At 37.0% G+C, this 72089-nt stretch overlaps 1 protein-coding gene across 6 annotated transcripts; it reads left to right on the top strand.

Moving 5' to 3' along the window:
- Positions 1-23326: 23326 nt before the first annotated feature.
- On the top strand, positions 23327-64931 carry LOC122024511 (probable UDP-N-acetylglucosamine--peptide N-acetylglucosaminyltransferase SPINDLY). Of its 6 annotated transcripts, none has more exons than XM_042583159.1 (14): positions 23327-23702; positions 27343-27416; positions 27490-27554; positions 41516-41632; positions 48147-48239; positions 48314-48415; positions 48545-48709; positions 48821-48909; positions 51133-51254; positions 51986-52167; positions 52384-52668; positions 54232-54379; positions 55350-55489; positions 63713-63847. In XM_042583159.1, exons 1-13 carry the CDS (start codon positions 23521-23523, stop codon positions 55358-55360), a joined length of 1635 nt encoding a protein of 544 aa, XP_042439093.1. In that variant the 5' UTR covers positions 23327-23520; the 3' UTR covers positions 55361-55489; positions 63713-63847. The 6 variants fall into 6 exon arrangements, with proteins under 6 accessions (XP_042439093.1, XP_042439088.1, XP_042439090.1 ...); XM_042583154.1 differs by lacking the exon at positions 55350-55489 and adding an exon at positions 64247-64931 and having other exon boundaries at positions 23330-23702; positions 63713-64132; XM_042583156.1 differs by lacking the exons at positions 41516-41632; positions 55350-55489 and adding an exon at positions 64247-64931 and having other exon boundaries at positions 23332-23702; positions 63713-64132.
- Positions 64932-72089: the final 7158 nt, after the last annotated feature.

Below are 72089 nucleotides of genomic sequence, written 5' to 3'. Positions count from 1 at the left end.
AATTTCTTGACTATCTGCTCGGTGATCTTGGCTAGCGGCTCGGCCTCCACCCACTTGGAAAAATAATCCACCGCCACTAATAGAAATTTCCGTTGCCCGGTCGCCATAGGAAATGGACCAACGATATCCATTCCCCACTGATCGAACGGACATGAGACTGTGGATGCCTTCATTTCCTCTGCCGGTCGGTGGTAGAAGTTATGGTACTTCTGGCACGAAAGGCACGTCGACACGGTCCGAGCGGCGTCCGCTTGTAAAGTTGGCCAAAAGTATCCAGCTAGCAGGATCTTCTTAGCTAGTGATCGCCCGCCCGGATGCCCTCCGCACGATCCTTGATGTACTTCTTGGAGGATGTAAGCCGAGTCCTCCGAGCTCACGCATTTCAACAGCGGGCGCGAGAAAGCCTTTTTGTAAAGCTGATCGCCGATGAGTGTGAATCGACCGGCTCTCCTCCTTAGCAGCTGGGCTTCATTCTCATTGGATGGCGTGGCGCCCGAGCGGAGGAACTCTATGATGGGTGCCCGCCAGTCGCTTGGAAACATGAGGCCTTCCATCCGGTCGACGTGCGCCACCAACAGTACTTAACTCATCGGCCGCTTGATTTTCTGCTCTGGGTATCTTCTGGATAATAACTTCTCTAAAATTGGCTTTAAGTTTCTCAAACGCTTCAGCGTAGAGCTTGAGCCGAGCGTTGTTAATTTCAAAAGTGCCAGAGAGCTGCTGCGCGGCTAACTACGAATCTGAATGAAGCGTTACCCGACCGGCGCCAACATGCCGAGCTGCCTTCAAGCCGGCTATGAGGGTCTTATACTCTGCTTCATTGTTTGTAGCTTTATAATCCAGCCGGACGGATAAGTGCATCTTTTCTTCTTGAGGGGAGAGCAACAATATTCTGATCCCGCTTCCGAGCCGAGTGGACGACCCATCCACATATATTCTCCACATAGCTTCCGGCTCCGGCTTTTGCACCTCAGTGACAAAATCGGCCAAGGACTGCGCTTTGATCGCCGAGCGAGGTTGGTATTGGATGTCAAATTCACTTAACTCCGTCGTCCACTTGATGAGCCGCCCGGATGCTTCTGGATTCAGTAATACACGCCCGAGCGGGCTATTGGTTTTGACAATGATGGTATGCGCCAGGAAGTACGGGCGAAGGCGTCGAGCGGCGAGGACCAGAGCAAAAGCCAGCTTTTCGAACCCAGTGTAGCGAGATTCAACATCTTTTAAAATATGACTAAGGAAATACACAGGCTCCTCTCCGCTCGCCCTCACTAGTGCCGAGCCGATTGCTTGCTCGGTGGAAGACAGGTAGATGCAAAGTGGCTCACCTACAGATGGCTTGGCTAATACCGGGAGGGAATTCAGATATGCCTTCAAATCTTCGAACGCCCGATCACATTCTTCATCCCAATGAAATTTGGTGGCCTTGCGCAAGATTTTGAAGAAAGGCAGGCTCCGGTCGGCGGTTTTGGATATGAATCTGGACAAAGCAGTTATCCGACCGGTCAAACACTGCACTTCCCTCAGATTTCTTGGGGGCGGCATGTCTTGTAGGGCTTTTATTTTGCTGGGATTTGCTTCAATACCCCGCTCGGTCACTATGTACCCCAAAAAACGCCCTCCTTTTGCTCCGAACAAGCACTTCTGAGGATTTAGCTTGACTCCATATTTGCATAGCGTTCGGAAAGTTTCTTCCATGTCCTTGAAGAGATCGGCCGCTCGGACGGACTTGATGAGAATGTCATCCACGTACACTTCCAGATTTCGCCCGATCTGCTCTCTGAATACTTTGTTCATCAAGCGCTGATATGTGGCCCCCGCATTCTTCAATCCGAACGGCATCACATTATAGCAATAGGTGCCGTCGGCCGTCACGAAGCTGACTTTTTCTTGATCTTCGCGGGCGAGCGGCACTTGATGATATCCTTGGTAAGCGTCAAGCATACATATTAATTCGCAGCCGGCCGTAGAGTCCACCAGCGGATAAAAATCCTTCGGGCAAGCTTTGTTGAGATCCCGAAAATCTATGCATACTCTCCACTTGTTGCCCGGCTTGGAGACTAATACTACGTTAGCCAGCCAGCTCGGGAACTGCACCTCGCGTATATGGCCGACCTCCAGAAGCTTCTCAACTTCCGCCCAGATGATGGCATTCTGCTCGGTGCTGAAATCTCTTTTTCTCTGCTTCACTGGCCGAGCGTCCGGCCGGACGTGGAGCTCATGCTGCGCTACACTTGGTGAAATTCCTGGCAGCTCATGGGTCGACCAGACAAAGACATCATGGTTTCTTTGGAGGCATTTAATCACTTCCTCCTTCTGGTTGGCCTCCAGATCGGACGCAATAAAGGTAGTGGCCTCCGATCGGATTGGATGAATCTGCACTTCCTCCTTTTCTTCATAAATGAAAGAGAGTGGCTTTTCAGTTATGACGTTTACCTCGATCCGGGGTGCCTTCCGAGCGGAGTTGGCTTCTGCTCGGATCATCTCGACGTAGCATCGCCGAGCCGCGAGTTGATCTCCCTGTACTTCACCCACTTTATCCTCCACGGGGAACTTGATCTTCTGATAGAAGGTGGAAACGGCTGCTCTGAACTCGCTGAGCGCCGGTCGTCCCAAAATGACGTTGTAGGACGAAGGAGAATCGACCACCACGAAGTTTGCTGTCCTCGTCCTCCTGAGCGGCTCTTCTCCCAGTGAGATAGCCAGCCGGATCTGTCCGACCGGCTGAACTTCATTACCTGTAAACCCGTATAGGGGGGTTGTCATGGGTAGCAGCTCGGCTTGATCAATTTGTAGCTGATCGAACGCCTTCTTGAATATGATGTTGACTGAGCTTCCTGTGTCAACAAATACGCGGTGAATAGTGTAATTGGCTATTACCGCTTTGATGAGGAGAGCGTCGTCGTGAGGTACTTCAACTCCTTCCAAGTCCGAAGGTCCGAAACTGATTTCGGGTCCGCTCGCTCGCTCTTGGCTGCAGCCGACTGCATGGATTTGGAGCTGCCGGACGCTCGCCTTCCTTGCTCGGTTAGAGTCACCTCCGGTCGGCCCGCCTGCTATGATGTTGATCTCGCCTCGGGAAGCATTGCTTCTATTTTCTTCTTCCCGAGCGGACGATCGGGGGTGTTCCCTTGACATCCGGAGATTCTCCTGTCTCGGAGAGCGATGCCTCTCGGGAGTTTGTCGTTGTCTCCTGTCAGCTACCGTCCGCTCGACTTCACGAGGCTTCTGTAGTCTGTCGGCTGATGGCGACCGACGACCGCCACCTCTAGGAACGGGGTGGGCGATTAGTGGAAGGCTCCGACAATCCCTGGTGTTATGTGTGTCCGTCCAGTGAAAGGAGCAGAACATTGGAGTCCATCTCTTCCTTGTCCTTGGCCGCTCGGCTGCTACTTCTTGAACATGAGGTCTTGGATGAGCACGAATTGTTTCGGCCCGTGGTCCTCTGGGTGGCTGATGAGTAGCGTGCGGATTCCGTTCGACAGGGGGAGCCCGCTCGGCTGGAGTTTCTTTTTTCCGGGCCGCTTGCGCTTCCTCCACGTTGATGTATTCGTTCGCCCGGTGTAGCATGTGATCGTAGTCTCGGGGCAGCTTTCGAATGAGCGATCGGAAGAAATCCCCGTCCACGAGGCCTTGTGTGAAGGCATTCATCATGGTCTCCGAGGTGGCCGTTGGAATGTCCATGGCCACTTTGTTGAACCGCTGGATGTAAGCTCGGAGCGATTCGCGGGCTTCTTGTTTGATGGCAAACAGACTAACGCCGACTGCTGGCGAAGTGGTGGAGGAAGGCCTTTCGGAAGTCTTTGAAGTTGGTGATGGATCCGTCCGGCAGTCTCCGAAACCACCGTTGAGCCGATCCCGAGAGAGTGGTAAGAAAAACCCGACACTTTACTCCATCTGTGTATTGATGCAGGGTTGCCGTGTTATCAAACTTGCCCAGATGATCATCCAGGTCGGTTGTCCCATTGTATTCGCCGATCGTCGGAGGTATGTAGTGCTTGGGCAGAGGGTCTCGTAGAATAGCCTCTGAAAATTGCCGATTAATCCGCTCGGGCGATGAGTCCGTGCGGGGGGCTTTTCCTTTTCGGTCATTCCGTCTAGGCATTTCATCCGAAGAAGATCCCCGATCTCTATGAGTTGCTGCAGCTTCGGGGGTGCGGAATAGGGCTCGATGAAATGCAACGGTAGCCGGTTGTGCTTCCGCTCGACCACCAGACGCTGACGTTGCTTGCTGCTCCGGCCGCTCGGCTGCTGCTTTCTGTTTTTCCTCCACAAGCTTGGCGGCCCTCAATTCGACCAGAGCGTCGAGTTCCTCCGTCGAAAGCGTCACCGTGTGTTGTCGTCCAGCCTCGTCCATTATTTCCGTTCGGATGCAGGAGCGTTCCCACAGACGGCGCCAAATTGATCCTGTCCGAATGCTGAATCAACGGACGCTGGGCACGTGGGCGCTCCCGGCTGCTGACGTGGATCTTTGACTGGTTGCACGATCCTCCGACGAACCTGCACAGAAGTCGGGCCGGGAAGGGGTTCCCGGCGGCGACCCTCCGACGCTCAAGTCAGGCAAGCAAACATTGAAGAAAGTGGCTCCAGGGGTGTTGAACGCGTACCTCCGGCGAAGTATGCAGCTCTTTATATAGAGCGACGAAAGAGCTCCTGCACGTCCACCAAGGTGCATACGTGTCCGCAACCCATACCTCGGTATGTGTCTATCAGAAAGCTTATCTGACGCCATACTGCTACAGTCCGAGTATGTCCTTGATGGGACAATAGAACCCCTCGTTGTCAGACTTGGAGTATGGCCTAGCCATAGAACTTGACGGCTGTCAGAAGCTGTTCCTGTCCTTCTTTACCCACCACCGGACGGGACGTCCGTCCGGCCGGCTGGACGAAGAGCGTCGTCCGGACGGCCCTCATCCCCTGCGCCGGCCGGGCGGCACGCCCATCACGTCCCACCTGTCGTTTGCATTGATATGCTGGGGAGACTTCCGGGCGGGTGCTACGTAAGGACTGTTAGCACTATGCTACCTTATATCTTCGACCAAGCTTGACTTCCGCTCGGCCATTCTTTACTGTTCCATTGAGCGCCAGATCCCGACTCCTATCCGACCGGCCGGGAGGTCAGCCCCTCCTTCTCCGGTCAGCTGACCTGTCCACCTGGCCTTTTGACTTCCACATGGCGTCGACCCCTCCAAACGAGGGCCACCTGTTCTATCCGCCGGATCACCTGACTAGGTATTCACAGAGAACCTTATATTCGTTCAGCCTTTACCCGGTCGAACACCCATTGAGAACTATATAAGGTAGAGTATCTTTGGATCCGTCTGGGCTTTGCCCAGCCGGGTATTCACAGAGAGCCTTATATCCGTTCAGTCTTTGCCCGATCGAATGTGTATTGAGAACTATATAAGTTTAAGTATCTCTAGGTCCGTTCGGGATTTGCCTGGCCAGGTATTTATAGATAACCTTATATCCGTTCAGCCTTTACCCAGCTGAACACGTGTTAAGAGTTTTATAGGGCGAATTACCTTTAGGCTAGCCCAAACTTTGCTAGATCGAGCACCCATAGAAAGCCTTACGTTCGGTCATGCTTCACCTGACCGAATTCTTCTAAGTTCGTCTAACCATTAACTGACCAAACACCCTATTTTTCTTTTTCCATCATAAAACCTTAGAATTCTTATATTCTACCAAGCTTACAACCGGTTGGCCCTATACAAGCGTTGTGCTTCAGAGCTACACGGACTAGATTTAAATGACTTCGAGGTCGGGCTATCAAAAGAACCGAATACCACCCTATATCCACTTTGACTCTCACTTCATCTTGACTTGACCTCCACATCATCTCCTGAACCTACTCTTCATAACCCGTATCACTAACCTCTCCTTCAAGTCTAGTCGAAGGATACGTAGGTGATTAACTCGACCGAAGTTTTATTTTCTTCCACTCATCTTCTTACTAAGGTTATTCCACCATTCGTGCTCAAATTCATGTTTTTTTACACTTAGTGACTTTTTTATTTTCAAAATCCACTTATTGATAACTAAATATTTTATAAGGAAGTATTATGGGCAGGTAGAAAAAATATTTGGGAATACGAAAAGGCATCATTCATCATGTCTCTCATAAATGCCTATTTATGGGTAAACATCACATGGCGTCACCACTCATTTTCTGCAATCTTTTTTGACATTCTTCGCTTTGTGAACTGCGATGACATGCTCTACCTCGCGAATCAACAACACCCTCTCCCATGTAAATCAGCGATCCTCCTCCTTCTTGTCGTTTTAATCAATAGCTACCCTTGAATTGTACTAGATAAAAATCCTAAACAACCATCATTCTTAACACTTTGCCCTTCATCTTCCCGATCTCCTTCTCCGACGATTTCTTTTTTTTTGCAACCCTCTGCATTTCCTTGCTTCTTCACACTTCTCTTTACTACTTCTTCTTTTCAGGATTCCAGTAAGTAACACATCTCTTCCTTATTCTTGTGTTTTCTAATGCCAAAAAAATCATTCTCCTCCTGGTACACTCATACTTGCTCGAATTTTAACTACTCTGATAGAGCCACCCTCTGCTTTCGGTATGAAATCCCTAAAGATTATCATATCGTCATTCCTGAACCCAACACTTATCCTCATTGCCCTCCTATTAATCACGTTACCTTCTTTAAGGGCGAACTAATAACTGGTCTTCGTTTTCCTATTTCCCCCTTCATGTTGGAGGTCAACCAATACTTCAGCATTCCCCTACAACAGTTTATCCCTAATGATTTTCGTGATATGTGCATGCTATACATGTTATTTCATCTTTTTGACATTCTCTTTACCCTCAGCAATCTTTTTCTATTTGCTTATCCTAAGAAATCAAAACTCGAGACGTCTCTTTTTCAATCATGTCTAAAGATCGTCTTCTTTAAAGAAATGTCTTCTTCCAATAAAGGTTGGAAGTCTCACTTCTTCTTCATAAGACTACCTGAGTCAGCCACTTGGTCCACCAAATGACAATCTTGTTGGATCATAGAGTTCGCTAGAGGGGGGGTGAATAGTGATCTTTAAGAATTCGAAAATCAATTCGAGTACACAATGGAAATAAGAAAAGTAAGGGCAACGCTAACACAATCAATTTTACATGGTTCAGAGCCTTTGTCGACTCATACTCCAAGGCTCACACTTGTTGAGTGCTTTCGTTGAGCAATCACTAATAATTCGTAAAAATTATTACAAAATAAGTACAAGAATTATTAAACTAATACCGACAACAAGAAAAATGAAATGAGTCACAGGTTGTCAGAGAGGCCTCGCAGCGTCGCAGGAGCAGAGCGCAACAGAGCAGTCGTATATGAAGTTGTTGTTGTGAAGCTCTGGTGGAGGCCCTCTTTTATAGGAGTGCTTCGGGCGCTCGGATCCTTTCTCGGTGCCTGGATCGTGACATCGTCAAACCAATCGACGCGCTCCTAGTTGTCAGGATAAAATTTACCTTCTGGGTGTCCGGATCCCTTCTGGGCGCCCAGATCCCTTCTGGGCGCCCAGATCCCTTCCGGGCGCCCGGACCACCATTTTCCAGAAGCTCATTTTCTTGTAAGAAAATGTTAGTCTGAGGTAAAATAAAAGTTATACTACCCTGTAAAATAAAGTATTAGTACAACTATATTCAAACAGAATAGTAATTAGATTCTGTCTCCCCGAGACCAGAATCTAGTCATGATCTCAACTTAGATTTCTGAAATGGTTCAAAGTTGAATCGACGCCTAAGTTCCCTGACTAGAAATGCATCCTCACCAAGTCACTCCCCTCTAGTGACTTACCTTAACTTACCTTCCAAACATCCAGTCAACCTATCGACCTGTCTGAACTTCGTGCCAACTATTCGGTTGTCTCATTGACCTAGCTGGACTTCGTACTAGCTATCTGGTCAGCTCGTTGACCTAGCTGGGCTTCGTGCCAGCTATTCGGTCGGCCTGTCGATCTAGCTGGGCTTCGTGCTATCTATCCAGTTGGCCCGTCAACCTAGCTGGGCTTCGTGCCAGCTATCCGGTCAGCCCGTCGACCTATCTGGACTTCTCCTGCACACTCAGTCAAAGTGTTAGATCACAACAAACCTAACTTAACATATTTTGTCATTCATCAAAACCTAAGTTAGACCGTTAATACTAACCGCACCAACAATCTCCCCTTTTTTTTATGTAATGATAATATGGGTTAAGTTAGTGAAAAAATATGCAAAAAGTAAGAAAATGACATGGTTTTCAAGTTAGTCTTATTTTGGTGTTTGTGCTTAGTATTTTGTTGCTAACTTAAACCACCTAACCCCCCCCCCCCCCCCACCCCACCTTTGACATTCATCAACAAAAAAAAAAGAATAGAGAAGTTAGAAAAAATTGGCTAAGTAAAAAATTTCAATAAAGATTATAACATAATCCAGAGTTACTAGGGGGAGTTTAACTTAGAAAACAAGTTAATAAATCTGGAGAATTCTTTAAAGACAAAGAAAAAACGTATGCTTTAAACTTTTATATCAAGATTTCTAAAAAGCTAATAAAGTTGAAATAATTTTCAAAGTCCTTCAAAAAGTCTACTAACTTTTCATAATTTGCAAAATAGCTAAGTATTGAAGATAACTTGTGGAAAAATCTACTAACTTTTCATAATTTTCAAAATAGCGAAATTTTGAAGATAACTTTTGACCACATTAAAAAAATATTTTCAAAATTGAGATTTTAAGATAACAGTTTAAAAATGGAGACTTAATTAAGATAATTGTTTAAAAAAAGTTTAAAGCAGTTTTCAAAAATAATTTTTGTAAAATATTAAAGTTGTTTAAAAAAACTTTACCTATTCAGATAATTTTTTGATTCGATTTTAACTTGAGATTGATGCAACACCTCTCAAATTCTTTTATATTTTTTTATATATCTTAAACTCTGCTAATCCAAGATCAAGTTTTGGTACCTTCTTTAGTTTATCTTTTCAACACTCAAATGACACAACTTAAAGGGTACAGCACCGTACGCCCCCCACTTTTCAACGACGACACTTCCCATATTGGAAGAAGTGGATGGAGGTGTACCTTAAAACTGACTACGACCAATGGTTTAGCGTCACCAAATGATACAAGGCGTCCGTCGACAATGCCAGAATTCCAATGGACCCAGAGAATTGGAATTTAGAAATGAAGAAAAAGACTTAGATTGATTTCAGAGCCCTTAACACAATCCAGTGCGGATTAACCAAGGATGAGTTGAATTGTGTTAGCCCACACAAAAACGTCAAAGAACTATGGGACAAACTCATAAAATTACACAAGGGAACCAACGACACAAAGGTAACAAAGAGAGATTTATACTTGAATAAATTAATATAAAAATACAAGAAGGTGAGACTGTCAGTCAGCTGCACACGAGGATAAAAGATATCCTCAACAGACTTCACACAATCGACCACCAGATGAAGAAGCGAGATCTAATTGGTATGCTCTAAACGCATTTCTTCGGAATGCACTGTAGGCATCTATCGTGGATGCCTATAAGATTTCGAGGAATTTGTCCAAATTAAAATTAGATGAACTCTTTTGTAAATTAGAGCTACAGGAACAAACTAACGCCAAAATTGCGAAAGGTATTGCTCTTATTGCAGGAACGTCGAAAAAAAAATCCAGGACCAAGCCAGAACTTAAAGTCGAGTCTAACCCAGACTCAGATGATGAAAAATACCTGGTGAACTTGGCAAGGAAGATGTTCACAAAGAGAAAGAAGAACTTCACCAACAAGGGCCTATAGAAGATCAACTCTACTTCTAACTCGAACGGCAAGAACGTGATATGCTTTGGATGCAACAAGAAGGGACACTACAAGACCGGTTGTCTGAGTCTCAAGAAGAAGAAAGCCTTGAAGGTGATTTGGGATGAATCGTCAGGGGAAGACTCAGACGGTAAAGAACTGAAGCACTCCAACTACCTCGCACTGATGGCGTACTGACCAGAATAGGAGAGTGAATCAGAAGACGAGTCCAAACTTGAGTCGAGCCACGAGTTCGCACTCATTTCTGAAGATTCTGAGGTATATTTTAATTTAAGTAAAAAGTTTTTTAAAATCATTTCATATTCAAATAAGAAATTAACTACTTCTTAAAATGAAATAATTGAACTAATCCAAGAAAATAAAATACTTAAAGTACAATTAAAATCTGATCCAATAGTTAAACCAATTCAACTTAAAATCCCAACTCAAATTGCAAAGCTTGGGGAGGACAATCTCAAGTTGAAAAGCGAAGTAGCTAAACTAAAAGAATTATTGGAAAAATTTACAACTAGATCCAAGTATCTTGACATGATACTTGGATCATAAAGTACTATGTACAATAAGTTTGGACTCGGATATAAGTCCAGCTCAACCAACAAAACATTTATTTCTTTAGTTAACCAAAATAAAAACCAAATTAAGGCTTGGGTTCCAAAAGCGTGTCTAACTACGCAAGTAGGATTCAATCAATGTTATATACCTAAAGATAAAATTTATTATATAAATAAAAATAAATCAAATAACTCTCCCTTAAATTCTAAATTAAATCTTCAAAAATAAATACAAATCAAAAGAAAAACCTTAAGTCAATTAAACCTAACTTAAATGGATACAACATAAACACAAGCTATAACCGAGTATACTACAACTTTAAAATAAATCGACATAAACCCAAAACTTAAATCTAAATATTCAATAATTCAGGGGGAGACTCTAAATTAGTTGGCACCTCCAAAAATCAATAACTTACCCAGATGAGTAATTAGAACTAGTCTAAATAGAGGCAAAAGTTTAACTTGACCAAATATACCGGTGAAGTTTTGGATGATAGTAGGTTAGGGAAACTCTTTCTATGCATGTCTAGAAAGATATGTCTTCGACTTTTTGACTTAGTGGAACTAACTGAAGCTACCCCTTATTGATCCTAACTAGTTAGACCAAAGTTTTATATTAAGTTTAGTGGATAGGACCATTTAGAAAACCTCAAAGACATAGTTACTCTAATGATGTCCAGGTGACTCACCATAGCCCAAAGTTTATCCAAAGAAGGACTATTTGGCGAGCACAAAGCTAAACTTGAATCTAACATAAAGTTAAACCAAACCATGAAATTGAATCTAACTCATCTCACAAAATTATAGGATTCCCTGATTGTAAACATAGATCGGGTGAGATAAATAAGTATTAAATTAAATTAAATTTTATTAAATTAATTAAACCCTAAAATCAAAATTGAATTAATTTAAAAATAATTTAAAAATCCTTATAAAATATTTTTTTTAATTACTTTAAAAATATTTTAAAAATTACTTTAAGAATGTTTTTAAAAATTACTTTTAAAAAAAATACTTTAAAAATTATTCTAAAAATTATTATTTCAACAATTATTTTAATAACTTCACGAGGACTTTCAAATTAAATTAATAAATAAAATAAAATTAAGTCAACACTTGAAACTAAATCTAAATCTTAAAAATTCAAGTTAATATATCCAATTGATAAATAAATTCTTACTTTCTTTGTAGGAAACAAAGTGGATATTGGATAGTAGATGTTCCAGACACATGACTGGAGATCACACCAAGTTTAATCAACTAACTTACAAAAACTTAGGAACAGTTGCCTTTGGAAATAATGACAAACTCAAAATAATTGGGATAGGTAATATCGAATTGAAAATTAACTTTATTATTAAAAAGGTGCTATTAGTTAATGACTTCAAATATAATCTGCTTAGCATTAGTCAACTGTGTGATTTTGGATATTAGGTTAGGTTCTTATCTTCTGAATGCTTAATCAAGCACTTAGATAACTCTAACATAAACCTAAAAGGGTTTAGGAAGGACAACATCTATGCAATCAATCTAACTGTCTCTTCACTTAAGTGTCACCTGACACAAAAAGAAGAAACTTGGTTATGACATAGAAGAATATCCCACACAAACTTTAGGAACCTAACAAAATTAAATAGTTTGATTAGAAGCTTACCAAAATTACCCAACTTAGATGCAACAATCTGTAATGCACAACAACAAGGAAGCAAACCAAATCAATCCACAAATCAACTAACCAAAATCAATCTAACTCAATACTAGAATTATTGCACTTGGACCTATTTGACTCTCATAGAATCAAATCCATAAATGAGAGTCTCTATTACCTAGTAATAATAGATGATTACTCAAGATTCACATGGATAAAATTCCTTAAGAATAAAGATGAAACGTTTGAAGTATTCAGTAAATTCTGCAAATAAATTGAAAATGAAAAAGATCTAAAAATCAAAAGAATCAGGAGTGATAATGGAGGAGAAATTAAAAATCACAACTTTAATCAATTCTCCCTTGAAAATGACTATCATTACGAATATTTATGTCCAAAAACACCTCAACAAAATGGAATAGTAGAAAGAAAGAATAGAACTCTACTTGAACCCTCTAAGACTATGCTAAATGAATACAACCTTCCAAAATATTTTTGGATGGAGCCTATTAGCATAGTTTGCTATGTATAAAATAAAACCACAATTAATAAAACTTATAATTAAATCTCATTTGAACTCTATTATAGCAAACAACCTAATATCAAATACTTTAAAGTATTTGGATGCCCAGCCTACATACTAAACACAAGAGAATACTTACGAAAATTTACTTCAAAAGTTGAAAAAAGAATTTTTATAGGTTACTCATTAAACAATAGAGCATATAGAGTATATAACAAGGTTACACTAAGAATTGAGGAAACCATAAATGTAAAGTTTAAAGAATCTACCTCGAACTTAAAACCAACTTAGATTCAACCAATTAATGTTTTAAGTAGTACAAGTCAAGGAGGAGCAAGTGAAAACCTAAGTCAAGAATATGAAGAAGAACATCAACCACAAGGAAATGAACCTAGTAGAACAATAAGGGTTAACCCAAACTATCCACTTGAACAAGTAATTGGTCACCCAAACCAAAGAGTCTAAACTAGATCGACCCTCAGAAACCTAAGTCAAATATCTCAAATTTCTAAAATCGAACCCAAAATAATAGAAGAATCCCTACTTGATCTAGACTGAATTATAGCCATGTAAGAAGAACTGGCCCAATTTGAGAGAAATGAAGTCTGGGACTTAGTACCACTACCTGATAATGAAAAAGTAATAGAAACAAAATGGGTATTAAAAAATAAGCTATGTGAAAATGAGAAAATTGTTAGAAATAAGGCTAGACTAGTGGCTAAAGGGTTTAACCAAGTAGAGGGGCTTGACTATGATGAAACTTATACCCCAGTAGCCAGACTTGAGTCCATTATAATGTTACTTAGCTATGCATCCCATAAGGGATTTAAACTTTATCAAATGGATGTTAAGTCTGCCTTCTTAAATAGACTAATAAAAGAAAAGGTTTATGTAGGTCAACCATCTGAGTTTGAGAGTTTAGATCATCTTGACCATGTCTTTAAACTTAAGAAAGTCTTGTATGGTCTTAAACAAGCACCTAGGGCTTGCTATGAAAAGTTGACCTCCTACATAATTTCTAAAGGATTCAACCAAGGATAAATTTATCCAACACTATTTGTAAAATCAATCCAACAAAATATCTTTATAACCCAAGTATATGTAGACGATATAATCTTTGGTTCAACCAATTCAGAATTTTCACAAGAATTTATAATCTTAATGGAACAAGAATTTAAAATGAGCCTAGTAGGTAAATTAACTTATTTTTTAGGATTACAAATTAAACTACTAAAGGGAATTATGTTTATCAACAAAAATATATCAAAGAATTACTTAAAAAAATTTGGAATAGAAAACGTTAAAGAAATAAAAATACCTATGTCAACTAACACAACCTTAGATTACGACCCAAATGGAAAATCCATAGACCTAAAATACTATAGGAGTGTCATAGGCAGCCTAATATACTTAACTGCAAGTCAATCTAATATTTTATTTGTAGTTAGTATGTGTGCTAAATACCAAACATGTACTAAGGAATCCCACTTAACAAATGTAAAAAGAACTTTTAGATATCTAAAAGGAACACAAAATGTAGGAATTTGGTATCCAAGATAATTTTGAAAATAGTGGTCTTAGTGTAACGACCCGCCTTCTACTGACTAGGCTGTGAGACCGATCGTTACATTAATCTTTGCTAACTATTCCAAGACCATCATCAAATCTAGGTGCGGAAGCTGTACTAATTAAAATTTTACTAAACTGTCAACATTTCTTGGTTCTACATGTACTAAGGGGCGTAACTAAAGTGTACTTAACATATACTACATCTCCTACGGTCAAGGAACTGAAATAAACGTTTTCCAGCTATTATCAAACCTCCCAATCGATCCACAGATCGATTGAAAAGGTCGAATCGATCCAGTGATCGACTCAGCCGGCTACTGTATCCGGGACTTGGGTTGGATCGATCCAGCACGCTACTGTGCTCGGGCAATATTCTGGATCGATCGGCTGATCGATCCAGGCTAACCAATCGATCCAGTGATCGATCCCAGAGCCTTCTGTTCACGACAGAATTTGCTGGATCGATCGGTTGATCGATCCAGATGCCTACTGTTCGCATTCGAACTTCCCGATCGATCGGCTGATCGATTGAGAAGCCTCCAATCGATCGGCTGATTGATTGGGGTTTCTGATTTCGCACCAACACTCTGATTTCAGCACTATTTCGTGCTAGGATTACATATATGAGTTCTAAAACAATTGGAAAACATTCTAATCTCACACAACTAAGGTTCTAAGCATGATAGGGTGCATGATTTACTAATCCATAGCATTTAACATACCAAGGTGCAAAATAATGAAATGCTAAAAGGTTCTAATGTTTAACACAAAGTTTGCTGAATTCCCTAAGATCTTTATTCCAAGATTCATCCACACACATCTTCATCGCATTGCCCTCTAGCCTCCGCTAGTCCATCTTTCCTTTACCTTTATCTGTAGTATAAGGAAAAAGTATCTGTAAGCTTTCGCTTAGTAAGAAACCATCTACCTCACAAAAACATGCATTCGATGCAATATGCTTTTAAAACATGCTATTTGAAATATGTACTGATTAGACTAGAATATGGCATGCTATCATACATAGAAATCAAAGCTAGTCATGGCATCCTATCATCTAAAGCATGTGTAACAAAACTGGACATAGAGCTATCATACATAATCATAAGAGAGTGCTGAACTGAAACATGAACTGAGCTAATTCTAGCAAATGCTAAAACTGTACTGATTTCACCTAGCTATTCTGTGGGAGTTTAAAAACTATATACATATAATAGGTGAAAATACATAATCATGCTGCTGTTTAGGCACGACAACTGTACGTGCTATGCGCGCATCCCTAACTAGACCCGGGTTTGCAAGTCCCGAATTTAGTAGGGTTTACTAGGTTATCTAAACCTAGGGACGATTATGGGAGCCCAACCCAATGGATATCTAATCCAGTACAGTGCCACTGAGAAAATAAAATACTGAACATAAGCTAATAATTCTTGTCTTGCTTTTACTAGGTTGTCTAAACCCAGAACTAGGTTGTCTGAACCTAGAGGCGACTGTGGGAGCCCACTCATTGGACGTCTAGTCCATAAAAGCTGTAGCAAGACTCTATAAGCTGTAAAAATGCTTCTATGGCATTCGTCTAAGCTAATAAAATGCCTAAATTGCATTTTGACTGGGCTAAACATTCTACCGAGCACTTGGTGTACGCTAATGCACACCCTATGTGCTAAAATTTGCATACGAATAAACTAATGCATAAAAATTACACGAATAGCTACTTATACTGGAGGTGAGGGGTTTCTTACCTCCTGTGCTAATTGTCTTACGATTCTAATCGCTAGTTTCCCGGTGGAGAAGATCCCTTCGACGATCTCCTTGCGTCTACGTGTTCCTCTTGCGGAGGGAAACGTTCTCGTGCTGGAGTCGTCGCCGGAAGGTGCTCCTATGGTCCCTTGGAATGAAACCCTAGCTTCCTTGTGGTTGGCGCAGAGAGAAGAAGAAAAGGGAGAGGTGGCGTCGGTGAGGGTTTGAGGAGAAGAAATCCCGATCCAAAAATAAAACCCCACTTAATAATTTCCTATTTATATTAAGTGGTAATTCCGGCCCAACTTGAATATAAATTTAATTGTTTCCCTTTCCTTTCAGCACGGCCCTGCTGGGTTCACTTAGTTACTAGAGTCCGCTATAAGTCGTAGGACCCAATAGGTCTCGGGTTCAATTCCCGCGTAGGCTATTTTACGACTCCCTTTATTTTTGCTACTTTCGCTACTCTAAAAATTCCATATAAATATCCTAAAATTCCAGAAAATTACTAGGATATTTTTAATAATTATTTTAAGAATTTTCGGGCGTTACACTTAGTCTATTAAACACATTCCTAGTTGTCGACATAAATCACTAAATTCAATTTCAGGGAGAGGGTTGGTAAATATGTCAGCTAAGTTGGACTTGGACTTAATGTAATTGAGTTCAATGTCGCCTTTAGCGACATGATCCCTAATGTAGTGGTGTCTAATTTCGATGTGTTTGATTCTTGAATGATGCACTGGATTTTTTTTAAGTTAATTGAGCTAATATTGTCAATTAGTACTTTTGTATTTTTGAAGTTTAAATTAAAATCTTTTAAGGTGTGCATCATCCATAGCAACTGTGCAACACATTCTCCTATTGCTATATATTCTGCCTCAGTAGTGAATAAAGCAACACAATATTACTTTCTACTAAACCAGCTAATAAGTGATTATCCAAATAATTAACATCCACCACTTGTACTTTCTCTATCTAATTTGTAGCCAGCATACTTTTGTTGGTGCAATATCCTTTAGGTCAAGGTTGACTGAGTTGACCAAGCTTGAGTCTTGGTCATAGTTTCGATGTTTGACAATACATGTAGACACATGGATAATGCAGGTGCAGTTGTTCATGTGGGGAGATTCTGATCAGGGACTGATCAGTGTGGATGAAGAAGAGTCAGGTAGGTCAAGAGTGACCGGATACCTGACTGGGAAGTCCTAACTGGAAGGTTAGGCAGATGGAAAGTCCTAGTAAGTGAAGCTAGGCAGAAGGAAATCCTGGTGAGTGAAGCCAGGTGAAAGTCCTAGTGAGTGAAGCTAGACAGATGGAAAACCCTAGTGAGTGAAGCTAGGTGAAAGTCCTGGAAGTGAAGCCAGGCAAGGGAAAATCCAGATGGATTAAGGATGATCGGACATTTGGTGTTGGGAAGTCCAAGTAGGTCAAAGGATTGACTGGATACTTGGCACGAGAAAATCCAGATGGGTCAAGGTTAACCAGACATCTGGTGGAAGTCCAAGTAAGTCAAGGAAGTGACCGGATACTTGGCACGAAGAGAAAAGTCCAAGTGGGTCAAAGGGATTGATCGGACACTTGGTGGGGAGTCCTGGCAGGTTGAGGGAGTGACCAGATGCTAGACATGATGCACCAACAGGTCAAGGTTGACCGGATGTTGGTTTGAGAGGCTTGGGACTTGGTTTTGGGCAAAAACCAAGAGCTGGATCGATCAGTGAATCGATCCAGGAGCTGGATCGATCAGTGGATCGATCCAGGATTTTCCCAGCGAACAGAAAGCCACTGGATCGATCAGTGGATCGATCCAAGCCTTTCCTAGCGAACAGAGAGCCTCTAGATCGATTAGTGGATCGATCCAGAGGTCCCAATCGATCAGCCGATCGATTGGGACGCTGCTAGTTCGCGCGATAAGCCCTGGATCGATCCGTGGATCGATCCAGGCATTTTTCCAGAGCACAGAGGCGCTCTAGATCGATCCGTGGATCGATCCAAAGCCTCCCCGATCGATTGGGAGTTTTCGAATCGATCGGGATCCGACCGTTGCGTCGTATTTGAGCTGCAGGCGGGCGTCTCCTTCAGTAGCTCTCCACTGTTTCATCTCAGATCTCTCGCCAGCTCCTCCACAGCGCTCTCAAAGCTCAGATCGCCAGTTCTTGAAGGATCTTGGAGGTTTTCCAAGTCAAGAGGCGGATCAAAGTCAAGAAGAGAAGCTAGGGTTAGGGTTTTCTGTACTCATTATAAGCTTTGCGCTTGTATTTTGTTTCCCTTCCCTTTCTTCTTGTATTGAGAGTCTTGTAGGGCTTCTCCGCCTTTGGTAGTTACCATAAAGGAGAGTTTTATTAGTGGAGGGTGCGTGAGTAGGTGTGGATCCTTGGACTAGTCACCTCTTGTGAGGTGGATACCAAGTAAACCATCCTTGTTAGCGTTGTATGCTTTTGTTTCTTATATTTCCGCTGCATATATCTTTGAAGAAACGAACAACACCAACGACGAGCACGCGAAGAGCTATTCACCCCCCCTCTAGCTACTTTTCGGTCCCAACAACTTTGAGTTAGAGTAACCTATTAGTTCAAAATTAGAAATTCTAGGGTAAAATTTTTTCTTACATTTTTCTCAAAATTTCCTTATTCTTAGAATTTTCAAAATCAATTTTAGCCTTAATCTAGATCAAATCTATAGAAAGTATGTTCCTATAGATTTAGGACCGATCAGATAGTTGGTACAAAGTTCAGCTAGGTCGACGGGCTGACCAGATAGCTGGTGCGAAGTTTAGCTAGGTCGACAGGCCGACTGGATAGTTGATGCGAAATCTAGATAGGTTGATGGGTTGATCGGATATCTAGCAAGGAAGTCTAGTTGGGTTGTGGACTGGACAACTGACAAGTTAGTAAGTTAAGGTAAGACACTGGAGGAGAGTGAACTTGTGAGGACGCGTCCCGGTTGAGGAATAGTAGACGTCGGTCCAGATTAGGTTCATTTTGGATCCCTAATCTGAGACCTTGACTAGTTCCTAGTTTTGGGAGGATAGGGACTAATTCATACTGCTCATTATTATTTTGCTAACATTTATCTTGCATGTTATTATTTTGTTTATTTGACTAACGTGATTTTGTAGGACAAAGGAGCAAAATTACCTTCGGATGAACAGTGTCCAGCTTTAATGCCTAAGGAAGGTGCCTTCCATGCTCTATTTAAGGCTGCTCGCCCAGAGCTTCTTCAAGAACTCACATACAAGCTTCTATGCATCCGATTGAGATTCCGATTGCTCTGGCTTACTACTGTGACTCTGCTACGAAATTGTTGTGCCCGACTACTGCTGAGGAACTAACCGACACCGAGCCTAAGTTGACAATCTTCAAAGGTGTTGGGTAACGAACTATAATTTGTATATTTAAGTATTTGCAATAGGATAAGTGCAAGGTGCTGCTGTACTTGTTCCATCTTTTTGTACTAGATTCCCTTTTTTGGAGGTACCGTAAAAGGTATTTTAGTGGATTTTCTATCGATAGGTCCACGGGACCTGGGTCTTGGAGTAGGAGTCGCCAAAGACTTCAAACCAAGTGAAACCAAATGTGTATTATTTTACTTGCTTTTCTATTTCCGTCTTTTCTCATAGTTTTCCGCTGTATACTGAGTTCTTAAAAATGAGAAAATAAGTTTTTAAAAATCACGTAATTCACCCCCCTCTCACATGCGTATCGATCCAACACTGATGACTGGAGGAGAACCGAGGAGGATCGAAGGAGGGTCGAACGTGACACAAATAATGAAGCTTTCTTTGCCCATATACGAGCGATCATGGCTAATTTCTCCTAGACCCAGATACCACATAATTTTGAGTCACAAGAAACTCATGACGTATTTGGCTATGGTGATTAGATTTTTTTGAGGTTGATTCGAATACAACTCCACCAATGACGAATCAGTCATGGTCGATCCCAAGCCCGGATAAAGGAGAAATGTTACGTTAGGTTATCAGCCAATGTTAAAACTATGATAAATATTTAATGAATTAACCATTAAACTATTGTACTAATGCTAGGTTATTCTTTGAAAGGAACACATTGCAGGGTTCGACTATAACATCTCGGTAAGGATTGATTCATCTTCAGAACTCAGGTGTAGTACTAAATATGTAACAGTTTACGTTGCAGAGTCCGACTATAACGTATCGGTAATGACTGCTATATTTTCATGAGAACTTGGATGTAGTATTAAATAGGAAAGAGTTCTCACCATAGGTTGGATAAGAATAAATATGATAGAAAAACTAATAATCTAAGATTTAGAATATGGAACATAGGAACCCTTACTAGTAAATCGATATAGGTAGTAGATGTGATGATTAGAAGAAAAATTAGTATTTTGTATGTATAAAAGATAAAATGGGCAGGCGAGGAGGCAAAATTGATAGAGAACCCGAGTTTTAAGTTATGGTGCACAAAAAAGAGTAAAACAAGAAATGGAGTGGGTATTGTTGTAGATAGTCTGTTAAAGGAGGAAATTGTAGGAGTAATTAGAAAAGAGGATAGATTATAGCTCTTAAGATAATAGTGGCGAAAGAAATTATAAACATAATTAGTGTTATGAATTCTCAAGTGTACAAAAACTTCATCTGCAATATAAAAGATTGTCGAATCCATAAGGACTATTGATTAAGTACTAGAGATGTTACAAAGTAAGTTATCTAGATAGTTGAAAGTTGGCTTTAGTGCTTGCGAAATAATGAGAGAAATTGAAGAGAGGAAGAGAATGTTGAGAGAAAGAGAGAGAGAGAGAGAGAAGAGAAAAAAGAGTAGAGAGAGGGAAATAGAAATGCTAGTTGATGTGCCCAGTTTGGTAATCTTGTACCCTCTACGTGTATGACTTGCATTCCTTACTATGTACCTGTGTGATCCTCTCGAGCGGATGCTCTGGAGTACCTCTCCCCATGAGTATCGAATTCCCGAAGTAGAAAAGGTAACTTAGAGAGTCTGGTTAAAGGGATACCCCCTGTCACATGAGGGCCCTCCGGTTATACATCTCTAGGTTACACAAATTCCTTCTAACACTATATAGGGGAAAACCCATTAAGCATATAGACAATTCCTTGTAGAGAATTGACCTCAATTTCAAAGCAACACTCAAGATGTCCGGTTAAAGGAATAGCCTTTGTCACGAAGGGCCCCCCATTTATACGATCTCGAACATTCCCTCTACGTAGCAACCAATCAATACCACACGTTCATCAAACAATGCATATTAAAGTTCACACGAGAATTTAATCAAACATGAACAAAACACTCACATGTCATGGAATACGAAATTACCAAATACATAGTGTTTACATCAACAATTAAATCACAACTACTCCATACATCCTAAATATTGAGATCTACTCCATTATGAAGGAAGAACAAACCAAAGATATAATAATAACATTCTTGCAACCCAAATAGAAATGAGAAGAAGAGATGCTTAATTACGCATTGTCTATGTCTTCAGAGAGTCTCCTTGCTCTGAAGCTGGCCGAATAAATGAAGATGAAAGATCTAGGGCTCGCCAAGGGGAGAACCCTTTCCCAAGGAATAGAGGCAGAGTCTCAAGCCAAAGATGAGTAAACAAGGGAAGAAATTCCTTTTTATAGCACTAGGCATATGTAGGTGCAACGGAGACCGGCAAGAGGGGGGTGAATTGCTGAAAACAAAAAATAAAAACTACCCTCCTCGGATTTCAACTCAGAATTTAAATCAGCAATAAAATAACAACTAAATTAAGGAGACAGAAAAAGAAACAGAAACAGAATTTAACCTGGTTACAACCATGGAGGTTGTTAATCCAGGGCGATGAAAGATTATCTATCCTCCCTGATACTGTGGGATGATAGTTTTTAGACTCAAATCCTCGTGTTCCACTTGTTGCCCTAGTTTATTGTCAGTGATGTCCGATCGTTGTCCCGATCAGTAATATAACCCTTGTGGAAGGTGAACCTAGGGGAACACGATCGACGTCAGAATTTGACCGAATCTTAGCAAACTTTCTTCAACCGTCGATCTACTCAGATCCAACCGAATTTCGGTGCCAATCGTGCCAATGACAATTCCCTGGGTTCACTTTCCCTAAGAATTATAGTACTAATCTAGACAATGGTCGAAGACCCCCGATGGTGGACTGGGATGACGGGATGGGACACGAGGATAAGTAAATTTAAGGCAAGAGGATTTAAGCTGGTAATTTCTGATGATACTGAGATATTTGTGCTTCTTAAATTTAAAAACTTTTATAGGACTGGACGTCCATTTCTAAAATTAATTAGGGAGTGTTTGGTTCTTTCCTAAGAATAGGAATCGGAATGAGAATCATTGTATTATGGAATGGGAATGAGTATGAGCATGAATATCACTTTTAAAAACAATGTTTGGTTAGTTGCATATTTTTTATCGGAATAAATCAAAATTTCCTTTTTTACCCTTAAATAAAAATAAGAGAAAAAATTAGATGGGAGAGAAAGATGAATGTGAGAGAAAAATATGATGAAAGAGAATGATGCGAAAGAAAGTATGAAGAGAGAGAAAGTGTGGTGAGAATGAATGAAGAGAGATAAAGTATGATGAGAGAAAATAAGAAAAGAGAGTGTGATAGGAGAGAGCATGATGAGAGAAGATGAGAGAGAAAATATGATTTGAGAGAAAGTATGATGAGAGAGGATGAAGATAGAGAAAATGTAATGAGAAAAAAAATGAGGAGAGAGAGTGTGATGAGAGAAAAGTATGAGGAGAGAAAAGTGTGATGAGAAAAAAAGAGAACAATGAGTGTGATGGGAGAGATTGAGGAGAGAGAAAGTATGATGAGAGAGAAAGTGTGTTGAGGGAAAAAAGAGGGAGTGAGAAAAGAGAGATTGAGGAGAGAGAAAGTGTGATGAGAAAAAAAGAACAAAGAGAGTGTGATGAGAGAGATTGAGGAGAGAGAAAATATAATGAGAAAAAAAGAAAAGAGAGTGTGATAGGAGAGATGAAGGAGAGAGAAAGTGCGATAAAATGATGAGAGAGAAAATATGATGTGAGAGAACAAGAGAGAAAGTTGTATAAAAGAAAAAATTAATAAATATATTTTGATATTTGATATTAAGGGAGAAAATTTTAATTATAGATCAAGGGTATTTTTGGAATAAGAAAATATTTTGATCGATGAAAATAGAATAATGACTCATTGACAGGGGGATATATAGAAATGAATTATTATCCAATTTCAAAGATTTATTCCCTTATTTATATTCTATTTTTATAATCCAAATATTAATAATGATAATAATGATTTATATTCTCATTTCCTATTATTTCTTTAAACCAAATGCGCCTTAGATCGTAGAGTAAATACACGAATACTGGAGTGCAAAAAAAAAAATATCTACCGAGTCGGATTCGGATTTGATTGTGATTCAGAATCGGATTGGAAAGACGATTGTTAGGATTCACATAACCATTTGATTTGAAACCCTAACTCTTCCAACTCACACTGACCTTCATTGAACCCTCGTGGTACCTGTTCCAATAACACATGCCATTGCCGATACACACACCCAATCTATAGGGTGTTAACTCGGGTGGAAATCTCACACCAATTCGTTCCTCAAGCCTGCATAACGGCTGTGGTCGTGCCATCGAAGGGTTAGTGTGAGAGACGGTTGTGACCGGAGAGGAGAGAGGGATGTTGGAATCGCTCCCTCAAGACGGTGGCAAGATTGTCGTCGGCGAGAATCCATCTCCGGAGGAAGAAGCAGCGAAGAGGCCATCGCAGCAGCGACGAGTCATCATAGCGGACCTGAACGTAGACCCGCCGGAGAGCGACGTAGATTGCGCTCTCGCCACCATCCCCCAAGCTGTTCCCAGGTGTTTATGTTTATTTGTTTTATTGAAGTTTCCTTGCTTCTATTACAGTCTCGGCGCTTCTTTGTTGTCTCGTAAGGCTACTATTGATTAATGGATTATTTATCTCTATGATAATTAAGTCATTCAAAGTGTGTGGTAAAAGAAGGATAAGCACCATCTCGTTCTTGTGGATTAGTATTGAAATAGAAAGACATGCTCATAAAACACAATATCTCAGGATGCAAAAAATTTACAAGCTGCAAGATCATAAGCCCGATAACCTTTCTGACAAAGGAGATTGCCAACAAATATGCAGTCTTATCTTTTTGATCAAATTTATGTGTTGATAGAGGCTTGTATCATAACAAATTCATCCAAGAGGGTGAAGATGACTATATGTGTAGGAAACTTATTGTGTAGAACTTGGTGTCTTAGATAGAAGATATGTTGGTAAATGGTAAACTAGATAGTATGCCCAAATTTTAATGGCAAGTTTGCTTGAAAAAGGTTGACAGTTGCGTTAGGTTGCTAGGCAAAGTTCAATGAATGAATTCATCAAGCTATTGTGTTAATGCTAGTTTATCTCTCGGAAGGAACGTATTGCAGGGTTTGATTGTAAAGTCTCGGCAAGGACCGTTACATCAACTTGGGTGTAGTGTTAAATATGCAAGAGTTTTTACACCATAGGTTGAATAAAAATAAATATTATAGAAAAATAGATTGTCTTACATTTGGAACATGAAACATGGAATATATGAAAGTTCATGAGTAAAACAATGGAGGTAGTAGATACGATGATTAGGAGAAGAATTAATATTTTATATTTACAAGAGACAAAATGGGGCAGAGAGAAGATAAAAATGATAGAGAGCTCGAGTTTAATTTATGATGCACAAAAAGGAGTAAACCAATAAATAAAGTAGGTATTGTCGTAAATGGTTCGTTAAAGGATGAAGTAGTAGGAGTGATTAGAAAGAGGAATAGAATTGTAGTTCTCAAAATGGTGGTGGCTAAATAAATTATTAATGTAATTAGCATATATCCACCTCTGGTTTTGGGAAGACTGAGGTATTACAACAAAAATTCTGGCAAACAAAATGATTTTAATAGGAGGAGATCATGACCAACTCTTCTGCTGATTATGCCATTAGTTTGACTCATATGTGTTAATAATCAAGTGATCTTGATTAATTCGATCAATTTACTTAGATCTCGACCATTTCCTCTGTTGATTGCTTTATCTATTGATTGTTTTAGCCTTATCAGTCGATTGTCACCCTCTCAGGACAAAATCCAATTTAACGTTACAATAAATAGAATGTAGAAGTGCTCAGTTGACTAAATTTGAAACATAACTTATCCGTTGCAAGATTTCTATCTTTAGTTTACTGCTAGTTGAATGACTCCCAACAAAATTTGTTCGTTGGCATTTTAGCCTTAGTTTACTATCAGTCGACTCGACCATTAGTCTACTCTACTAATACTCTAACTCCAATCACTCTAAGGCTGAGTCTCGTGGGGTTAAAAGACCCTATGTATGTGGGACTTCCTCATTTGCTTATTACAATTTGATCTTGACTTACGTAACTTTCAATGCATAAAGATCATTTTGTTGGAACTTCAACCATTATGGTCGACCTTGACATATTTAGACTTCCACTTGCTTAACCTTAGGTTAATTGTGACCCACTAAGGTTCTCACTTGCCTAGCAAATCAACCTTGATTAGCACTTTCACTTTGTCAAGCATCCGACCCTCCTTGATCTGTTTGGACTTTTATCACTTTCTAAGCTTTCCAAGCATCCAATTTTCTTTTTGATCCGCCTAGAATTCCAATGCGAACTACTCCTTGTTGGTTATATTCTACTTGCCAACATCGTTGGACTTCCTCCGTTGCCAACTCTATTGTAGTTTTCACTTGTTTAACACCTTTTGAACTTTTTATACCTTCCTCTTGTCAATTCCTATTGAACTTCTTCATTGCCAACTTTTGTTGAACTTTCTATCATTGCCAAATGTCTTGTCAACCTTAACTCATTCAGATTTCATCCAACATCAACCACTAGTCAACCATGACCTATTTGACGTATCGATCCTAAATTACTCTTAGTTCAATCATATTGTCCATTGTATGATTACACCAATATATTATCCAAACATATTATATAAACATCAAAACATTGCAATTGCAATCACCTGATTGCACTAACAGATTATATTGAGTCTGCTACTAATTCAAAGTCGACTTTAGGATCTTGTACTTACATTGAAAGCGACTTAGCACAATTTATTGCAGAAGAGGAATATAGGCCGGTGGCACTAGCATTATTTAAGATGATTCAAGTTATTTCTTTTACTTGATCTTAGTTTTACTATTGATTCGATAAATATGCATTGTGATGATCAGGCTACAGTCTTCGTTGCAAGCAATCTGGTATTCAATAAATGCAATAAACATGTCGAAGTTAGTTGCCACTTCGTTTGAGATCTTATATCTAAGAAGATCAACATGCCATATACTTTGATTGAGGTTATGTTTCTTAGTGAAGCTGAGTATATAAGTATCTGAGTATGAGGAATGCTATTTTCATTTGAAATAATAGATATGATCTCATGCCTAATTTTTTGATAAATGAGTTAGACCTAGAGGCTATATAAACATATGAGTTGTAGACCTTTTTGGAGCATTACAATATGCACATGAAAATATTTTTCTAACTTATACCACCTGGATTTTGGAGCTTCTGATGTATGAACAAATTTCTCAACATAGAGGTTAACTTGGATGACCCTTCTGCTACTCTTCCTTCACAACCCACCCTACTCTGCCTTCACTAAACCCACCCTGGAGATCGAGTGATTCAAGGGATCCCATAGTTATTTAAGGCGTGAGGCACCGAAAAGCAAATAGGTACTATGGGACTTGAGGCGCATGACGCAATTGAGGCGCACACCTTACCGAAATAAAGACACTCTGGGTATAAATTTTTACAATTCAAATATATATATGAAAATTTTGCTACAAAATTTCACTAACAAATCTATAGTCCATAAAATAATAAATAATAATGTAAATAGAAAATTCACTAGCAAATAAATACGTTATGCTCATAATTCAAATAAAAAAAACTTAAATATCTAAATCATCAAAATCTTCATTATTTTCCTTAATCATGTCATTATCATCATTCTCAGATGTTTTAGATTTGTATAGCTAAATCTTCATCGGTTTTCTCAAGACCCATTTCTTCCTCCTCTCACAAGGCACACCCTTAAGGCGCATAAGCGCAAGAGGCTCGCTTGGTTGCGCCTAGATGAGGCCAGGCGAGCACCTTTAATAACTATGAGGGATCTAATTTCTCTTTCACAGCCTTCGTACTGTTCATTGCTTAGACTTACCTTGGAAATGAAATTGGTTTTGAAAAGTGTAGTTGTGGAGGGTTGGGCAATATGAGTGGCCAGTTACCTTGAACCAACCTTGTACTAAGTTAAGCGGGCTTTTTTTTTTGTTCTTTGATGACCCTTCTATACATGTTTCAGGTTGTATGCCGTCTGCTGGATTTTACTAACTTTGATGCTTGCTCTGGAGTTACTTTTCCTTTCTGATTTGCAGTTTAACATGCTTATTTTAATCCTATTGTTGGATTAACAAAATCTGCAGGGACAACAAGGATGAGAGTAGTACAGTACAAAGTACGGTGGTGATAAAAGATACTGATATGGGCGATGGTGAAGGTTGGTTGCTGAATATTGTCTTGTAATAGCATCAGAATTTCAGTGTTAATGTTTAATTTTCACACATTTCCAGATATCGACCAACAGTGTCATGGAGTGTCTACGTTACGTGAAGAGAAAGTTAGTGGTCTCAAAGCTGTGAGTTTCTCTTCTTTTCCATTGTGTCCTCTTTTCACTTAATATTTTGAAGGTGAAATATTATGTTTCAGTGCTAATTGAGCTATATAGGTACCTTTCCTTTTGGTTTATTTTTCAAACATCATTAATTTTCTAAAGTTGTGAAGTTTTGAAAAAATAAGTTCTCTACTATTAGAGAGCAATTAAGTGTCTTTCTAGTTGATGACAGAAAAACAATTGCTATGGTATAAACATATTGAGGTCGTTCAATTTATAAATTAGTATGCTAAATTAATAAAGTAGAGAAACTCATCCCTGAAGGTGCGAGCAGTAGAGAAGACCAATGAAAGCATTAACACAATAAGTGACTTAAAAGCCCAACATGGTTGAAAAATATCATTATGTTGTGTGGTCAACACACACAAGGTATACTCGTACCACAATTATTTCCATAGTTCACATGTGGGTTGACACATGCTTGTGGACGACATGTGTGACAGAAGGAATCAAATTTGATTCCTTTTGTTAATCACGGAGGGGGGCGGGTGGGGGAGAAGATTAAATATAAATTGAGAGGAGATTGAATCAAATTCGACATATATAATAGTTAACTGATCTATATATTATAAATATAAGAGTCCCAAATAATAGATTTATAAATTAGTTATAAACATATGTATTGGTTATTATAAGCATATACGGGTTATATATGACATATTTATATATTAGTTATATCTAAACAATTAATAATAGTTATGTATATATAAAAATTAAAAGCGGTTACACAAATAAATTATATATATTATATGATATAATAGTAATTATTTGATTATCATATTTATAAGGAGATCCTTGACACAATGGTAAAGTTGTTGCTTTGTGACCTCATGGGTTCGAATACTGGAAACAACCTCTTGCAAAAAACAGGGTAAGACTGCGTACAATGGATCATTCCCCGGGACCCGCATGGTGAGAGCTTCGTGTACCGGGCTGCCCTTTGATTATCATAGTTACATAATTATTAATTGTTTAAATATAATTAATATTTTTTATATTATTTATATTAATTAATTATTTGGTTAGAAAATTTCAAGAATTAATTCAATAATTTGTATTTAATAAGAGTCCCAAAAATCGTTGTGCCAATTCTAAGCTCGGATGAAAAAGGTTGAGGGCTGTATTAAGTTGTCCACTAGCGCCAAACACAGGCGAATATTCTATAAATGGATTTATCAAACTATTATGCTAATGCTAGGTTCTTCGGAATGAACGCATTGCAGAGTCCGACTATAACGTCTTGGTAAGGACCGCTACTTCTCCATGAGAACTTGAATGTAGTCTTAAATATGTAAGAGTTCTCACACCATAAGTTGGATATGAACAAACATTATATAAATACTAATTATCTTAGATTTAGAACATATGAACGCTCATTGGTAACATAACAGAGGTAGTAGATACGATGATTAGGAGAAAAATTAATATTTGCGGTTACGGGAGACAATTTGTAGAAGAGAAGGCAAAAATGATAGAGAATTTAGGGTTTAAGTTATAGTACACCGGAAAGAGCAAGGTTTGAAGTGCTGTTCCTTGCCGCCCGGCACGGACGGTTTTTACCGTTCCGCCGGGCGGCCGAAACCGGCACGGGAGGCGTCCCCGTCTCGGCGGCGCCGGAGGAGACGCAGGCGCTGGAGGAGGCGGGACGCCTCCGGCGGCGTCCCGCGGCACATTCGGCAGCGAAGGCGTCGTGCACGACGCTTCCGGCGACCCTTTTGGCGCCGCCGGAGGCGTCCGGCGGCGCTTCCAGCGTCGCCGGACGCCACCCGCGAGATCGCGATGATCGATCGCGGGCGGGCGCGATCTCGGGTACGCATTTTTTTTTTTTTTTTTCTGTTTTTAATAATTATTTATTTTATTTTATTATTTTAAACAATTCCTAAGGAGGATGGGTAGAGGATGTGTGATATTTCGAAGAGGCTTTTATAAACCTAGTTAAATTATCTTAATAAAATATATAAAAAAATATATTTAAAATTAAAATAAATTAAATAAATTTTATTAATTAATATACTGAAAAAAATAATATTTTAAATTTCATTTAAAAATTTTAAAAAATATATAATAATTCTTATTTATATTCTAATATATTTTTATTATTTTAAATTTCATTTATATTTTTTAAAAAATGTAAAAAAATTCTAAAAAAATTTTAAAAAATTCTAATAAATTATATTTATATTCTGATTTTTTTTAAAAATTTTTTACTTGATATTTTTTACTATTTAAAATATATATTATTTAATTAATAATTAATTAAATAAATAAATAGTTAATTTATATAATTATTATTAATATAAAATAATATCTTGTATTATTATTATTATTATTATTATTATTATAGATACTTCCATTTTAATTTGAATTATTGATATATCAATTCTATTTAAATAAAATTATTTTTAATTATTTTTTCTAACAATATTAAATTATTCAATAATTGAGAACTTATAATAAATCAATATACAACTTATTTTTATATACACAATAAACATATTTATCTTATCAGTATTATAGATAAATAAAAAATACCGAAACTATATCGGCACGGCACGATACGATACCGAAACCGCATCGTTCCGGCCTGAGACCGAAACCTTGGCACGGGTCGAAATTTTAAACCATGGGAAAGAGTAAAACAAGAAATGAAGTAGATATTGTTGTAAATAGTTCGTTAAAAGATGAAATAATGGTGTTACAAAAGGGATAAAATTATAACTCTTAAGACGGTGGTGATGAAAGAAACTATTATTGTAATTAATATATATGCATCTCAAGTAGAATTAAATGAAGACACTAAATTTATATTTTGGGAAGATCGAGAAGAGGTAATAAAAAAAATTCATTATTTTGATAGAAGATCCAAATGGGCACGTAGGAGTGAAAAATGAAGAATATGATATGGTGCATAGGGGTTATGATTTTGGAACCATAAATGAAGAAGCAAAAACTGTATTAGGTTTTGCGATAACATATAACTTATAATAACTAATACATTTTTCAAGAAGAGAGAAGAACAATTGGTTTCATTTAAAAGTGGGAATAATAAGTTATAAATTGACTTTCTTATAGTTATAAATATTGCAAGATCATTTAAAGAAAATTTAAATACTTAATATAGGTTAATAATGTTAAATATATGCCTTAATCATAATATCAATAGAAGGAAAACGTATACGACTCCTAGAATTAAATGATAAAAGATAAAAAATTGAAAATAAAATATATTTAAAGAGAAGGTAGGAGTATCAGTATTAAGAGAAATACGTAGTGACTCGAATACAACATTGGATAAAATGACATTAAAGTTGAAAATTATAGTTAAGAGTGTACTTAGTGAATCAAAAGGATGTGCACTACCAAGTAAAGAATCTTATGGTGAAACGAGAAAATACAGCGAAAGGGAAATGAATAGCTTATAAGTTATTATACACTTGTAAGAACAAGAAAACTTAAAAAAATATACAGTAGTCAAGAAAGAGGCTAAAAAAGCGGTTAGTGAAACCAAGAATAATTAGATACAAAAGAAGGAGAAAGAAATACATAGAATAGTTAAAGTGAGAGAGAAAGATAAGAGATCTTATCCAAATAAAATGCATTAAAGATGAATACAATAGGGTACTAGTGAATGATGAGGAAATAAAAGAATGATGGAAGAATTATTTTCATCAATTTTTTAATAAAGGTTTAAGAGACCAACTTAACTTAGGTAATTTAAGCAGGTAAGAGGAGTATAGAAATTTAAACTTTTATCGTAATTTTCAAATTTAGACTTTAAATGAGATACAAAATGGAAAAGCAATTGGACTAGATGATATTTCAATAGAGGTATGGAAGTGCCTAAGGAATCAAAATATTAAATGACTTACGAAGTTATTCAACATGATATTGAAAACAAAAAATAAATCTAATTAGTGGAGGGAGTGGAGAGTAAGTACTTTAGTTCCCTTATATAAAAATAAATAAGATGTATAAAATTGTGCGAATTATAGGGATAGTAAGCTAATGTGTCATGAAACTTTGGGAAAGAGTAATAGAAAATAGTGATAAAAAATCAATTTAGATTTATGTTTGGAAGGTCAATAATAAAAGTTATACATCTTCTCAGACAACTAATTGAAAAGTATCGGGAAGTAAGACTTACACATGATATTTGTCAACCTAGAAAAAGTTTATTATAAAGTACTGAGGGAAGTTATGTGAAGAATTCTAGAAAGTGTGTTAACATAACATAATATGTATTAGAATATAACGACAAGAATGAAGATTTATGCTAATCGAAGTGTTTTTTTTATAAAGATAGGGTTACATCAAGGATCAACTCTAAGTCCCTATATTTTTACACTAATCATGGATGAACTCAATGGACACATTCAAGACATGTTGTCATGGTGCATTATGTTTGCAGATGATATTGTTTTGGTATATAAGACACGTGAAGGAGCAAATGCTAAACTCGAATCTTGACGGAAAACATTGGAAGTGAAAGGTCCGTAATTGGAAGCTTTAAGTATTTAGGATCATTTTTGTAAAAGGATGGAATAATTGAAATGTATGAAAGCGTCAGGTGTTCCTTGTGATAGTAAAGTACCTCTAAATCTTGAAGGGAAGTTCTACGAAATGATGATTAGACCTACTATATTATATGAAATTGAATGTTGGGCTATGACTCGAGCACACTAGAAGATGAGAATCGCAGATATGAGGATGTTTTGGTGGATATACGAACATACAAGGATGGACATGATAAGAAATAAGAATATAAAGTGAAAGTTAGGGTTGCACCTATTGAGGGAAAACTCCGGGAGATACATTTAAGATGGTACATATATGTACTTAGACGACCAATAAATGCTACGATATGAAATTATTACAAATATGTATATTAAACGAGGAAAATCAAAGTAGATTCGATTAGTACTGATAAAATAAGATAATATTTATTTAAATATAGATGATATAGTAGGGGTTACTTCTTAATGACGTAGAAAGATTTATATAGCCGATTCTATCTAGTGAGATAAAGTTTGATTATTGTTGTTGCTGTATTAATGTGATTACTCGGTGTGTATAGTGTTATAGTTGTACTAGTATATTTATGTATTATGGATGTCTTTATAGTTTTTGATATATTAACTTTTTAATTATGTATTAAGTAGACAAATGATACTAAAAGAGTAGTCTTATGATTCAACTTGGAGACACATTGAGTTAGGGAATTGATATTATTGACGTTGTTTACATTGTGATATGATTAAAATGTAGTGGTGGGATCACGCGTCTCAAGTGCATAATATCATGATCCATCTTACATATTGCCTAATTTGCCTAATGAATTATGTAGCTAGAGAGATAGATGCACAATATATAATGCAATGGTCACTCACAATTATGCCAACCTCAAGAGGGTTTGGAGAAATTGGAGCAAGAACATCCAATGTCATTCTAGACACCATATGCAATATGTTGTATTTATTTGGTGATGGAGAACATCAGTAAACTTTTATCTAGTGAATAAGGTAGTGAAACTTGGTAATTGTTAACATAATTCCTGTAAAGTCATCATTCGTCGATTATGGCTCAATAAGGAAATTTGTTGATAGAGAGAATATTTGGTCTAAAGCAACTAGATTTACAACTTATTTCTTCCTATATAAGGTCATTTCCAAAAAGTAGGATTTAAGATCATGTTCACTCAGAACTGAGAAACCTCTCAATACTCTAGTACTACTAAGGGTAGGGAGACACAATAAATTGTTATATTTGCTAAATTTTGGGGATATATTAGAGGAATTTTTATGATAATGAAGGCTTTAATATGTTGTTTTGCACAAGGTCAACATAGACAATAATGCACAAATAATGTTGTAAAAGGTGGTAGGTGGTGGTGGGGCAGTTAGTGACCGCCTACTGTCTCGGCCACCTAGGCGGTTGAATTTTTTTTAGGTTCCTACAATAAAAAAGATAATCTAACGAGATAATTAATGTAATACCACTATTTATACCAAAAGTCAAAGTTAAAAAATTTAAAGTTTCAATTCAACATGACAACAAGTCAACAAGGACTAGACCAAACATAACTAATCTTCTAAATCATCTACACATGCACCATCAACTACATCCATAATCCTCTCATCATTGGATTCAAAATCAACATCTTCATTCTCCTCCTCCGATGTATCTAAATCCTCATCAAGTTCTTTAATGGGGATGTTCCTTGTGCTCCTCCTTGGTTGTAGCATTGCATTCGCTCCCGAGGCCTCCACCCAAGTCCCGAACTCAGTTCGACCTCATCTTCATCACAACCATCAACAAGCCAACCTTGAGCTTCACTAGCTTGAGAGGATAAAAGCAAATCTCCACCCATTTCTCTTACTCTTTTTCTTCATAAGATTGACGTTGAATTTGACATATACAAGATCATTCAATCTTGATGTCTCGAGCTTATTCCTCTTCTTAGTATGTATCTAAATAATTTACCCTTCAAATTGACTCCAATTTCTTTCACACCTCGATGAATTACTTGTTAAAGGGAGAAATCACATTGTCATCTTTTGAAAGTTTGGAGTGTCACCACCATAATTAGACCACCATCCAATTTAAAATGGTAAAGAAGTAAAATAATAATAAATCCATAAATAAGTAAAAGAGACATGCATGCGAGTGAATAGAAATAAAGAAAAGAGATATACCTCGATCAAAGTCATGAGACACATCCACCTTCTCATATGTCGTGACCATCATTTTTCTTTCAAAGTTTCCAGATTAGTTCTTATACAAAAACTCTCTCAACACAATTTAAGAACTCATTCATAACATTGATGTCATTTTGTATGCTTAGATTTTTGAAGTAAAAAATTAGATTCAACAAGCAAGTGTCATAATGCAAGGGACTATCAAGTCTACCTTTAGACTTCTCATCAATAATCTTCAAAATAGGGATGACATTTTCTTCTTTTTTGAAAGCCTTTCTAATTTCATCCTGGGCTTGTTTAAGTGCGCCTAATAAAAAGGCCATTAAGGGCCTTTCGTCACCGTCAGGAAGGTATAAAACTTTCACTAAAGGGGTGAAAACATTCAAAATCAAATAAATACCATTCCAAAAAGAGATACTTGTTACCATCGCCTCTGCCGCTTTCCCCTTTACACTACTCCTTAATTTTGTGTTGCTCCACTCCTCAGATGTAAATATAAGTCTCAATTGATCTTTCTTGTCTTTGAGACTATCTAATGTCAAAAAAAAAGTAGCAAATCTAGTCACCCTGAGTCTCACAATATTCCTCTTCTTGGTATATTTCCTCATAATAGCCAAAGTTCTATGATGTGCACAGATGAATATTGCTAGAGCCTTTGCTTTTTCAAGCATTCCGCTAAACTTGAGTAGCTTTCCAATTGCTCAAGCATGAGGTTGATTGTTTGAGTCACACAAGAGGTCCAAAAAATTTAAGGTTGTGTAACCTTCAACAACTTCGTGATTGCCATATTATTTGTTGCATTGTCTGTCACTTGTTGAACTACATGTTGAGGGCCAATTTTATTGATGTATTTTTCCACAAACTCAAAGATGCAAGTCCCGGTGTGTGCCTCCATGGATTCTTCAATAGAACCAAAGAATGAAGTACCTAGTTTGCAATTAACACATAAATTCATAATGCTTCTCCTCTTGCGATCCATCCATGCATCGGTCATAATTGAACATTCATTTTTCATCCACTCTTCATGCTTTTTAAGAGATAATTTGGTTCTCTTAACTTGTTTCAAAAGTGGCTCTTTTAGAAGATATTGACTTGGAGGTTTGTAGCCCGGACCAAATTGACCTCTACAAATTGTCTAAAACTTTGATTGTCAATTGCATGAAAAGGAATCCCCGGCTCATAAATCCATTTTGCAAGGTGCTCTTGCATTTCATTTGTATACATCATTTATGTTTTGTTGTCTTTTGTTGGATCGATTGCAGATGTCCACTTATCAATAGGCTTGAGGTGCTTTGAATTTTTTTAGATAAATCTCCCTCCATTGGACAATCTTCATCCTCTACATCAACACTTATATTTACATCCATCTTCTCTTTGTTTAGTTCTTCCACCCTTTCTTGATTCTTATTCTTGTTATTTTTAAGATAAACTCTTACTCTTTTTTTTTTAATTTTTTTTTTTATCTTTATCAGATGCTTTAGGACATGCTTCAACTTGTCCTACGATACCCGAAATATGATGTTTCATCCGATAAACTCTTCCCTTGATAAGCCTCTTATATAATTTGCATGTGATCCAATCTCTTTTTTCTTTGTAATATTGTACCCCATAATCCTAAACAATATCATTAGACTTCCACTTCAATTTCACCTCCGGTTGTTTCTCATTTTCCGTCATTAATATTTAATAATAAAAAAATAAGAATTAAAAATTAGCGTAAAAATTTAATCTAAATATTAAAAAATTAAATATATAATAGACTAATAGTTATGTATATGTGATTAGTGCATTTGAGATTTTTTTATATTTTATTATTATTATTTTTTAGCTTGTAGGTATGCCATTTAGGATTTTGTCATAGGGCTTAGAGATTGGATTATGACATTAAGTACAAAAAAATTTTTGAACTAAAAAATTATTTTAGGCGTGGATGGGGCATGCGGTATAAGTTAGGCTTTAATTAGGTTCATTTAAATTATCTCAATTATAATTAGGAATTGATTAGAATTTTTAATATAAAGTATTTGATTATATTTGATTAAATCCTAAGTTTAAAAATAAAATTAAACAAAAAAAAGCCCTAATCATGGGTTTTGCTCCATAAGAGCACGAGCGACGGACGCTCGTTGGATCCGTCTTGTGTGCACGGAAGCCTCGCCGGGCTCGGGCGACGCGTTTGAGCTTGTCGTTGGGCTCGGGTGATGTGTCCGTGCCCTCGCAACGGGTCCGGTGAGGCGTTCTTCGCGCGAGCCTCTGAAGGAATCCTGGAGAAACTTTGAAATCTTAATCTTTGAAAACCTTAACCTGATGACAGCGGTGGCGGGCGGGCGGGCGGGCGGCGGCGGGCAGCAGCTGTGGGCGACTGGCGACAACAGCTGCGAAGCGACTGTAGGCGGAAGGAGGTGAAGGCGGAAGGCAATGAAGTTTTTTTTTAACCTACTTGTTTTACCTCGCCTTAAGGCCAACTTCGACAAAAACGGGGCGGATGACCTCTGCCTCCCTGCTAGGCGCTGCCTAGGCAACCTCCTACAACGTCATTTAGAACACTGTGCACAAATAAACAACACATACACGTAATTAATGAAGCATTAGAAAAATTAATAGGTGCTTATAGCCACCAACAAACTATTAATGTTTATGTTGATGTAATCATTGGATGATGAGAAAATCAGATGGGAAACCCTATTCATTTGCTAGGTTTGTAATTTTTTAATAATAAGGAAATTTTAATATTAATTATTGATAATATTATATATTTTGATAAATTTTGGTTATTATCTTGATCCAACATATTAATACCAATATAAAATACAATATAGTCTAACCACATATAATCTCTTATTGACCCTTATAGATGTAAATTTAAGACTAACCAAGTAAAGAATTAGCTGATAAGGTTCTTAATGAGAGTATGTTGGTTAAGACTCTTTGAAAGTTGAATATTTTGCTAATATTAATAGAAATAGATGTTTGTAAATATACAATAAATTATGATAGTGATTTTCAACACAAATTTTGTTCACTTATTCTTACAGTTGTGTAGCTGTGTGGTGATGGTTATAGTATGGTGGATAAACTTTTGATTTTATTATAGATTCTCTCACAACATCTTCACGTGGTTGCGAAAGGAATTGATCAACTTGTTGGTATCCCGTGGTAGTTTTGATGTGATCAACCAAGTCATGTTAGGTCCTGTTAGTATTTAATCCTTGTGTCTAAGTGTACAGGAGCTTAGGAACACAAGAAGTCGAGCGGAAGACGCAGCCAGCGGGAATGATGACACGGGAAGGGAGTCGACGGGCTCGGTGCATCTGAGGGACGAGGTGCTACGGAAGAGTACACCGGTGGACGAGAAGGACGTGCGTGACGTTCGAGGGACGAGAAGCCAGAGCGGAAGCTTGCTCGAGGAGAAGGCCGGAAATTAGGTTCGGATGAACCCTATTTCGGTTGGCCGAAATCAATAAGGCGATCGGAGCAACGGAAGAGCTAAAATGGAGTTGAAGGCGCCTTCGATCAGGCAGAAGGCACATTCGATTAGGCAGAAGGCGCCTTTAGTTGGGCTGAAGGCGCCTTCAACCAACCATGGAAGGCGCCTTCTAGCCCATGCAAGGCATTTTCGACCAGGCAGATTTTGCCGTTGGCAGTGGATAAACTTTTATCCACTGAAGGCGCCTTCCAGCCATGCATAAGATTTTCCAGGGGCTATAAAAAGACCCCTGGATCTAGGAAATAGGTAACAACTGCTGTATTCATTTCCTAACTACTTTCTGAGTTTCTAACGAGTGTAAGAGGTTTCTTCGCCTTCAAAGAAGGAGATCTTTAGTGCGTTTACTTGCCTTGAATTAACAACCACCCGGTTATAACCAAATAACTCTTTTGGACTCGTTTGTTTTGGTTGTTCATTTATTCTATTTTTTTAATCTGAGTTAAAAATCGAGGAAGGTTTTTCTTAACAGCCAGTTCACCTCTCCTCCCTCCGGCCTACCTTGGGCCAACACAACTTTCTCCCTTATATATATGAAAGTGCAAAATGCCTTATTGTTGCTTGGATAAAATGATCTACATTCGCCATAATATACTCCTTCGATTAAGGACAATAACAAAAGTGATGTGTACTCATTTGGTATTGGATTCATTTAAATTGAGGATGATCCAATGCTAAGATTCCATTTCTTAATGAAGTAGCGATTCTCACCACAATCATTTTTATTCAACAGATTGAAAAAGCGTAAGCTAGAGGAAATGCAAGTGAGAAAGATGGTAATGAGGAGAATTTTGATTTATTCTAATCGACCTAGACATTCCTAAACATTTTAACCCCAATCAAACCCAACACAAGGTAAGCTCAGTTAATCAGAAAGACAAAACTTGCAAATTTCTACTAAAGAAAAATAGAAAAATTCTAAATCTATTTAAGAAAAGTAGTTGTCAAGCGGAAGAGCCAATTGATGATTTGATGAACAAGAACATGATAAGGATGACGAAGCAATTTTGGATTTTGATACTAGCATGATGATAAGTTTGAAATGATGCTATGTTGACCATGGTTTAAAATCTCATGCCCCGGCGAAACATCTAGTTCTGCCCCAACACGATGATGACATTGACACGCCCCGCGCCTTCGCACACGGGGCCTCGCGCAAAGCGTTTGCGAGGCTCCGTAGCCGTCGTGGAGGCCTCGTGCGAGCCCCGCATCGGTTGCGATGAGTTTTTTTTTCAATTTAATTTTTTTCTTTAATGGTTAATATTTTTTTAGGCACTTTTTTCCCTTCAATTTTTTTTAAACTATTATTATAATATTATTATTATTTTTAATGATTGTTTCTTTTCTCTTTTAATTTTTCTTCTCCATATTTTATTTTTTTATTTATATGATTTTAAATTTTTTTCCCTATTTCTTTTCTCGAAAAAATTTCCTCTGTAAACTAATTAAAATAAATTAAATGTGAATTTAATTTAAACTTATTTGATCCTAATTATTACGTCTAGACTTTAGTTAATGCTAAATTATTTTTTACTCCATTTTAATTTTTAAAATATTAAGTTAACCTAATAGTAAGTATTTATAGTAATAAAATATTATAATCATATTTTTTAATTAATATATTTTATATTTTAAAAGTACCTATTGGTACGACACAATACGATCCAAAATTATATCGTTTTGATCATAAAGTGAAACTCCAATACGACGTAAAATTTTAACCCATGATGTTGACAACAATGCAATTGCTAATGTAGGTGATAACAATAGAGATGCACCGAGTAGTAGTAGTGATGAAATTTATGTAACATCAACTCCAACAATTGAGCCTTGGATATATGAATAAGTTACATACCCAACCTAGCATGGTTATTATGGCACAAAGTTATCAAGAGTTAATATGAATGCTGATGTAATGGTGACAAACAAAGTGAAGCTTGTGATTATCATTGATTCCGTTTGAAATAGGTGAAAGCTGAACTATCGATGAAATGACTTCAAAGTTGACTAGAAGAAGGCCTCGAAGGGGGGTCACCAACAAGATCACCAAGTGGAGGAGGAAGGAGTATTAGTAAGTAGGCTAAGGGGGATCCTTGGTGCAGTCACTCTAACACTCAAGTTAGCAAAGTGGAGGAAGATGTGGAAGATGAATAGTAGAAGAATATGGGATGTACATGAAGCAAAAAACGTACTTGTGCTTGCGGAGGTCAGTGTTGTTAGAGGCGCGAGGCGCACCGAGGCGCAAAAAGCTCCTAGAGCCCGAGGCGCGAGGCGCGCCCGAGGCGCGCGCCTCTTGAACATGAGGTTGATGATTACCAGACTATTGCCACACTCATATACTATGTCAAATATGATAACTATTAATATTCCACACACATCAATATCAAATATAACAAGCAAAACAACACCATGATAAAATTAATAAAAGTTTCAAACTTTCAAATTTCAAGTTTCTAATTTAAACTAACAAAGTCCATCAAAACAAGTGTAATAAGTAAAATTAATCATCAAGCTCAAGATCATCCTCATTGTATTCTTCTTCTTCGTTATCTTCATCTTCTTCAAATTCAATTTCTTCTTCTTCTTCATCTCTAAATCTTAGAGATGAGTGTCTCATAGAGGAAGATGCATTTCCCTTCTCGACTTGTTTAGGCCTAGCATTTGAACTAGAGGTCATGGTTGCAATATTTTTTCCTCTAGTACAATATTCAGGCTCTTCAGCTCCACTAGCCCTAGCAACGACATCCCATGTCAAGTCATCACCTTCAAAAACCAACTCATCTTCTTCATTATCACTTTCTCCATCCATTCTACCCATCAACCATTCATTACTATCATCAATATCAGTCAAAGAGATGGGGTCAATCTTATCACGTGCATCATACCGAAGCTTTAAGGCACGATTGTATTTCACAAATACCAAATCATTTAAGCGCTGCTGAGCTAGCCTATTTCTTTTTTTGCTGTGAATCTACAAAATGTCAAAAATCACAATAAGTATAATAAAATATCAAAGAATATTTTCTACTTATAAAAGTAGCATACTAATAGTATCAAACATTTATATTTATTACATACCTGCTCAAATACACTCCAATTACGCTCACAACCAGAAGCACTGCAAGTGAGGCTAAGTACTTTAATAGCAAACTTTTGCAATTCTGGGTATTTGCTCCATAGCATTCCCACCATTCTGACGGAGATAATGCTCTTCTATGTCTAATTGCTACATTCCTCCCAAATAGCCCTTCGCCTTTCGATATATAGAGAGTGGGTAGTGATTTTATCTTGCTCGTAGCGCTTGAAACCAATCTCTCCATAGTTTCAAACAAACCATTCACCACTTCTCCACAGATATTTGAATCTGTGTATGAATAAAAATATTCTGGATTCAAATAATGTCCCGCAGCATGCAGAGGCCGATGAAGTTGACATTCCCATCTTGCATCAATGATCTCAAACACTTCTTTGTATTTCTCTTCTTTCTCCTTGAAGGCCTTCATAATTGTTTCTTTTGCCCTATCCATAGCCTCATAAATATAGCCCATTGCAGGTTTTCTTTCGCCATCAACCAGTCTCAGAACACGGACTAAAGGGCCATATATTTTTAAAATATGCACAATACTGCTCCAAAATCTAAGTGTCATGATAATTTTAGCTACCTTCTTCCCTGCCGCTTCTTTTGCCCATTTACTTTCTGTCCAATCTTTTGAAATGAACATTTTTCTTAAATTTTGCTTCTGTAGGTGCATCCTTTCAAGAGTAAGAAAAGCTGTAGCAAATCTTGTGACACCTGCCCGACAAAGCTCTTTTTGTCTTGTGAATTGCGTCAACATATTTACCATGCCGGGGCGAACATAAATGTAAGCATTCACACTCATTGCCTTCTTCAATGTTGCTTTAAAATCAGGCAATTTCCCTATATCTTCTAAGATCAAGTCAACGCAGTGAGCAGCACAAGGAGTCCAATACAAGTGTGGCCTTTTTGCTTCTAATAATTTTCCTACAAACGAAGTTAGAAAAGTAGATAAATTTAACATATATAAGAAAAAGCATATTGATAAGAAAGAATTAAATAGATTCTTACCAGCAAGCACATTGTTACTTGCACTATCTGTAACAACTTGAACAACATTTACTTCTCCTACACGCTCCACAAATCGATCAAGCAACTGAAATATTTTCTCTCCAGTCTTTGCATAATCAGAAGCATCAACTGATTCGATGAAAACTGAACCTTTAGGAGAATTCACTAAAAAATTAATCAATGTTCTCTGCCTTTTGTCTGTCCACCCATCTGCCATCAAACTACAACCATACTTGGCCCATTCTGTTTCACACGACTTAATGTAATCATTTGTCACACTATCAACCGCCTTTTTTAGAAAAGGAACCCGCACCTCATGATAACTAGGTCCTTTTAGACCTATACCATATTGGCCAACCAAGTCCAACATTCTTTTGAAGCTTGAATAATTAACGGCATTAAATGGAATTGCCGCATCATACATCCACTCAGTTATGGCCATACAAGCTTTTTCCCTCAATTCTTTCTTGTATGCCTCATTTATCGTAGATTGTCTTTCTTTACCCTTTCTACTTTCAACAATTTTTTGTACATTAGGAGCAAAATACGTATCCATTGGACCTATTTGTCTGGGCCTTTTTTGCATATTCACTGATCTAGAACTTGTACTTGTACTTATAGGCGGCACACCTTTAGCTCCAATATTATCCATATCAATATCATCACCAAGAGGGTCTACATCCTCAAAGTCCAATGTCGCAAGTTGAGAAAGATTACTTTTCTCTGCCTTTTTCTCCATGAAATTTTTAATTTCTTCACGTACATGAGGTGGACATTTTTTGCAAGTCGTAGTATTTCGAAACCCCCCAACAAGATGCTGTTTTGCACGATAAATACCCCCTTTTGTAACTTTTTGACAAAAGTTACAAATTAAATCATTTTTATTATCCGGATTAATTCTTTGAAAATAATTCCATCCCGGATCTTTTGATATATATGTTGGAGTATCACTACTACCTTCCATGATAATTGAACAAGAAAATAGTCTGAAAAATTAAAAATAAAAATAGAATCAATAAGGTACCAACAATAAAAAAGCATTGTACAATCTATACCAGTAATTTAAAAGTAAAACTTAGACCAATTCAGGCACTGTACCTACCGCCTGAAAAAATAAAAACCAGTAAAAAAACAGAAATGTTCATTTCAAAGCAAAACAAAAAGCAGTAAAGAAAAAAAAAATAAAAAAATAGTAAAAAGTCTGAAATACTGGACAATTGAGAGCACGGCAGTCGCCAACACCAATACAACAAAACCAAAAGCAGTAAAGACAGAAAAAAATGAAAAAACATTAAAAAAATTGAAATACTGGACAGTGGACAGCAGCACGTAGGAAGTCAAAAACTGAAATACTGGACAGTGGACTGAAATACTGACGCGTAGCACTAATACAGCACCAAATACGAAACAAAAAAACAGTATCAAAAATCCAAAACCAGACGGCAAAAGAGAAGAAGGTGATTAAAAAACAACCGGCAAAAATTTAAAAACAGAAACCAAAACAAAACAAAACCTGACAGCAGCACAGAAAGTACACGAACCGAACAGCAGCGAAAAGAATACTCGGCGGCGAAACGAATACAGAACTGCAGCAGGTAAAAAAATACAGAAAAGAAGAAGAAAAAGAAACGAAGAGAAAGCAGCGAAGAGAAGAAGAGAAGAAGAAGATGTTAACAGACGAATAAGAAGAAGAGAAGAAGAAGAAGTGAAGAACAGAAAAAAAATAGAAAAAAGAAGGAAAACATACTTGGCGACGATGCAACTCAGCGATGGCGCGACTCAGCGATGGCGGCGGCGGACGGAAATGGGTTCAGGTTTCTTCCTTCCTTCCTGCGTTTTCTTCCTTCCTGCGTTCTCTTCCTTCCTGCGTTTCCTTCCGCGTTTTCTGCTGCGTTTTTGCTCCTCTTTCCCGTGCCCTAATTCCAAACAATGCTGATTTGGAAATTTTTTTTTTGTTTAAAATCCAGATTTGGTCAAGATCTATTGCGGCGCCTCGATCGCGCCTCGATTGCGCTTCGTTGAGGTGCAAAGGCGCACGAGGCGCGCCTAGGCGTGCGCCTGGCGAACAGCGCCCGCCTCGCGCGGGGAGAAGCGTTTTCCCTCGCGCCTTGCGCGCCTTGCGCCTGGGGCGCGCCTCAGGCGCGCCTTTAACAACACAGGCGGAGGTATAATACCTTTGTAATCCCCGCATTTATGAAATACCATGTCAGGATAAGGAAAATGTCCCATTATTGTATTTTTGCTGTATTGCGCAATCTTATTGCCCATGCACTACTCATATCCCGTATATGTACAAAGATAATGTCCTATGTGCTTCTAACAACTCCACGCGCAACATTAATTATGGAATGGACTCATTAGTCGAAGGGCTCATTGGGCTTCCTGGCCTGACCCCAATTGTGGGATAGTGGGTTGGTAAAAAGGGGGTCCAATCTCTAATCATGGGCTCACAGGTCAGCTTATTTGCCTGTCCATCTTATAGGGAGTTGAAGGGTGTTAAGCCTCTAGAGTTGGAAGGATCCAATCGGATGAGAGGATCCGATCAGATGGTAGTCTCTGAGCAAGTAGAGGGAGCATGGTCCGTGGGATCGGGGTTGGTAGTCTCTGAGCTAGTAGAGTGAAGTGCGGAGGGAGCATGATCCGTGGGATTGGGTTGTCCGATCGGATGATAGTCTCTGATGTTCCAATCAGAAATTAGTTCGGGTTGACCTACATTAGACTTTGACTGCCACGTTAACTAGAAGATTGACTATTTGATCCTACGTTGGAGACACCTATACCTGCCTCATCAATCATGATATGCATGAGAGTTTAAGTGACAAATTTTGATAGAAGTTCATTATATCAACTTTTTCATTATAGCTTTGATGCATCATAGGAGACCTCAGGGACACATATATCTTATCCTACACCTGCGGTAGTGCTAGTCTTAAGTCTAACTCTCAATAGTAAATTAACAGATGTTGGTGGGCATGTACAAAAATGAACGCATGTTCTAGGATAATTCTATAATCGAGATGTTAGAAAACTGAGGTTGATATTTCAATGTTGCAAAAACTAATGCTTTCATTCGATGCACCACTCTTTTTTGTATTAAAAAGGTGACATGTCCTATGCTTTATTAAACTCATCATAATTATTTGTGTAAGTTTTTATGAGATTTAATATTGCATTATTTATTTATTTATTTTTTTGAAAAGAGAGATATGTTTGCTTGCCTTTATTGAATTTTAAATTGTCCTACATCTGAAAACTTACATAAAACCAATCTAAGATCAAGCATAACAAAAAAACCTATTTTTTCAAAATAAAAAATTGTAGAGTGAACACTTATTCACCCAAGAATTAGTGCAATATGTTTCAAATTATTTCAAAAATCTTAACCACCTTGCTTATAGATATATCGCCATCAAGTGTTTATCTAGTTTTGATAAACAAACTTCAACTTTTTAAAATTTCCTTTCTATTTATCTTTTTGCTAAAAATGCTAATTATTTCTACTTATTTCCTTTATAGGAAGTGGGAACTTATTAGCTAATTGAAGATTATTTTTTATCATGTTTGAGATGTGTATTTTACATTCAGAAAACAAATCTGTGTTCAACTCTAAATTAATATTAGTGTTAGTAATAACTTAATTTTTTCAAGTTGAAAATCATCAAAATGAGATTAAATCTCTTAATATAATCTTTTTCATCGAAAAGAGAAAAAACTTTTTTTTTCCTTTTAAAATTCATGTATATTGTTACTAGTTTCTAGATGTTGTTGCCTACTCGTTTAAACGTTGATGCCTACTTGTATAGTTGTTGCCATTTGATAATATAAGGTTAATATTTAATCAACTATTTAATTAACTTTTCTGCATCATTTTTAATATCAAAATAAAGATAAATTGATGGAACTATAACATTTTTGATAAGCAACAAATCATACGTGTAAAAGCTTTGTTTCCTAAAAAAAGGAACAATAATTAAATCTTTAGTTCAAATTTTACTTAAGTCAGCTATCAAAACATAAATAAATAGCTTCAAAATATAGAAAGACCATTCAGAGCAAAATTTATGCAATTTACATTTGATCTTAATCTCTGTGTTAGAAACATAGCACTTGATTTATTCCATTTAGCATAACCTTTAGTTGGGAACACTAATAAAAATGCAAGAAAAAAGTTTGATTTCAATATGAGTGCAATAAAACACAAAAAATGAGCGCCTAACAGAAAAAAAGAATAGGTAGCTGTATTTACTTTTTATTTCTTTCAAAATATAAATTGAACCATTAATTACACAAAAGTTTTATCCTTTAGTATAAGAAATATTACTTGAATTTAGACAATTTCAACTTATACTATATATTATGCTTTTGATTGAAGTTTTCAGTGCCATTTAATTTTCATTTTTATTGTTTATTTAAGTTGAACCAAATTGATTATTAGGCTTTAGGAAACCTAATCGGAGCATAATTGGGGTGTGGCTAAGTCCTTTAGGTAGGGTTTGTCATTTGGGTTGAGTGAGTTCAAATTAGGTCCAATTTAGAATCAATTTGATGAGTTTAAGATCAAACCAAATTTATTTGATGAGTTTAAGATCAAACCAAATTTATTTGATTAAATCAACCATTGGGTTTTGCTCGCTCCACCCTTCTTCAACACGTAATCATCTTTCTCTGTCACTCCCAATCACATTCTCTCTCTCTCCGCTTCTCCTTTTTTGATGCTGGCACACTGTTCTGCATCTTACCACTCTCCCTCTTTATCCATGTTGGTATCACTCTGCTGATGTGTTTCAATTCAGGTGTGAGATTGGAACAAAATGTTTCAAGGGTTTCAAGTAGCATGACTCGGCACCTCAAACTTGCTTAACAGTCACATTTTGCTCTTAAATATTATCAGAAATATGGTTTTTAATTAGTCAACCTATATTTAAAAGTAAAAGAGTATCTAGATTGTATTAGAATTATATGATATCATATCAGAATCATATTATTTCTGGTGAGATCGAAACTTCAGTATGTTTCGAGACTTTAAAACTTAAAAGTATATTTGTACCAGTAGTGATATTGTTCAAAATAGTTCAAAGAATTGATAATAATTGACTGGAAATAGTTGATACATCAGTATAGCTGACCCAAATTGTTGCCACTTGGCACTTTTTTGTTTGGTTGAGAGAGTAGGTATGGTTAACCTGCTACAAAATTTTATGTGGCAATACTTATAATAGTCAAGTTCCTTGGAATAGAATAAAATCATAATATATAGAAAAAGGAAATATGGATGTAGCTCTCATTTCTCACCTAAGAGGTGGGGTACTATAATTTTAGATTGTCGGCAATTAAATGGATTTTTTGAACTGGTTGAAGAGACTTGGCCTAGAAATACAATTGAATAAACAACTCTTCCTTGTCCATTGGAAACTACTAGTACGACTCTAGGCAACTCCAACAGGCTAAAGCAGGTTACCATCTAAGAGTAAAAAGGTAAGAAGTTAATTTTGGCAGAATTGCTTCTCTTTCTTTGAGCTCAGTCCGTAAAAAATTTGGGGGTACTTGATGAGGATTGATTTATTGATATTCGTCGCAACCTGAATGAAGCAGTCTCCTCATGGAGCAAACATATCAGCTCAATTTCCACTTTGAAGAACCCGAGGTCGCAATGCAGGAGAAATACGAACAATAACAACAACCATTCTTATCCCATTAGGTGGGGTCAGCTAATGTAGGAGAAACATGTCAAACTCAAAAATTGGTGTGCTCGATCTGATTGCAAGGAAGAGTGCATCTTTACTGGGGATGTAGGGGAAGCCTTGCGAGTGTATATGGTTTATAAGATCTGATTCCTAATCTTGACTCGATCAGGTGCTTTATAGACCTAATCTGGTCTTCTATCCGTCTTCTCAGTTATCATCTTTGCTGGGTTGTAGGGGAACCCTTGAGAGTGTATATGGTTTATATGATCTGATTCCTAATCTTGACTCGATCAGGTGTTTTATAGATGTATGTTTGCCTTAGATTCCTGAGGAGTAACCCATGGACACTCCAATACAAACACACATAAATTGACTTCTTCTCATGCATTCTCTTTTATCTATTTTATTTTTCTAATAGAATTAATCTATTTTTTCTCCCTTTATCCACTCATTAATCCCCCCTATTTTTCTAAATGAAGTAAATGAAAATTTGGCTTTTGGTATTTATGTTTAATCGAATCCTTATGTTCTCTTTATTCATTTTTAGTTTGCTACAATCAAATGAAAACATTAACAATTCTCATGCAAAATTGATTGACACTGTAGGGTTTGGTACACATGGCAAGAAAGATGCCAAAGAATGCTCATGCACACTTTCTCCTTGGACTAATGTACCAGAGGATGGGCCAACCACAGAAGGTGATAAGTGTGTTTCAAACCATAGATTATTATGTTGCAGTAGTGCAACTAAATGTAGTCCTCTTGATTTACAGGCAATTTTGGCATTTGAAAAGTCAGCAGAAATACTACAAAAGGATGAAGAAGAAGTTCAAAGACCAGATCTTCTGTCATTAGTGTTGATTCATCATGCACAGGTGCATGTGCTATGTCTAAATATTGTATGCACAAATAGAGGCAGTTAACTATTTCCCTACAAAGTATGAAATATGAATGCACAACTTGAGAGACTGCTGAGCTTTTATTCCTTCTTTTCCTATTCTTAGTGCTTTCTGCTTGCAAATTCTGCTGATAACTCTGAGAGAGAGTTCGAAATGGATGAATTAGAGGAAATCCTAAAGAAGTTAAAATGTTCAATTGAATCTGATACTAAACAGGCAGCTTTCTGGAATATGCTGGGACTGATACTTCTCAGAACTGGTCGTCTGCAGGTGCACAATTATTTAAATTGGTTTATTCCTTGTTGTTTTCCTAAGTTACAGTTTACGGTGTTCATTTGGCTGCTCTTTGTGTATGACCTTTAGAACCTTTTCATTTTGCAGAGTGCAATATCAGTTTTATCATCTCTTATAACAATTATTCCAGATTACTTGGATGCCCTTGCAAATCTAGGAATTGCATACCTCCAAAGGTCTGTAAAATATATTTGACTGATTGCTTCTGAAGTGTTTTTAGTTCTTTAATTGTTCTTCTTACTAGTTCCAATGTTTAAGGTATACCAGTAAAGCTGCTGAATTTTCATTTTGAAAATGTCTAATCTATATGTTTATGGAGTTAATTTGAATAGATGACTTTATTTGGAATAAGCTGCACTTTATTGGTTTGTTCATACGTAGTCTGCAGTTTTGGTGTCTAAATGATTCACTGATGATTTGTTGGGAAAGTCTGAAAGACATTGGAGAGAATCTTTTGTTTGCAAATTGCAATTACTCTGATTAGATGCCGGCAATTTTCAATTACTACAATAACCTTTGGAATACAAAGGAACCTGAAATGCAATAGATGCATGAGAGCCTATAAGAACCAGAGACGCCGATAACCTCGAAAATTGTCAAAGCTAAATTTTGAATTACCTACGGTGCTTCCTTGTTTGTATAATGTTAAACATAATATGGACTTGAACATCTGATGCCATCTTATCATTTATGTTGTGTTTACTTTGGAAGGAATTAAGTAGGGGAGAAAGAAAATTTTTTAGGTGGAGGAAAACACAAACAAATTACATTATCTTATTCAATCATTTACTTAGATAGAACCATAGGTAAATAAGGCCACGGAAGTTGTTATGTTTATTAGAAGCTCAATCGGCGGAAATAGAATTATATTGTGACATGGGAACTCATCAAAAATGGGTCCAAATTTAGAGCATGGGCACAATAAATTTGTGTAAATCTATTAGTAAAAAGAATCTATTAAATATATATACACAACTTAATTTATATAACCTATTAATCTAATATAACTTATTGATATAACCTTAACTTATAATATTAGTGTAATTTTACTATTACCCATTAACCCTTATATTATAACGTCAATTATATAATAGATATATAATTAGGGTTATAATATAATTTATATTATACTTTGTAATATATAGGGTATGATATAATGTATTAATAATAATTTTCCTGCTCGCCCCCATTTCCACGCCCACTCCCACCCCCACCCCCACCCCCACCTCCACCTCCACCTCCCCACCGTCACTCGATCCACTATTAACTAGTGCTCTTCTTTCACTGGAGGTAGATATGAGAGTGCTTAGAGCACCTTGAAGAACACTCCTTTCCTAGTGACAAGAACCCTGATGTGAGCACCTCCTCTCTCAATTATGATCACTGCTCCTCCCTTTCCTCAGAAGACACTATCATTTTCATTGTTAAGACACAACAATAGGTAAACCTCCTCATCATCTTCCCTATCGAGACACAACAGTAGCTAAATCTTGTTATCTTCTCTTCATTTTTCATACCCATACCAGAGTATCAGAGCCTCAAGCGAACAATGGCTTTCATTTCATCTCTTCCGTTCTTCTCATTTACATCCTAGTAAACATATAATGTACATATTTTGACCTTTTAAAGCTATTTCTTTTGCAGAAAAGGCATGCGGCAATTTTATGTTTTTTTAACATTTCTTTCTTCTTTATCTGGTTGATACTTGGATTTTTCATTTTTTGAAAGAATAGTTAAGACTACCTAGTAGCTTGAAATGTATAGTGTTTCAACTCCTTTCCATTTCTCTTTGAGCAAAAGCGTGCTTTGTGCAGGTTGTGGGCAGCTGCAAATTACTCTTGTTGTCTCCTTAGTCCTTACTTCTGCTTTTTTGCATCTTTTTCCTGCTGAGAGCTGGCCTTAGTGTGTCATTCTGTCACAAATTGGACAACATAATTGAATCTGGCCCCTTAATTAAAAAAATAAAACTCCTAAATTCTCACGTATGAAGTGCCCACTGAAATGGGGTAGACAAAAGGTCAATGTTTAGCTTCAGGCTTATGCGAAAGATGAGTCTGTTTTCATTATTTTGATCTTGCAGATCCAATTAACAAAGTGATTGTCATAACCCTAATGCTACTAGATTCACATTGTATTTACATAGGTATGGTAGGTAAAAAATGTTATACGATCAGACATATTTGGTCTAAAAGGTTGATGTGCTTTGATAGCATTAGGTTTATGTTCATGAATATACATCCTTTTTTTTTCTGTTTGACCGATTGGCAATCCACTAATAATATCGAAGGGGCAAGCAAGTTAATAAACTTCAGTGTTGAATTATTGATCAACAAAAATGCTTCTATTACTTTTCAGTTCCTCTTTTGCATATCTTGTAATAAGATCTAATTAACTTGTAGTGGCAATTTGAAACTTTCTGCAAAATGCTTCCAAGATCTCCTCCTGAAAGACCAAAATCATCCAGCTGCTCTGATGAATCATGCAATTCTGCTTTTGTGCAAATATGCTCCAGTTATTCCTGGTATAATTTTGATATAATCCACTTATTAGTTCTTTTCTAATTGATTGAGTAGCAAAACATTTTCTGGACAAAATATTTTGATTCATACATTTCAACTATTTCTTTGAGGTGCTTTAATTTTTTTTCTTTACTATGCAAAATCTATCTGAGCTCTCCAATCTCCTTATTAGTTTGGGTTGATGCGGCCAATGGACCAATTTGTTCTTAGTCATTTGCAGTATTCTGGTTAAGTCTCTGGATTAGTTTTATGCACTGTTGGTTCCTTCCCTATTCCAACATTGTGTGTGGTCATTGTTTTTCTTCTCTATTTGATAGTAGAAGTATTTCATTGGATCAACATAGTTGCTGCTGTGTCTTATTAGTGTTTGAGGAAAATGAAGACGTGGTTAAGAGAGTTGGCATTAACAAATGAACAGTAGTAGGATTAGTGTAAAATTGAGGATGATATGCCAACTACGGCTTGGTTATTGGTGTCAAAGATGGTTATCAATCAAATAAGACACTGTTAGTAGATCAATAATCTAGCTTCTTTATTTTTTCTACTTCTCCCACTAGCATGGTTAAAGTGTGGAAAAATTATGCAATGGTTATGAGAAATTTTATGATGGAGAAAGTAAACCAGATGTTTGGTTCACAATCAAACAGCACTAATATTGAATTAATAACATTTTCATTCATAGTTTCATCTCAGAGTGAACCACCAGCCCTTTTGACATCCTTGAACATATTAGGTCCAGGTGCCAATGCAGGACAAGGGGCTTTTTTGCAACAAATAGAAGCTGCAACTGTCGCAAAAGAGTGCTTATTGGCAACGCTAAAATCTGATCTCCGATCTGGAACAATATGGGTGAATCTTGCAAATGCATACTATGTACTGGGTGATCATAGGAGTGCCAAACAATGCCTGGAGAAGGTAGTTTTCTTTGTTTCTTTGCTTACTAATCTAGAAAGCAAGTTAAATTTTGTTCCAACTAAATAACTTAGTCTGCATCTCCAAATAAATGTTTGGATAGTCTGTTAATTTATCGTTTGATCAATTGTCTACAAAGTTAGAAGATTCAATTACATGATTTATTTATTTTTTCATTTTTCAATATTAATTTTCTGCAAGATTAATGTCTATCCGCAGGCAGGAACACTAGAGCCTAATAACATGTCTACTAGGTATGCAATAGCAACCCATCGAATCAAAGATGCTCTAAGGTCACTGGGTTCCAGGGAGCAGCTTACTTGGGCAGCAAATGAAATGGCATCAATTCTGAAAGAAGGTGATGCTGCAGTTACTGATCTTCCTGTAGCTTGGGCAGGGTTGGCAATGGCCTATAAAGCTCAACATGAAATTGCAGCTGCATTTTATACTGAGCAGACAGACTTGGATGAAGCAGATGAGCTAGCCCTCTGCACATTAAAACGGGTGATGCTTCCAATTTAGCTAAGACTGTTAGACCCTTAATACTTATGCTTCAAAGGAAGTGTTAGCTGTTGTTTATTTGTTTCTGCTCACTTGTTTCGATCTCATGATGGAAGTATATTAGCATTCAGCAGCTCGCATATGACATTATCATTGCCTATGAGTCTGACCCGGAAGCTAGCTGTTCTGTTCTAATAGTAGCAAGACATACTTAGTTGACCGACATGGGCTATCATTATTGTATATTGACCATACTTTAAAAAAAAATATTCTGTGAAACAGGTATCATCTACCTGCTGATAAGGGATGCTACCATTTTAAAAAGTAGAAAAGTCAAGGGGCTTTCCAACAGTTGTCTATTGATCAGTATTTTTATTTGCCTGCTAATCTCGTCCTAATAAGTGATTTCTTATTTAAAAATGAACTGGGCCAACTGGTAGAATTTACATTCTTATGCCTTTTGGCATTGTCCAAATAGGAAGCATGCTGCTCATCTAAGTTGGCCAACCTTGTTTTTCTATCAACCCCGGAATATCTTAGCAAAAAACCTCTCATTTTGTAAGCAAGGACCAACAATCAATGTGTTATATGGAAAAGTTGGGATATACATTGAAAATATTCCTGCATGTCAGATGCACTTTTTGACGTCTAAGACTGAAACATTCATAATACTCTTTATCATCCGAAATTTGAATGCTGGTCTTATGACACTAGTATTTATTATTGATAAGAAGCACATGCTCAAATGCGACCAACATATTCTATATGGAGTTGAATCAATTAGACTGATAGATGCAAGGGGTAGAGGTAGATACATTAGTCAATAAAGGGCAGTCCGATGCATGAAGCTCCTACCAATGTAGGGTGCCGGGGAAGGGTCTAATATACGAAATCTTACCATACTTTGCAGGAGGTTTTTGAGACTCAAACTCACAACCTCTAGGTCACACAACAAAAACTTTACCTATGCACCAAGCTCCCCTCTATAATTTGGATAATTGATTTGAATATTCTTCGTGATGTAATCTAATATAAAGCTCAAAGGAGGGACACCATTCATGTAATTGACTCAAATATAGTAAGGATAAACACAATTTTACTCAACTGGTTTCGAATAAAACTTATTTCCTTATGAGCTTTGGATTATGTTGTATTTCCTCACTCTGTTATATTCCTTAGTTGCCAACTTCTTTCATTGTGTCCTTGTAACACCATCAATTCCTCTATTATGTTTTGATGGATGCTTGAGTAAATTCATAGACCGTCAGTTCAAGATTTTCCAAAACCACTATTTGAAAGTGCATCCTGATCTCTGAATTTTGCCTTAATTGTTTTAACGGGCTGTATATTAATAAAGCAAACAAGTGTGCATATATTGTACACTATTGTTTATCTATGCTAAGGCATTTTTGTGATTGCTTGTTTCAAACCCTACATATACTATGTCAATGTTTGTATTGCATTACTTTCCGCTTGATGTTAGAACATTGTTGTATTCAATCATGGTTTCTTTATGCGATGACTTGTACAACTTTCTTAATAGATTTGTAAATAAATTTATTACAGGCAATTGAAGTGGATGCTGATGATGCAGTGCAATGGCATCAACTTGGTTTATACAGCCTAGGTAGCATGCAGTTCAATACATCTGTAAAATTCCTCAAGGCTGCAGTAGCTCGATCCAGGGAATGCAGCTATGCATGGTCCAACCTCGGTAACTGTTTGCCATTACTTATCTTTACATATTATGTTAGCAGATGTGTTTATTAAAAAGCTATAAGAATCCATTTTTCTGAACTATATACGCCAATTAAGAACATGACACTGAAAGTGAAATTTTGTTGCAAACTATGCAGCTAATAGTTGTTTTAATTGCTCAATATAATACAGAAAGTGCAGACACATTTCGTGCAATTATCAATGTTATTTAGTTTAGAGTTTAAACTTTTCATAATTTTTTTTTGTAATCAAAATTAATATGGTTTGATGCATGATCTCTGATCCAGAAATTTACACGACAAGAAAAGCCGACAACTCCTTTTATAACTTTAAACCTCAAGTGTGTACAAGCATACTGAACTTGACTGGCCCAAGCCTTTTCTCTTGATTGATATATTGCAACATGTACAAAATTAGACCGTTGGACTGCTCCATTATCGTGCCAAGTTTGATTGGTTACGAAAGGTGATGCAGCATTATGAACCAACAATCTCATAGAGAATAAAACTTACTAGTGGAATATTATATAAAGATTATAAAAATATCTTTTAATAGCCCTGACATAGTAGAATGAACAAACTAACTGAACCAACCTCACAAAGAGAGAAACTCACACAGAATCTAATGTAGATTCTTAATAATTGAAAAAGATGAAAATTATATAGGCTTCGGACCACTTTAATAAATTTTTAGGCAATAAATAAAAAAATTGGGAAACACACTTGATCATAATTCTGAATACACTAATCCCTTTAATTAATTACCAAAAAAGAAAATGTGACGATCCTAAATTAGCAAATAACTCAATAATTTAATAAACAATAATAATAAATTATAAAATTCAATTAGACTAAGATATCCTCTATCTTTTTTTTTTTGCATCATTCTACACACCAAGAAGAACTTGACTTTGTTGAATGAGAGATGATTAGACTTTCCAATTCAAGTCTGGCGGTGCCACACAGGTTCGAAGTAGAGACATCTTTGTAGATGGGTGAAGCGATAACTGCCTCATTCCTTCAAGTAGTGCAAGAGCAAGCCATCAATGTTCATCCTCCATGATCTAAGCATTATCAATTTATGGAAGTCCTCTCGAACATACTAGGTACCTTTCGGTGCTTTCGTCATGGAATATCATTGTTTGGGTGCTTATAATGCTTGATTAGACGAATGAGATATTTCATAGATGAGAGTGTAGGTATACTGAGCATAACTTGTATGCAAATTAATAAATAAAGAAGAAGACTCGAATCACCCTCAATATGGTATTAAAAAAGGGTAGCTTGGTGCATGAATCTCGAACCCATGACCACATTGGTCTATTATATGCAGTCTTACCTTGCATTACAAGATGCTATTTTTACAACTCGAACACATGACCACAAGGTCACATGACAATAACTTTATTGTGCCAAGGCTCCTATTCACCCTCAATATGATATTAACTCCTCAAAATTAAAAATTGGATCGATGTTAAAATTAGGTCAATAACATATGCATTAGATTCAACTTTTCTAACAATTCAAAAAGAACTATAGTGGACATGAAGTTTTTTGAAGGAGTTTTTAGAAATTTTTTTTGGGTGAATGTGGATAAGCACATATGGTCATCTACATTTTACTCCTTAAATTTACAATATGTATTAGCTTGGATTTTATAAGGCTCATTACATAGTGCAATTTTGCTCCTGACATGAATCTCTCTGGTACGCTTAGTAAGACTCTTAGGTAGCGTTTGGTTGTGTGATAGGATTACTGAAGGATTATAAATTTACTTGATAGTAATCTTTTAATGAGGATATTTAGTAAACTATGATAAAATTATTTTTGTTTGGCATGATTTTTATGGTAAGGATAAAAGTATGGATTATTAATTATATGACTAAAATATCCCAGTATTAGTAATTTTTAGGGCAAGGAAAGCATCAAAGCAAGGGTAAAAATGTCCTTTTAACTAGTTATCAGGCTTATTGTTCAATTTGGGATTATTAATACCTTCTTTGAAGTGGGATTGATTTTCCAGCTGCTACAGTATTTTAATCAGGCTATGCAGTTATCATTGACTTTTCTAAAAACCAATCAAACATGGATTTAACTTGTAATCCTATCCTAATCCACCATACCAAACAGGGCCTTAGGTGACTCAGATGAATTAGAAGTAGTGGATAAAAGAATCAAGTTAATAGGTTGATGAACTTTTGATCCATACACGACTCCCAAATCTCTTTAAGTCTTCCTACTCAATCTATAAAGTCTTATCCAAGATTAATCATTACAATCTCCAAGTTGCATGCTTGCACACTTTATGCACTTGATTAAATATAAACATTTAACATAAATTGATTGTCGAAACATCAAAGCATCATAATTAGATTTAACCACAAGAGAGGAACCAAGGTCTCAACAATTCTTAGTGGCTCCAATAAATGTGTATTGAAAGGTGCTTGCTTAATAAGGTTCATACATAATATTCAAAATAGTCTTCTATTTTAATTAGACTATCATGAAACATATTTGCTCTTGGTCTAATTGTGTGTCATATGTCAAAAGTTGAGGCATCTGCCTTGACATTTCTAAGTTTATAATAATTATTATTTACAAGTATTGTTGAATCTAGTTCTTGTGTATCTGAGCTCTCCTAAATTTTATAGTTGGTTATGATCCTATCCTCATTTCTAAAATTTTACTTGTTTCTTGTCTCTAGTAGTAGCAATGTTGTTCTCTCTCATCATTTTGATGTAAGCTTATTGACAAGGAACAATGATTTTTTAATAAATTAATATGATAACAAAAAGACAATGAAGAAAATATGATGGATGATGAGTTTATTGTATATAATACAATAAATGATGAACTAACTATTTTTTTTTTGACGAACAAGGTAATGTTATGTTAGGATTTTGTTAGAATTAAATGCTAAAAATTTAAACTAACAAACAAATTAAAAGAAGTAATTCTCTTATGTGTGAATCAATTTGTTGTTGAAGTTATCGCACACTAATGTTGATTAATTGAAATGATGCTTCAACTAAATTTTCCCTTGCAATTTTAGTCAACAATGAGTCGAATCCAAACTTGCATTAGATCCTGTAAAGTGGCAATCAAGGTATTAAATAAGGTAGTTCTAGATGATAAATGGTTGATCCACTGCCTAACCTAAGAGAAGACTTAGGTGGTCAACATTAAAATAATATTAAAATGTAAGAGTAAGGCAGTAGGTGAGCACCGAAAAGAAAAATATATATTAAAGAATGACATATATATAACAATTATTTCCATAATTAAAAGAAATTTACAATCATAAATGAATAAGTCATAATAATTGATAAGTACTAAACACTTAAATAATAAAACATTTTATATTTTCCATTGCAACCAAGAAAACTAAAATCATAACAAAATATAAATCAAATATTTCATAGTCATAAATCTAAATTGCAACAAAACACATAGCAAGTTTATAGTTTGTGTCATGCTATAATGTCAAAATATAAATAAGATAAATAATTATATTGCAATTAAATTCATGAGTCATGACAATCTAAATCTGGTCTTGTTTAGAAAGAAAAACATATTGAAAAATTATATAGACATATTTTCATAGATTTGCTTGTATTGCCAAGTGTATTGCCTAGGTCATTGTTTTAAAACTGGCCCCTAATAGGGTCTGTTTGGGTTGTCTAGGCAGTTTGCTTTTTGAAAGGGCCCCGGCAAGTGTCACTTAGCCATTGGGTGAAGCTGCTCCTTGTTGAAGTGGCCTAGGTGGGTTCATAGGCCACTTCATAAATGGATTTTACAGCATTGGTGACAATGAAGTTTGGATTGGATACCAACCCTTGTAGAATACATTATATGGAGTCTCTTCTATAGAGATCTTTGTCGAGGGTATATTTGTGGAGGGTACCCATGCACCACTAATCTTTATCTCATGTTATGGCTTGTGACATTATGTGTCACGCCCCGCACGACCTTGGCTTGGTGTGAAGTTAGCTTCGCTCACCGCGTGTGAATTGGAATAATGTCAAAGCAAAAACATACATCAACTAGCCAAGCTAAATGCAAATGCATCTAAGTAAATAACTTTTAGGTAAAAAACACCTGAACGTGAGCAAAATGCAAAGTGGGCATAAGAGAGAAGTGCTTGATATCAAATATCATATCTCATAATAGAATCCAGGAAGTAACTAGTCAAGATCTTCATTTTCAATTAGTTTCTTTTATCATAAATTTCTCTTAAATTGACCCTTAGATGAATTCCTCAATTCCTGTATTTTCTCTTTTACCCTCTTACAAGTATTTCTAATTTAGTTTATCAAGGAATCCGCATATGAACATATTATATAAGGGCAAACAACTCACAATCTATCTAATGACAGATGTATCGTATATATGGATGAACGACCTACAATCCATCCAAGACAAAGTGCATCAAAATCATATATGAATACATAGGGTGAATGACCTGCAATCCACCGGATAAAGATCAGTGAACGACCTATAATCTACCAAATACGAAACACATATGTGTATGTAGATGTACATATATAAGGTGAATGATTTGCAATCCACCCGAACACTTCTCACATAGAATAGGACGAACGACCCACTATCTATCAAGTAGAAGTTATCTCATATAAAATGGTTGAAGCCTACGCACTTGCGAAAAGACCAAAGGGCTCTTTTTTTAAGCGCGGACTCAATGTTCTATAATATAAGTAATTTATTTTATTTACATATTTCAGCATAATGAGTTACGTAACTTCTTTGTAGCATCAAACTTCAGCTCTATAATCTAGGTGTTATATTTATTATCTCGTTAATTTAATATAAGTATTAACACAATCATCTTTTAAAGTGTGGAGCCAAAACTCTAGTGTCATTTATTTATTAATTAATCAAATTAATTAGGTAATTTAATTTGTCATGGTTGAAGGGGAACCTTGATACAACGGTAAAGTTGTTGTCATGTGACCTGGTGGTCACGGGTTTGAGTCACGAAAATAGCCTTTTGCAATGTAGGGTAAGGCTACGCATAATAGATTTTTCCCTGGAACCCTGCATTAGGGGGAGCTTCGTGCATCAGACTACCTTTTAATTTGTCATAATTTTCAAAAGGGATCAATTGAAATGGATATCAACTACGAATATAAAAGGGTAAGCAATGTGGAAGAAAGTTGTTGAGCAACAAGAATAAGATCATGTAAAGAATTATGTTAGCAATACTTCATAATTATGTCTACTTTCACAACTTAATCATGTACCAAGTAAATATTAACCATGAAAGCAAGAAAAACCCTCCTTAATTGAGGAAGCTCCCCTTTGTCACTTGCCCAATCAATGCACTCTTTGAACACATCTAGCATACCATCTTGAACAAAAACACCAAAAGAGTTGGATGGACAACCCTTCTTTGAGTTTCCTAAATCAAAAAGTAAGATCCTAATAAAGGACATCATCACATTACAAGACATGAGGCACAACATTAGACAAACTCTAAGTAAGAACTCAATATAAATTCAATTAACAACACATAACCACGTAGGAATTTCAAGAGAAGAAACTGCTAAGATGTTGTGTAGTTGTTACCTAGAGGAGAGACTTGATCAACAATGTGAAGGGAGGAGGCGATGATAACGATTGCTTCCAACAAGGGCAACCATTGCTTCCCATAGAAAAGGTAGGATTGCTTTTAGCGAAAAGGGCAACAATTTCCTTCAACAAGGGCAACAACTACTTTTAACAAGAATGGTAAGATTGCTTCTAGCAAAATGGATAAGAATCGTTTCCTTCAATCACTTAAGCAATCGTTTCCAGCAAGGGTAGCAATCACTTCTTGCAAGGGTAACAAATTGTTTCCAGCAAGGGCATTAATCGCTTCCAGCAAAAGGCAACGATTGCCTCCGCTAAGGGCAGCGATTACTTCTGGCAAGGGCAGGGATTTCTTCCGGCAAGAAGGCGGCGACTGCTTGGTGAAGTAGCGAGAGAGTAGTAGATTCAAATCGATCTCCTCATTGAAGGAGGTATCAACGTGGGTTACTTTAAGGAACAGAGGAGGCATTGCTGTTTGTAATGAAGAGGAAAACCAAAATAATATAAAACAATAACACAGGGCGTGGGAGAAGTGGGGTTATTTTTTTTTAATTGACATTTTGCAATTAAATCCACTAGTTTTGATAAATTACAATTTAGTCCCCTTAGAAAAAAAATTCAAGAACATTATGACATGATGTATTGCATTGTTTTTGCACCGTACTATATTTTCATACATCATGTACCAGATTTATTTCAGATGATATTGTTTTGGTAGATGAGACACATGAAGGAGTAAATGCTAAACTCGAATCTTGACGAGAAACGCTAAAAGTGAAAGGTTCTAGGTTTAGTAGAGTAAAAACAGAATATATAGAATTTAAGTATAGCAATGTTAGACGTAATGATACAATTATTAAGATAGAAGATGGTGAATTGTTCGTAAAGTTTTAAGCATTTAGGATTATTTTTGCAAAAGGATGGAGGGATTGAGATATGTCTCCCATAGAATATAAGCGGGATGGTTGAAATAGAGGAGAGCGTTAGGTGTTCTTTGTGATCGTAAAGTACATATAAGATTTAAAGGAAAGTTTTACAAAACAACGGTTAGACTTGCTATATTATATGGTGGATGGACAACATAAAATATGAAAATATTAGAGAGAAAATCTATTGAGAAAAAACTCTGAGAGACACATTTAAGATAATACGGATATATATGTGAAACTATGATAAGTATGCACATCAAATGAGGAAGAGGAAGACAAAAAAAAGATTTGGTTAGTAACAATAAAATAAGATAAAATTTATTTAAATATAATTGATAATATAGTAGGGAATAGAGTCTAGTGGTGTAAAATAATCTATATAGCTGACCTCACCTAGCGAGATAAGGTTTAATTGTTGTTGTTGTTGTTGTTGTTGTATGTACTACATTTCATTATATTAAATGCTAGATTTTGTAAAGTTATGATATTTTTACAATTTTTATTCGTTAAACCATATACTGTTAACATTGTGAAGCGTCTAAAAGGGGATGAATAGTTGCACTTGAAAATTCAAATTCCTTTTTCTGTGCTCTTGCAAAGGCAAAGCCTTAGATATAGTGGGTTAGTCGATTAGAAATATAAGCAGCGGAAAAATATGAAACATGCTAACACTGAGGATTTTACATGGTTCGGCAACCCCCAAGTGTCTACTCCACGGTCTATGACTCATTAGACGAGTCACTCTTTGAATCCACTATATGAAAAGCCATCTCCTTTTTAGAGGTGGAGAAACCTGGTACAAAAACATGTTTCTTTTATGGATAAGAGTGGAGTAGAAGAGAATATAGAAAACAAAATAACTTAGCACAAGAATAACGAATAAGCGCACAATAGTAGTATGGGTGAATTGATCGCAAAAATGAATGCTTAGGGATGTCTTGGATGTGCTATTTGAGGTGCCTTTGCTTGGTATTTATAGAGCAAAACTGATCACCATTGGTTGACTGATTGAAACTTTAACATTTGATTGAGCTACTACTCTTAGAACCTTATCCTTAGTGAACATTGTTAGACTAATACTTCATCCATGTTACTTCATCTAGTTGAAGCAAACTGCTGACAGTCAATTGTTCGATTCCTTTGTCGATTTAACTACCTTCTAGTCGGCTCCTTTAGATCAACGACCGTTGCTTTACCTCATATGCTATGGTTTGTTACATGATGGACTATAGTGTTTTTTTTTTTTTTTGCAACATACCTTAGTTTTATACATTATGCACTCATGGTTTGAAATCTCATACTTTGCTAGGTGACATTGTCGAAACTAAGCTTCTTATAAATTACGGAAACTTTGATATTATTTGACACATGTAATCTCTCCTATATTTTTGTGTCATGTCGACACTTCATCTCTTAGCATGCTACCATGCTCGTCAAGATGAACCAAATTTTGTATTTTTGTTGTACAACATTATATTAAAATTGTACAAAATTGTACTAGGACATAATATTAAAATTGTCATCCCTTTTTCATTTCCTTGGTTCCTCCAATTCTAATTTGCCACCAACACCATAAGTCTGAACGTTGACACGATATCAAAATTATATTATTCTAATCAAGAATTGAAACTCCGGCATGATTAAGATTTTAAACATTACATTGCATGTACTACATTTCTTTACATGATATGCTATGCTTTGTAAAATTTTGATATACCTACAATTTTTAAGCTGATATACTATAGTACACTAAACCATATACTACTGAATCAATGGTTCCGATGGTAAAGAAGGCACCGTCCATAAGATTTTATGGAGAGTCCCTCCATAAGACTGTTTGTATTAAAGCCACCAAGTGGTGGGTCCCTCCATTTAGGTTTTCCAACAAAAAAAGAGATGTCCACACAAGTTTTTGTAGACCAATTTCTAATATCAAACTTAATGGGTGTTGCGGTCCTACACGAGCTACCAGCAGTTATCTGGTTGATCTGAACTCATGGGAATAGGAGCTCAGTGGCTGGAGTGAAGTGCTCAAAGGTAGCGATCTGGTGGAAGATGGATGGACAGTGGAAGACAGGAAGATGATGTGGTGAGATATGCACATGGAGGTTCTTTGAGGTGGTTGTTCGGAAGCAAGGGTGGCTGACTGGCTTCTACTCTGGATGTGGAGAGCAGTGGATGAAAGAACACGGTGTCAAGACCTAAATGGATCAAGAGATAAATGTCAATTATTATAGCATGGAAGCAGACAAAGATCAGATACCAACAACGGACAAAAAAGTTAAACAATCTCCCTTACTGAATCAAACTGACAGAGGAATATCAAAACAAAGGTATTAGTACCTAGTCTATGACACATTCTCTTAAAAACTAAAGGAATAATCTACCTAATTACTTAGTAAATAGGTAACCAACCTTTTAAATATTCTACTGAAACAAGAATTGAAGTAACTAATTTGGTATGACAGTTGCAACCCATAAAAATTGAACTTCCTAAATTAAAAAAAAACCCTAGGTTTGCTTGTTCGATTAGATACTCTTGATTTTCCATGATATCTATTTTGCTTTCTATAACTGAAACCGAACTCTTTCACCTAGGAGGATTAACTTTATGTCTCTGATTAGTCTATTAACATCACACCAAGCTATCTATTAATGAAGAAATTTCAACATTTTTAGTCAAATATTTGGTAGGTTATCAGTCTCCAGTCTCTGAGATATCTCTTTGTGGCTGAAATACAACCTATTTTCTTAGTCTTTTTATTGTAATGGTTTCATTTCAAGTGATACATTGTATGTTGATTATACTAGGTATCGCGCTGCAATTATCTGATGACCTTCCTACAGCTGAATTAACATACAAGAGAGCTCTCTCCCTTGCGACAAATCAACAGGCACATGCAATCCTCTCTAACCTGGGAAATCTTTACCGGAGACAGAAAAGGTTCAAGGATGCCAAGGCAATGTTTTCAAAGTCGCTGGAACTTTGCCCTGGATATGCCCCAGCATACAACAATCTAGGGCTTGTCCATGTGGCTGAGTGTCTCTGGGAAGAAGCTAAATCCTGCTTTGAAAAGGCTTTACATTCTGACCCACTGCTTGATTCTGCAAAGTCCAACATGACAAAAACAGATGCAATGACCAAGCTCCATGAGAAACGATAATCAAATTGACAAGGTCTGGTGATCTTTTTGACTTTAGAGAACACAGTGGATCAGGAATTGTTCTTAGGTAAGCCAGCAAATTATAGACTCATTTACTGTTTCATTTTTTTACTGCACAACTAAAGGGTGATTCTTGTCTTAAAATTCTATTCAATTTATCTTCGCCTTATTGAATATTCAGGTACTATAGGAACTTGCTGAACTTCTGTATTTGAATGTACAACCTAGCAAAAGCTGAAAGGGATGCCTCTGCTTTATCTTACCATCGCCAAGTAGTTGTATATTTGTGAATGATACAAATTGTACATTCAGACCATTGGTTTGCGAGCATGACCACCTAGGGGCTTCCCTTCTACCAGGAAATTTAATTGTTAAGGTTACATATCTAGTACCAGAAGCTTTTCAAATCATTTTGGGAGATGGCAATAATAATTCTCAAGGTATCATCCAAGTTTCTATGGACAATTAATTTGAGGGCTATACAAGTGGTAACCCTGTACATATATTTTGTACATATGTAGCATATATAGCGCACCTGACTTTGTGTTTTACCTGGGGCAGCCTGTTTGTAGGTAAATAGGCTCCTTGAACTGTTTATGGCCCAGCCGCCTTCAGATCATCATAGAATGGCCATTTCAAGGCCCAAGTTGTTTGATTTGAGTTTGTCCTTGGTTGGTTTATGGCTTATTTTAAATTATTTGGGTTTGTTGTCTGGTCTTGCTTATTTCTAAGTATTTATCTTATTCTGTTTTTTTAATATATTGACTGATACATTAACTTATTCAAACATCAACTGCTTGACATCACTTTTTAATGTACATCCATAACTATAGTTTTACATATTTCGTACTTTATTATCCTTTTAACCATTTTGTATTGATTGTTGCACTTGAAACATGACTACATTTATCTCATTCAACAAATTCATCATGCTTCGCTATCATCATTGTTCAATGGAAACTTTCTTCCTAATTAGACTGGGTAAAATGTGTGAAGAATGTGTGCTAACATTACCTAACTACATCTAGACCATTGGCAAGACTTGTTCTTGATCATATGATATAGGAGGTAACACCATCTTTATGACATTTATAATGCCTTTGAATTGATCTTGTGTTTTTAGGATGAATTCGTGTAGCATATCATGGAGAGCTACTCACACTCGAATACTAGATGTATGTTGCACACATTGCAGGAATCAAGGAATTAGAAAGAATGGATTTTGTGCTAAACAGCTCTAAAGTGAATGTTTATGGAAGTTTAACACATCTTAAGCATCAAGCTAATGCAATTCATTATGGGATAGGAGCTTTGGCGAACAAAGTTAAAGCAAAATAATACAATCATGATGGTGCACTTGTGATTATGATTAGAGATTGGAATTATGAGCATGTATGTTTTTGGGAGAGAGATATCAGTCATCAAAATGGGTGATGCAACATCAAGAGTAGTTGGATCTTGTGATAGTTGATGATGTGACTTCAATACTAACGGAGGGCATCGAAATTATGGTTTCTGTTAATACCCTAGTTGTGACCATTGCTAACTGGTAGATGTTTTGGGTCAGTGATGCTTATATACTACCTAATCAAATGTTTTCGATCACTTTCGATGATCTTGCAATTTTCTTAAATATATGGTGTATAATGGATATTCAAAAGATCTAGTAAATATATATAGTATGACTATATAATATATAAGATGTGGTATTACTATCAAGAATTATTTCTTCGTTGTAAGATCCACAAAAATGATAACAAATCAAATTTCGGAAAAAATATTGTTGAATGCCACAATGAGCCATATAATTAAGGGGAGACTTGATGGAACGGTAAAATTGTTATTGTGTCTTAGAGGTCACAAGTTCGAGTTTCGAAAATAACATCTTACAAAGTAGGATAATATTATATATAATAGATTCTTTTGAGATCCTATATTTATGGGAGCTTTATATATCAGGCTGTTGGAAGGGGTCACTAAAGCTATAAGATTCAGAAATAACAAACTTTTTCAAAGTTATAGCCCTGCACAAAAGGATGTTTTGGCTAAAATCATAGCAAGAGTTTAAATAACCAATTAAACATACTAAATTTAAATCTAGTTGCACATTAAGTATTTAATGAATTTCACAAGCAATATACATGCGAAGGGAGTGGTCAACTTGGTAGTGTAGAATAGTCCAAAGACGGACCAAAACCATACACATGAATATATATTTTTGATATAGAATAATATTTTAACTAAAGTATATTTTTGTGTCAAAACATAGATCTGTGCAATAAAAAAAAATCTCAATAAACACAACATATTTAACACAATAGTTAAGCTTCACTATACCATTAGATTAGACAAAATTCTAGCATGAATGTATGAGTTTCACCTCTGATTTTGTACAGAATCATGCTTTGATATCTGTGATAAAACATGAACATGATAGAGGGATTGATCAGCATGGCAAAGTAAAATTGGCAAAGGATATACCATACAAAAGATGGATATAAATGGGTTCCTTTTACACAAAATTATGTTTTTTTTTTAACCAAAACACAATTCTATGGCAAAAATATGCAGCTACACACACAAAAAAAAAATCCCATCAACAAAGATATTTCTATACAATAATTAAGCATCACCACCCATAGATGTGTCTGCCATGGTAAAGCATTTCGGGGAAGAAATAAGAGAATCAAAGTTTGAATTCTCAGTAGTAGGGACGAATACTTTGGAGGTCGGCTTCTAAATATGCAGAAATTCTGCTCCAGCTCTCTAGGAGAGAACTAGAGATGAAAATATGTCCATTAGGTTAAGTGCATAATGTACAATCGCACAATATATTTACTTTTGATATGAACTATGTAATATATTTTATGTAGAATGATGATTATTGGAGAGATGGAATCTCCATCTGCAAAGAAAAATAAACTTACGATTTTTTTTTAGATTCATTCTATTGCATTCTCAATTTACTTGTCATCGAATTCTATGGAGGAAACCCTGTTCCTCTATATCGATCATGGCAAGATGGTAATGAGCTCGCTTGTACATTGGGATGAATACGAACCTTATATGTACCTTATTTTCATCACTGAATATATCATTTTTGAATACATTTTATGTAACTATAAGAGGCCACTTATATTAGTTTCAACTGTATTTTAATATTAAATCATTTGGCGAGAAAATATAGTTGCGTGCCAAAATATATAGGATTCACGACAATAGTACTAAGATTATAAGGTGCTTGATTCATACAGGAAAATGGAATAATTTTGGAAAAAAAAAATCTGATAAAGAGATATATTTCATGAGTTTTGTAAAAAATATCTTTTTTAACTTCCAGTTGGATATACTTGGGCGGGTACATGCGTCCCAATTGAGGACTTGATTGAGAAGGGTTGCGCCCTCGAGACTCGAGTTTTGTCTAAGCCTCAGATGGCGCCAGTCGAAGATTAATATCCGCCTAATGACGGTGAAGCATGGAACCGACGTGACCCTCCCAAGCACGGAGAGATGAGGAGATGGAGCCTGAAGACAAACCTTCGGACACGCAATCCAGCTTGGAGCATCCCAGCATGGCTGCACAGGCTTGGGAATATCTTTGGAAAGATCACACATGCTTGCCACATTGTACTAGCTTAGGAACATCCCGATCTAGGAACATCTTTGAAAAGACTGGAAAGTTTTGCCGCCTTGTACTAGTTTGGGAACATCCTTGTTCGGAATAATCCTTGAAAAGACTGCACAGGCTTGCTGTCTCATACTAGTTTGGGAACAACCCTGTTCAGAAATTTTTAGGAAAAGCCGTGCAAGCTTATCTCCTTATATTAGCTTGGGAACATCTCGTTCAGGAACATTCTTGGAAAGCCCTAGCTACCAGCTAGTGCTAAGGGGTATTCTCGATCGGGAATGTCCTCTATATGTCACACTCAGGTCATCCCCATTTGGGAATATCACTCTTGAATTGATACGATGAATAGGGGGAGGGGGTCCGAAGGTCAGCAGATCGAAGTAGGTGGCAGTCAAAGTCTAAGATAGGACAATTAATCTGTCCGTTAGAACCCCTCATCTCCCGATCGGCTAATGTCGATCGGACAGGCTCACAGGGGCCCAACTCCCCAACTCACAAGAGGATTTCGACTTGCTAGTAATAGCCAAGCTCAAACGTTGGTGCAAAAGCAACAAGCAGCAGAGCCACCTCTCTCCAAAGCGCCTACAACATCATCTGAAGGGTCACAGACTACTGATAGAAGGTCCAAGCCAAGGCAATAGATTGAGTTCCCCAAGGCCCTGCTCCGAGTGCCTGTAAAGGATTTAGCTAAACCCTAGCTGCCCCAAGCATCCTCGATTGGAGATTCACCTCCCCGCAATCCCATGCATGGGAAGGCCCCTGTCGCTAGTAATTCCCTTGAACGACCAAGTGTGCCCTTCTCTCAGGAGATCTTTAAAGACAAGCTGCCCTATTATTTCTGATCTCTCCCGGTTGGAGAGTATGGAGGCTTCACCGATCTTGAAGTCCACCTTTGACGATTCAAAAATGCTGCCTTATTGCACCAGTACACGGATGATATTAAATGCCGAGCATTTTTAACAACCCTGTCTGGCTCGGCACAGAGGTGGTTTGACCGACTCCCTGATGGTTCTATTACATTCTTCAAAGATTTCAAAAGGGCTCTCTTGCACTATTTTGCCAAGAGCCGAAGGTACCATAAAACCAATCCGAGCCTCTTCACTCTTAAGTAGGGGGCAAAGGAATCCTTGAAGACATACATAAAGCGGTTTAACCAGGTAGCTATGGATGTTTCTTCTGCCACATCTGAAATATTGGCGAGTGTCTTTCCTCAAGGATTCATTGATGGAGATTTTTTTTGATCTCAAGTGAGAAAGCCCTCCAAAGACTTTTGACAGTTTGTTGGGCCTAATGGTCAAATACATCAATTTAGAAGAAGCCCAAGCCGCACAAAAAAAAAAGAGGTACCTGCTCCTGCACCCTCCTTCCAAGCCGAGAGGAAGGCTACTCCTCCTCCCATGCGACACAAAGAGCTCCAACCAAGTCCTCTCCCTGCGGCTCGGAAAGGAAGGATAGTGCAACATGTGGAAATGACACATACCTCATTTGCCAAGTTCCATCACTAGATACCTACTTTTTGTACTTACTACAGAACCAAAATCCACAATACTCAAGATTTCATCAGCATGCCTGGGACTGCCACCAAGCGACTAAACAAGGTCAACCGCCTCCCTAAATTGCTCCACAACTGATCATGCCTTCGGTGCTAAGCCCCATAATAGCTAGCTGACCATCCAATACACAACCACAAAGCATCCCGACAACCCCTGCTGAGAATATAAAGCCCATTTGGACTAGCCAAGAAGAAAACTAAAATAATGCTGCTGTAAGAAGGGTTGAAATGATTTTAGGAGGTCCCACTAATAGAGATTTTAATCGGGCATGAAAAACTCATGGTCGTCGACTCGAAATCCATGCAGTCAATTCTAGGTGGGAGCAAATAGAAGGCTCCCAGATCAGCTTTGGGCCCAAGACCTCGAATGGATAGAACTCCCCCATGATGATACCTTGATCATCAAGGTCATCATCGCCAATTCCGAGGTGGTCAAAGTTTTTATGGATACGAGAAGTTCAATTAATGTCCTTTTTAAGATAGCCTTTGGCAAGATGTAGATTAACCAAGGGAGATCCAATCTATGGCCATTGCCTTATATGGATTCGTAGGAAATGAAGTACATCCACTCAGCCAAGTCTGATTGGCTATCTCCCTGGGAGCCGAGCCCCTAATGAGGACCCAGAGATTTATAGTGGTGCATGCTGCATCGACATACAATGTCATCCTGGGAAGACCTGACCTACATAAGTTTTGAGCGGCGATCTCCACCTTTTACCAAAAAATAAAAATTCGGGTAGAAGGTCAAATGGGAGAAGTAAAGGGAGATCAGTTAGTAGTGCAAAGTGCTACATGGATATGATCAAAATAGAGACACGCAAAACTGACAAAACCAAAGCAACAAGGGTGCGTACCATACAAGAAGAGCCCTTATCTCAGCGGACAAAGCTAGAGGAAGTGAAATTCCACCTTGATCAACCAGAAGAAGTCACTCGGATTGCAGCCGATCTTCTCCTAGAAATAAAAGAGAGCCCGGTGGCATGCTTATCTCGTAATAGAGATGTTTTTGCTTGGTCACCACAGAAAATTATGGGTGTTGCTCCATCTGTGATGGAGCACAAACTTCATATTCCTCCTGATGTCCGACCAATCAAACAAAAGAAAAGGGACGAGGGTGGATTAGAACAAGATTATCTGAGGGAAGGTCAACAAACTTATGGAAGCTGGGCTTATCAGGGAAGTGCAATTTCCAGCTTGGCTTGTCAACATAGTCCTAGTGGTCAAATTCGACGACAAATGACGAGTCTGCATTGATTTCAAGGATCTCAACAAAGAAAGTCCCAAGATTGTTACTTGCTCCACCGCATTGATTATATGGTTGATTCCACTTCAAGGAGTAAGCTAATCTATATGTTGGATGTTTATAAAGGATATTACCAAATCCCCCTTTCTTAAGAAGATCAAGAAAAAGTTAGCTTCATTATCTTTGACTGGAAACAATCTCTTGCAAAAAGTAGGGTAAGACTGAGTTCAATGGATCCTTCCCCGGGGCCCCGTATAGCGGGAGCTTCGTGCACCGGGCTGCCCTTTTTCATTACCTTCGACGATACTTTCTGCTACAATATTATGTTGTTCAGACTAAATAAAACAGGGGTAACCTATCAAAGACTTATGGACAAATTTTTGATAGTAGATTGGAAGAAATATTGAAATATGTGTGGATGATATTCTAATCAAGTCCACTCGAGAGACAAACTTAATTCTAGATATAGATGAAACGTACAACACTCTGTGGAAATATGAGCTGAAGTTGAATTCAATAAAGTACTTATTTTGAGCAAGGGGAGGCTAGTTCCACTGGTATATCATCATTGAGTGAGAAATTAAGGTTAACTCAAAAAAAGTCTAAGCACTCAGAAATATGAATGCTCCGTAAAATCTCAAAGAAGCCTAATGACTGATAGGATAGATCATTGTACTCTCTTGATTTATCGCCTAGTCAGCTGATTGAACCCTCCCTTTTTTCAAATACTTTGTTGAGCTATTAAATTTCAGTGGGGCGAAGATTATGAAAAAGCCTTCACTGAGCTCAAGAAATACTTAGAAATGATACCATCCCTCTCTAAGTCAGTGATCGAAGAGCAATTATGTCTATATATTGGCTATCGAAGAAGTTGTGGGATTGGTGCTAGTTAGGCAAGACAACAATGTACAACAACCTATATATTTTCTGAGTCATCTATTAAAGGGTGTTGAATACTGGTATACTGCTCTTGAAAAACTAGGTTACGGGCTAGTTTTGACCGCTTACCACTTACAACCCTATTTTATCTCCCACCTTATCATAGTCATCACTAATAGCACATTGGACAGGGTGTTGATAAATCTAGAATCTTCAGAGAGACTGATCAAGTGGACTATGTAGCTAAGTGAATATGACATACAATATTAACCCCAAATGACTATCAAGGTCCAAGCCTTGGTCAATTTCTTGATTGAAGTTCACAATCTAGAATAAGATGGCACTTAGAGAATATACGTTGATGGATCCTCTATTCGGTAGGGCAGTGATGTAGGGGTTTATTAATATCTCCCCCAAGAAGATGTGATGCAATTATCCATTCAGCTAAATTTTAGAGCATCCAATAATGAGGCTTAATATGAAGCTTTGCTAGCTAGACTTCAAGCAACAAAACTCGTGGAATCAACTCAGGTGGTAATTAACTCGGATTCACAACTGGCAGCCCAACGGTTGGCTAGAAATTTTGAAGTTAACAGTGAGCGGCTCCAAATGTACATAGAAGCGTATGAGAAGTTGAAAGCCGATTTCCTGGAGGTCACTTTACACAAGATAGTCAGAGTGGATAATTAGAAAGTAGACGAATTAGCAAAAATGACAAGTTC

Source organism: Zingiber officinale, chromosome 9B, assembly GCF_018446385.1.
Source record: "Zingiber officinale cultivar Zhangliang chromosome 9B, Zo_v1.1, whole genome shotgun sequence".
Lineage (NCBI taxonomy): Eukaryota > Viridiplantae > Streptophyta > Magnoliopsida > Zingiberales > Zingiberaceae > Zingiber > Zingiber officinale.
Note: the sequence above shows the minus strand (reverse complement) of the source record. Positions and strands in the feature narration are given on the sequence as shown.

Excerpts from the sequence above, each read along its gene's own strand:
- LOC122024511 (XM_042583154.1), top strand. The coding sequence starts at position 23,521 with ATGTTGGAATCGCTCCCTCAAGACGGTGGCAAGATTGTCGTCGGCGAG. Across the intron at positions 51,255-51,985 it reads ATATGCTCCAGTTATTCCTG|GTCCAGGTGCCAATGCAGGA; the intron begins GTATAATTTTGA and ends TGAACATATTAG. Across the intron at positions 52,669-54,231 it reads CCCTCTGCACATTAAAACGG|GCAATTGAAGTGGATGCTGA; the intron begins GTGATGCTTCCA and ends AATTTATTACAG.